At 40.4% G+C, this 67,220-nt stretch overlaps 2 long non-coding RNA genes across 8 annotated transcripts; both read right to left on the bottom strand.

The window, feature by feature from the left end:
* Positions 1-30,165: 30,165 nt before the first annotated feature.
* Positions 30,166-52,988, bottom strand: LOC126499672 (uncharacterized). Of its 7 annotated transcripts, XR_007591149.1 has the most exons (8): positions 52,770-52,988; positions 52,314-52,495; positions 40,736-47,519; positions 39,850-40,037; positions 34,002-34,152; positions 32,568-32,620; positions 31,796-31,893; positions 30,166-30,503 (listed from the first exon to the last, which is right to left on the bottom strand). It is a non-coding gene; the product is annotated as an uncharacterized lncRNA (long non-coding RNA). The 7 variants fall into 7 exon arrangements; XR_007591147.1 differs by adding an exon at positions 39,589-39,635 and having other exon boundaries at positions 30,166-32,620; XR_007591145.1 differs by having other exon boundaries at positions 31,796-32,620.
* Positions 52,989-58,661: 5,673 nt separating this feature from the next.
* LOC126499678 (uncharacterized) lies at positions 58,662-65,271 on the bottom strand. Its single transcript, XR_007591155.1, has 3 exons — positions 65,112-65,271; positions 60,328-60,396; positions 58,662-59,403 (listed from the first exon to the last, which is right to left on the bottom strand). It is a non-coding gene; the product is annotated as an uncharacterized lncRNA (long non-coding RNA).
* Positions 65,272-67,220: the final 1,949 nt, after the last annotated feature.

The following is a 67,220-nucleotide window of genomic DNA, read 5'->3' as shown; positions in this document are numbered from 1 at the left end:
CCAAGGTGCGCTTACCGGGAAGATTCTAGCCTCCATCCATCGTTGTGTCTCTGCTCCAGAGAGCAGAGCTGTTCAGTCCATCTGGAAGCAGAGCAGAGTCTGACCTCACTTCCTCTTCCGCCCAGAATTCTATTCTGTTTACTCCTCCCATCTATGTTCCAAGCCATGAGGCCAAGCAGCTGGTTTATTATAACTTAACCAATGAAATCAACAGATTGATATATGACACTCCCACATCACAGAACTAAATCTTCTAGCATCCATTTGGATAATCTAGCCCCAGAACTGTGCGAAATAAGTGCCTGCTCCTTAAGCTACAAATCAAGTTTTGTTGCCACTACGAAAGGAGACTCCAGAACATGTAAGATGATGGTAGCCTAACCAGTGAATCGGTGTGACCTTTACAAAACCCACTAAGAGAAAGGGCACTGAGATTTCTCCCAATATAGCTTTGAAATTTTTATAGTTTGGACTGAAATGAACTGACAAAACAATACTAACTTCCCCCTACTCAACTGCTAGACTTTAACAGAAATACAAAAGGAGTAGAGGGAGACACAGAGTAGAGTCAGAGGGAAACCAGTAAATACTGAATTCACCTGCATTTATTTTCTATTTGCTTTACATACCCCACTCCAAAAGGGGAGCGGGGAGGCAAAGACTTCTTTGCCAAGATACAAAGAACAAACAGCAATTACCTCTTCAGTATTTGAAACATCCTGGGTTAAGTATTCTGCTGTTTTGGCAGGACAGGCAGTGACCACACCTTAAGTCAAGCATCCTGTAGGCAGCCACTCCCTGGATCAAACCTCCTGCTATATCCTTGAAGTAGCAAGAATAGGCCTCAACTCTCTGACCTTTAGACAAGGTGAAACAGACCAACTTCTGTGGGCTCCGACAGGCCTGTTTCAGGAAATGATGCAAATTCAAGAGCTTGAAAAATCTTCATATGATAAAAATACAATGTATGAAATTCTCAAAGAATTAATACAAATATTTATCAACATTTTCGAAAGATACTAATGATTCCTTTTCAGACATTTTTACCTGCCTCCCTCCCTTCCCTGCCTTATTGACCTCTCTCTCCTCCCTAATTAAAGCGTCCCCTATTTTTCCCATTTTCCCTCTCATGTCACTTGTACCCTTCTATTATTCCCTCCTCTACTGCTCTTTTGCTCACCATTGTCCCTTTCTACCTCCCAAGTTACTACTGTTCCTCCAGGCTCTGTATACACATCTGGAGATTTGGAGGTCGGAGCTGGGAGAACATAGAGCCCAACTGGATACCCACTGAAGTCATCCACATACGAGTAACGTTATACAGACTTGGTGGAATGTACTTATATATTTAGGAATATATAAATAATGATATATATCGAAAATTACGGAAAAAGAGGCCATGAATTTTAGAACAAGCAACAGGAGATATATGAGATGGGTTGGAGAGAAAAAAAGGAAAGGGATAATAATGTAACTATAATTTTCAGATTTTTCTCATATGATATATTTTGATACTGTTTTTCTCTCCTGAAACTCTTCCCAAATCCTTCCCATCTCCCTACCCACATAAGTTTATTGTCCTTTCTCTCTCTTTCAAAAGAATGAGCTACCAAAGTGAAAACCAAGACAAATAAACTAAAAAGACAAAATACACCAAAATAAAACAAAATCAAATAAAAAGCCTACAAGAGAAGAAAAAGGGGGGGGAAAGGATAGAGGTCTTTTTTTCTGGTTTAATTAGCTTTTTTTCTGGTTTAATTAGTAAAATTAATCATTTTATTTTTTTTATTTATTTATTTATTAAAGATTTCTGTCTCCTCCCAGTTACCCCCTCCCATTTCCCTCCCCCTCCCCCAATCAACTCCCCCTCTCTCATCAGCCCAAAGAGCAATCAGGGTTCCCTGCCCTATGGGAAGTTCAAGGACCACCCACCTCCATCCAGGTCTAGTAAGGTGAGCATCCNCCTCTCTCATCAGCCGGAAGGGCAGTCAGGGTTCCCTGCCCTGTGGGGAGTCCAAGGACCTCCCACCAGATAGAGGTTTTTTTGTACCAGCTAACTACTCCTGAGTATCGGGCCTGCCCTGGGATTTGGTTAATATATACCCAGTGACATTCCATTGGAGGAAACTGGTTTTCTCCTTTTCAGTAACTGTTCACTGCAAATCACTTCTTGGTTATGAGCAGAACCCCAAGTCCACTTTTAGCCCTCTCGGTGTTGAACCCCATTTAGCTTGAACTTGTGCAAGTTTTGGAGTGATGCCACAGTCTCTGTGAGTTCATAGATGTATCAGTCTTGTGTCTGGAAGATACTGTTACCTTAGAGTCATCTGTCACCTCTGACTCTCACACTCTTTCTGCCTCCTCTCCCTCATAGATCCTGGGTTTCACAAAGGCATTCCATTTTGACTGAGCTCCAAAGTCTCTTTGTAATGGATTAATTAAAAATGCTGCAGATCCCTGGTGGTAGCAGGCAGAGGGCCATATGGCAGCAGGCAGTAGGCAGAGGGTCCAGAGAGCAGAGGCAGGGACAGCTGCAGGTTTCTGAGCAGTGGCTGCTCCGGGGCAGGGAGACGCGCAGTGACAGCAAGAGACAGAAATATGGATAGGCATGTCACGCAGAGTGAGGTTGGATATTTATTTAGTGGTTATGAAAGGGAAAAGGAGAAGGGGAGAAGAGTAGAGAGGGATATCTAGTTGTGAGTCTCTGACTTAATTCCCATCTACTGCAAGAAGTTTCTCTGATGGAGATTGAGTGAGACACTGATCTATGGGTATATCAATGTATCATTAGGAATCATTTTATTGCTGCTCCTTTAGCAGAATAATAATAGTAGGTTTTCCCCTAGGCCCATGACATATATCTAGTATCAGGTTCTTGACACTTTAGCAGGTTCAAGTGTGGGTTCTAGTTCATGGAATAGACCTTAAATCCAGGCAGAAAGCAGTTGGTTACTTCCATAATATTTGTGCCACTATTGTACCAAGATATCTTGCAGAAAGGTCCCTGCTATAGGTCCCAGGGTTTGTATCTAGATGACATTTATAATTATATATCTCCTCTGTATCATGCAAAGTACCTTCCAGCATCATGAATGCTGATCAACAATAGGGTTGAAACATAATTTAAATATTTATGGTCACTTTTTCTATAATTGTTTTTACATGTAATATGTGTGCGTGTATTTACATGTAATATATTATATATATACATATATATGTGTGTTAGATAAATATAACCTTCCTAGTCAGTATAATGTATGCATTTACATTTTCAGGATTGACCATTTAGTATTATATAACTAATTTCTGAAGAAGACTATTTCTCCAACTCTCAGCCTTCTTTAATTCCCTGTAATCCTTTGTCTAGAGTTGAGGCCTACCGAGTTTTTCTCCTACTACATTAGCTCTCTGTTCACATTGTCTTTGTTCAAGTCATGTTTACAATGCCATTTTGTGGGATTTCATGGGTATAGCTCCTCTGACATTTCTAGGAGACGCAATCTCACAGCAAATTTCCCATTTTATCCCTTCTTCCCCAATTTTCCCCAAATCTTAGATGTAAGAGTTGTATTGTAGATCAATCAGCACGGAGCTCCAAAACTGCATTTCAATCAGTTGTGGTTTTCTGTAATGTTTCCATATCTGCTTCAAAGAGAAAGGGTTTTCTTGATGATGGGTGAGGATTACATCTATCTGTGGGTATGTGGGTAAATATTCAGAACATTTGGTGGTTTAAATTAAAATGATTCTCATCGTATCATGTGTTTGAATATCTGTTCACCAGTTGGTGAAATTATTTGGGAAGGATGACGTGGTGTGATCTTGTTAGAAGTTTGTTACTGGGATCAGACTTTAGAATTTCAAAAGCCTAAAACATGTGCAGATAATTCTTTCTACCTTGTGATTATATCTTAAGATGTGAGCTCTCAGCTGTTGTTTTTATGCCATACTTGTCTGACTGTTCCCATGTTTTTTCCTACCATGATGGTTATGGACTCCAACCCTCTGAAACGGTAAGCCCCAAATAAACTTGTTCTTCTATAATTTCCCTTGGCCATGGTATTTTAGCACAGTAATAGAAAAATAATCCAGACAGAAGTTGGTGTCATGGAGTGGGTACTGCTGACAGACTTGATTATGTGGAGTTTTTGGTTTTTTTTTTTTTTTTTCAGAGAAGTGTGGAAGACTTTGGGACTTTGGGCTTGGGAGGTTACTGAAGATTATAAGCAAGATTTAATAATACGCCTTCCTAGTAAAAGCTTGAAAGACAATAGGGCTGAGAGCACTGGATTATGGAGGCCCAGCAAAAGAATTTTAGGGGAAACAAAAATAACCAGGTTAGAGACTATTTTTATACTCTTTTGGCAAACAATATGGCTGCTTTCTGCCCTTGTTTTAGGAATCTTCCTGATACCAAATGGAAGATTTTTGAGTTAATTTTCTTAGCATAGACTTCAAGATAGTAATATTGACTATATCATTGTGGTTATTAGAAATTTCTCTTATGTAGCTCTACAATGAAAAAGAGCAAGAAGAGTATAAAAAATTTATGCAAATTTAATTCAAGGAGGGTACCAGGCTTACCCTCAAAGGACAACTGAACTTGGCAAAATTAGCCACATGGTTCTAACTTTAGAGTCATGAAGAATACCTGATTAAAAAGGTTGTAGAATCTTCCAAGGAGAAATACAGACAGACAGTGGAATAAGAGAGAGAGAGAGAGAGAGAGAGAGAGAGAGAGAGAGAGAGAGAGAGAGAGAGAGAGAGGTGTTTCAGTCAACAAACCTGGAAGGATGAATCCACTAAAGCCCTCTGACATAAGTCATGAAACTATAAGATTTCAACTAAATTCCCACAGGCCAATTTGATGAAGGCAATTCCTCAATTGAGATTCTCTCTTTCCAAGCCATGTTTCGGTTTGTGTAAAGCTTTAAAAAAAAACTGTTATTGTGACAGGAATTAGTCTCAAGAAAATCAAATTTATTGAAGAAGAAGAAAAAAAAACATTTTTAGGCATTTGTTGACACTGAGCTTACATTTTTATTAGCCTGAAAAAGGAACAAGGAAGTATGAAAGAAGCATTGAAAACAGAAAGAATTTTGGTAAGAACTAAAGAAAGAAGAGTTTTATAAATAAATATAAAAATAATTTCAAGAACACAAATAGTTCATTCAAAACACTGGATTTTCAACTAGCAGAGGAACATAGCATATTACACAATGGAAAAAAATTATATAACACAGGAAAGAATAACTGAATCTACAAGATATGAACACATACATGATTAGCTACTGTATCTAGAATCCATTTGATGTCTACCACGATCTCCATTTTCTGACACTGGGTTTCAGGGGTCATAAACACTACAACATAAGATACTCTTTTCCACTCTATGAATTATGTCATATTGAACAAAAGGTAGGATGCTTTTGTCATCAGCTGCAGAGTGTGTCGTGAAAGCAAGGATTGCAATTTCCCACCACATTATAAGCATCAAGCTGACTGCTAGGAAGCAATGTTAAGATTTAAGCTTCTACCAGTATAAAATCTGATCCATATGCATTGTTATGAATTTATACCACTGGGAACACTAGAAGTTACAATTTTCTGTTGGTTTCTTCTTTCATTTCTCAGAGCTAGAGAGTGCACTGTGCTTTTTCTGAGATGTTGATAAATTGTGAAAACTTATTGTATGTGGCCTGATCAGAACATTGTAGAACAATGCTAAATAAAATTAATCTATTATAGGAAGAGCTGACTCATAAATTAAGCTGACAAAATCTCAGAGTACTTCCTGTACTCAAGATAGCATGCTGAGTGTCTACAAAGAATCGTATTTAAACTTTTCTGCACATACGTATAAACCACTACTTTGTACTCATTGCTTGGTTTCTTTGTTTCAGGTAAAATTTCATAGCTTTTTTTTTAACCAACCCCCCTCTGTCTTTACATCAAATTATCTAAGCAGCATAAGCAGTTTGATGACTCCACTAAATCAGAAAAAAACAAACCTATCAACTGCAAATCAACTGTCTTTTAGAGGTTAAATCACATTTTCAAATCTGATAATGTTTAGCAAGATACATTTTGTTCTGAAGTAAATGCTGAGTTGTACTTTTAGTCATAAAAAATGACTTGTTTATTTGGAACAAACTTAGAATAAAGCTGTAATCATAAAATGTTTAAGGAATATGAAGATAAATAACAATGTGTCAAGCCACTGTTACAATCACACACAGACTTTGCCTTCTTAGTATTTATTAGTCTAGAACTGTTTTCAGGTAAAAATAACACTAATTAGAAATAACCAAACAAATCACTCACAAACCACGGAAAGGCCAGACTAAGCTCAGAGTAAATAAAAAGAAGACAAAGTGACCAAGACAACAAGGATGAACAGGAAGTGAAAGAAATGAGCTCCCACTGGTGTCTGGACCGTTTTCTGTGTGAATGCTGACTGGCATCTGAGTTGGCTGAAGTGATTCTGGCTAAGCCTAGGCAGATAGATACATGACTGACTGATGAAGCAGCAGCTCTTGGGGGGAACATTTGGCAAAAGCACCACAGTGGGGGAATGAATGTTCTACTTGTATCAGGCATGGCTTCCTATTATTTTGGATAAAGCACACTCTTCCTGGGTCACTGATTGTCACCTGTGTAGAATAATACTCACCTTGCCCTCTCTGGATGAACATCATGAGGCCTAATGAAGCTATCTATCGCCATTAATTTTTTTTTTTTGGTTTTTCGAGACAGGGTTTCTCTGTAGCTTTGGTGCCTGTCCTGGAACTAGCTCTTGTAGACCAGGCTGGCCTCAAACTCACAGAGATCTGCCTGCCTCTGCCTCCCGAGTGCTGGGACTAAAGGCGTGCGCCACCACTGCCCGGCACCATTAAATTTTTTACATGTTAATTTCTTTGTGATACTAAAGAGACAAACAGACCATAGTGGTTCGAACAGACTATAGTTATAACAATGAGGCCATAGAGGAGAAGACCAATGATAATAGATGCAGGAGAAGTTGCATCACATCAGGGCATGTGGTACCGCAGAGGGGTCAATCATCCAGATTTGAGCTCTAGCCAGTGATGATGTGAGTGTAGACAACTATGCGTAGGCAGCTCTGTGGGTGTAGGCAACTAATAGGTCAGTCTGCAGTTTCCTTGCCTATATAATGCAAATAATAGTATCAACTTTATAATCTTTTGTTTTTTTACTGTCTAAAGATCTTTATTTTAGAAATAGCTAAACAATTTCCAAGATAATGCATTTATACAAATGTAGATAATCACATACATTTTTAAATTAAAGTGGGTAAAAGAATCAAAATCCACAAAAAAAGCAAATATTTGGTGATTTGCTATTAGCTTATATTCTTCACTCATACTGTAAGCTGATTTGAAGATTAACTATTTCTTTTGTTTGGTTGGTTTATTGTTTGTTTGTTTTGTGCAAGATGAGATCTCAAAGTAGTTTTGATTTGCATTTCCCTGATGGCTAAGGATGTTGAGCAATTCTTTAAGTATTTCTCAGCCATTTGAGTTTTCTCTGTTGAGGCTCCTGTTTAGATCTGTACCCCATTTTAAAAGTGAATTACTTGATATTTTGATATCTAGTGTTTGAATTCTTTACATTTCTTGGATATTAGTCTTTGATTGGATGTGGAATTGTTAAAAAACAGAACTTTGTCTGAATAATAGTATTTTTTGTCTTATAGAAACATTTCACCTCATGAGGTATCACTTATTAATTGTTGATCTTAGCACCTGCTCTAATGGATTCTTTTCAGAGAGTCTTTTCCTGTGCCCATGATTTCAAAATTATTCCCCACTGTCTCTTCTATCAGTTTCAGTGTATCCGGTTTTATGTTAATGCCTTTGATCCACTTGGAGTTGAATTTTATACAGGCTGATAAGTATAGATCTATTTTCATTCTTCTACATGCAGACATCCAGTTAGATAAGCACCATTTGTTGAAGATGTTATGTTTTTTCCAGTGTGTAATTCTGGCTTATTTTATCAAAAAAAATCAGGTATCCATAAATTTGTGGGCTTATGTCTGGGTCTTCAACTAGATTCCATTGATCAGTGTGGTTTTTTTGTGCCAATACCATGTGGTTTATAATCACTCTTGCTTTAACACGAGGATTAAACATAGTTCATGGCATGGGTGCATATTATGCAATATTGATAATATCACAATGCTCACCTACAACGCTAAGTTGTCTAAACTCCTCCCCAGTGGGAACTGAAGAGATCATAAACTCTAGAGTTATACTGTGTGGCTTCGGTGACACAAAACTCAATGTAACATGGACATGCATCCAAGGTCCTTGTCAAAGTAATCAGAAAATGATTCTGATGACAACTTAAAATAATTGGGTGGAAAAGGTTACCTTTTCCATCCCATCATTATTTTATAGATTGATAGCAAAGAAATTAAATTGCATAGGAAAATAGATCCACTTCAGACATTATTGCTACTAACCAAGTTTTGACAATGTAGTCAGTCAAATTTACTTTAATATTTTCACAATCTCATTTAACTTTCCTTTATATTTGCTAAAAGACTCAACATATGCATACTTCCTATAAAGATAAACTAAACCTTGCATAAGACCCTTGGTTTTCTTGTTTTATCTTTAGCAGCTTCTATTTCTGTAACACATTTCTATATTCTATTTCATAGCCATTTTCCTACCAATACTTCCAGAATCTAAAAATTCATTTAAAAGTAAATATCATATTGCTATAGTAATCCATGGGTGCTGATGGTTGATAAATAAGTGTTAGGCAGATATTACTACATGTTTATAAATATGTAGTAAATTGACAGCTAAAATAAAAAGGACAACAATCAAATAAACAAAGAGCAATAACAAACTTAATAATTCTAAATGCTTCAGTGAACCTAAAGCAACCAGAATTCTCTTACATTAATGGTAGAAATACAGAATTGGGCAGCCATTCTAGGAAACACTTTGGCAGTTTCCTATAAACAAATAACTGCTTGCCATATGTTTGAATAATCTACTAAAATAGTTCCCTTAAATGAATTAACATTTATTTTTAATATGCTATTGGAGTAGCAGATAATTTCTGCTTGGTTCATTTAAAGGTGACAGAAGATTGAAATAGCCCATGAATGAGTAAAGTTGGGATCACTAAGCCTTTAGAATAGTATCCTGCTCTGGAAAGGAGAAGCAGCGTGTTGAGACACGTAACAGCAAGGATGGGTCCAAAGCATTGCCGTGGTGCAAGGAACCAGTTGCAACAGGCTCCGTGTTGTTTAAGTCTATGTACCGGCTTTTGTAAGAAAAACAATGATATATACACTTGCCAAGGTACTCTGTGGTTACCAGGGAGTAAAGGTAAGGAAAGCATAGTTTGACCTTAAAGTGGTAACAGAAATTGGAGGGATAAGGGAAGTGCTATGAAATCCAGTTCCAAGAGGGGTTACATGGATCTACCAATGTATAGATCTGACAGAACTGAGTTTCTAAACAAAGAGTGCATTTTTCTGTACATTTAAAAATCAAAAACACAGTTAAAATGCAGCATTTTTATTTGAGTGTTTGAGTTTTGAGGAATTAATACCAAGAAATAATATTAATAAAGCAACATTCCAGCACACTGGCATTTATTGTCATAGCATAACAAAGCAGTTTGTTTCCCACACTACAGAGGAAATTTTAAATAATAGAGAGCTGCAAGGAGGGAATTGCTACGGATGGCCCAGTGACACCTAAATCATGATAGACAGAAGCCTAGAGAAACAGCAAAATTACCCTCAAAGTTTTTCAAAATAGTTCCAAAATCACTGAGGAAATTTCTGGAAAATTAATTTTAAAGCTACTATATAAGAATTTCTTATAGATGCAATCATCCTAAAATCTTGGGTTTTTTGAGGGTTTTTTTATTGATTTTATTGAGCTATACATTTTTCTCCACTCCTCTCCCTGCCTCTTCCCTCCCCTTCAACCTTTAACAAAAGCTAAACATCTGCCCTCCGTGTCTATGGCTTTCTTTCTAGCTTAATTTGAAAAGGGAAAAATAATAAGTTTGTACTTTGCTTAGATAGTTTAGTAGGTGAGTGCTGGAGCATGATTAATAAAACTCAGAGAGAAATCCGGGTTCACCCTAGAGACTGGAAAAGCAAAGCAGCTAGCCACTGGCTCTTACTGTGACTTCAGTCTGAAATGGCGATCTTGCCTCCAGAAACATCAGAATGAGACTGTCTCCTCCCATTTTATAATTCTCTCTAGGGTTGGGACTAAGGGCATGCACCACTGGGACTAAAGGCATGCGCTGCCTGGTTTCTATGGCAACTAGTGTGGCTACTGGGATTAAAAGTGTGTGACCACTGCCTGGTCTGTAAGGCTGGCCAGTGTGGCTTTTTTACTTTGCTGATCCGCAGGCAAGTTTTACTTATTAAAGTACTGGTGAAATGCTACTACAGGGTGCTAAGTATATAATTAAGTAGAAGCATGTCACTTAATATTTTTCAGATTCTAAGTCATCTCTCCTTTTACCAACAATATTATCAACAGGTTCATGTAATTTAAAACGCCTTCATGTCACTTTCTAGTGTCCCCAGTAGTGTGGAATAGTTAGTCACATCACTTCCTCTTTTTTTTTTTTTCAGTTTCGGCTTTTGGTTTTTTTTTTTTATTCTTTTAGGTACAATTTTATTTTTAATATAGGAAATATTTAAAACAAAAGATGTTCAAAAAACAAATCCACTAACTGCAGACCTTCCTACTTTCATCAGGAATCCCTCACTTCCTTCTCACTCTCTTCCTCTGCCACTCTCGATTCTTCCCTTTGCACCGAAACTGTTCATCACTAACCCGGGGTGATGTGAATTTCACCTCTACTGTCTTCCCACAATCAAAGGCAAACCCCTTGATGACTGGTGGACTCAGAGGGAGTCAAGAGGCAGAGGGAGTTTTTCTGAACACGCCAAAGCCATGAACACATGAATCATCGTTGTGTCCTACAGAATTGCCTGACTCTCACTAGGAGCTGGACCATCCTGATCATTTCTGCTGCCCAACCTGGGTTGTCTCTAAATCTTGGTCCTCTTACATCTGTCTCCTGAAATTAGCTGTCCTAAAATAATATTCAGTATATTCAGTAATAAACACATTCCCCACTTTTTCAGCCTTAAAAATACAGAGGCGATGAAGGAAACAGGCTAAACCAAAAGTCCTGTTTTAAAATTTGATTAATAAATTTTCCTGACATCACTTCCTCTTAAAACTTTCTGATTTACAGTATTATTTTCTGAACCAGTATTTCATTAAATACTAAATTCTGCTCAGTCACCATTAAGAGAGGAGGCATTCACATTATCAGAGTATGTGACTTGTTCTATATGGAGTTTCAGGTTTTTTCATGGGCAAACCCCTATGATTATTCCAGACTTTATTGCACCAATATTTGACTTTGTGAGTCATATTCAAACATCCCTCTGCATTCAGGTTAAAGTCCCCCTAAAAGAGGACAAAGAAAAATAATGAGATATTTTAGAGCATACCTAATCGCACGAATCTAAGGCATCCTAAATAGATGTTAGGTTTTACAGCATGAAGCATATACAGAAATTTAGGATGAGGCGCTTTTAAAAGGGAGCATTAAAAGTGAAATAAAGGCAAATTAAATTAAAGGTAAATTTATTTTTTTAAAAAATGAAAACCATCTTTAATTATCTAAATTTACTCAGGAATAAAAACATCTCTGTCAGGGCAATCATGTTGTTCTTATGTACATATTGTAATATTCTAGTTAATTGTGTTATGCATTCATTCAACCACTGCTGATTGTACTCAAGAACAGCTGAGACATCCAGCCTCATAGATGAGAAATAACTGGATTCTTGGGGCTTTCCATTGGTAGACAGCATTATCAGACTAACTGGACCGTGCCTATCATGTAAGCCACTCTAATTAATCAGTATGTGTGTATGTATGTATGGAATTATATACTTATTATATATGTATTATGTATGAATATATATCTATATATTCATTCTAGCAGCTCCATTCCCCTAGAGAATCCTGACTAATACAATGGTGAATATAGTCCATTGAATAAGTTGGACTTTGAGGCAACACAATGGCTCAGAGGTAAGTCATGTAGATGGGTTGACTTAGGGGTTGCTTGTAAACAAAAATGTGTTATCTGATAAGGAAGACTAGAAAGATGATCGACAGGATGGCTCTGTGGGAAAAGAACTTGCCATGGTTCCAACTAGCAGCTCATGTCTTTCCCCTCTGGTGGCTACATGGCATCTCCTTGACTCCACCTACTCTCTCTCTCTCTCTCTCTCTATATATATANTATATTCCAGCCTGGCTATATTCTGTTAAGCCATTGGCCAAGAGCAGCTTCTTTATTCATTAACCAATAAAAGCAACGCATATACAGAAGGACTTCCCACACCATTTATCTGTTTGTTTTTAGAGAACAATTTATCCTGAGAACCCTGACTCTCTTCTTAGTGTTTCCCAACAAAAATGCAGGCAAGTGTTTCCTATAGCTGAGTTAACCAGCAGTGAAATCCTAATTATCAAGGTACAGAATCTATCTGTGAAGGTCTCAGAATAAAAACTGTTTTGGGGCTTAATGTTCAAAGCAGTGGATTGTCTTTAGTGAAACATAACACACCACATTTTATCTACTAAATTCTAGGTTCTCCAAAGATAAATCAGTCTCACTGGGAAGCTTCTGAGAAAGCAATTTAGGATGCACTTTTGGAAATAATAAACGCTATCTTGCCCCATTAGCATTTCATGCACTTACAGTGCAATAAAATTTCAAGTATTGCTGTTGGAGATTTCTTTTTATGCTCATTATTTGCAAACTAGCACCTTTGCAAGGTATAAGATGTACTTACAATTATTTTTGTAAAACATATTCTCTCTCATTATCAATTTCACCAAAATGCTGTCATATTTCACTATAAATTATCATGCCCTCAGTTACTCCTGCCCAATCAGATTCCCCTGTTTGTTCTGACATTCTTAGTTTAACTGATTTTGCTACCTTGCATTTCCACTGGCCCTTCCTACCACTTTACTGAAATATCTGACACTGACTTGAACTAAGACCAAACAGATAGGAACCCCTATTCCTTGAGTCCCTATTCAGTTGTAAAAAGTGTGTTAATACTTCAAAACATATCAATTTATTTAATTCCCAGATGACTCCTGAGATTTCCTAATAAATGTAGGTCAGGGTCCTTTCTGATGAGACTTTTGATTTACAGAAGTGTTCAAGCACTTCCTAAATCCCTGGGACAACTTTGCTTGGGCACACAGCAGAAGCCCCAACTCCAATAATGCTGGTCAGTCCAAAGGGCAGTTTGACCTTCTTAATAAGTTTTATGTTGTTTCCCAGAAAGACTCTCATTCTGTGTGAAAAGAAACAGAAATTATTAATCCTTTGATTCTTGTTTTCTAGAAAAGAAAATGGCATCTTTTGACATGTTTCTGTTCTTATAAGGACTTTTAGGCGGCCTTGTGTTCACAGTAAAGTCTTCAGCAAATGTCCATTTGCAAGTAAAAGTGGCCAGTGTCTGTTTGAAAAGGCTTTTTTAGGAACATGATTTAAAACACAGACGTAGGCTTCACAATAGACCAGAACTGGTCTGTCTATTGTTAACCTTTACATAATAAAATCAACCGAGACTATTAACTGAACCCAGGCAGGACTTGACCGTGATTGAGTGAGGCATAAGTTGTTAGCCTAGTTGATCTCAGAAAGTTGGCAATTTTACTTGGCAAAATGCTCTTATTGTGTTTGTTTGTATATTTTAGCTTTTTTGTTTTAAACTTATGATTCTTTTATGATGCCAAACTAAGTAATGCATTCGCTTAGCTTTATAGCAAATTAATAGGCAAAGTTCACAGAGCGCCATAGTGTCTAGAATTAGGACATAATTTTCCTTTGCCATTCTTGAAAGAGAGGAAGTAGTTTTGCTTAAAATACCAGTGCACTGTATCCCTGGGGGTCAGGCTGAAACCTGGAAAGGCTTCTGTGAACGTCTGTGTATTTTCATTGGGTGCTGTAGAGAGATCGTATTTCCTGATTTAATAATACATATGACAGCAATGAAGGTTATTTTAATATGCCCATGGATATGAATCTAACACATAGACCTATGGAAGAAAAGGAGGGAGGAGGGAATAAGGGAGTGACTGGGGGAAGGACGAAACAGAAAGACCACAGACTACATCCATCCTATGTGCTGCTAAAATACCATTAAGGTAGCTAACAGAAGTATAAGTTCCATGAGCTGCTAGCCATAGTCAAACACCAGTGATGCGGTAGCGTCAGGATCACTTCATTTATTAGTATGGACCCAATCCATCATTGTATCACCTGGCCTCCTCCATACCACGTGAGTGGTGCACTGTGATTTCCATGCACACTCTGCAGACAAAGAGCTAGCTGTCTAGAGAGAGTGATGGAACTTGAGAAAGAAGTTAAACTGATCAAAAACCCATTGCCATTGTTCTTGAGGTCTCAGTAGTCCTCATTGTCTGCTATGTTCAGCGAGACCGGTTTTAACCCAGGCTTTTTCAGACCCAGGCCAGCTGGCCTTGGTGAGTTCCCGATAGAACATCCCCATTGTCTCAGTGTGTGGGTGCACCCCTCACGGTCCTGAGTTCCTTGCTCGTGCTCTCTCTCTTTCTGCTCCTGATTTGGACCTTGAGATTTCAGTCCGGTGCTCCAATGTGGGTCTCTGTCTCTGTCTCTGTCTCCTTTCATCGCCTGATGAAGGTTAATATTCAGGAGGATGCCTATGTGTTTTTCTTTGGGTTCTCCTTCTTATTTAGCTTCTCTAAGAACCCAAATTATAGGCTCAATGTCCTTTATTTATGGCTAGAAACCAAATATGAGTCAATACATCCCATGTTCCTCTTTTTGGGTCTGGCTTACCTCACTCAGAATAGTGTTTTCTATTTCCATCCATTTGCCTGCAAACTTGTTTTTTACTGCTGAGTAGTACTCTAATATGTATATATTCCATACTTTCTTCATCCATTCTTCAATTGAAGGGCATCTAGGTTGTTTCCAGGTTCTGACTATTACAAACAGTGCTGCTATGAACATAGTAGAGCATATACTTTTGTTGTATGATAGGGCCTCTCTTGGGTATATTCCCAAGAGTGGTATTGCTGGGTCCAGGGGTACTGAGACAATGGGGATGTTCTATGGGGAACTCACCAAGGTCAACTGGCCTGGGTCTGAAAAAGCATGGGATAAAACCGGACTTGCTGAACATAGCGGACAATGAGGACTATTGAGAACTCAAGAACAATGGCAATGGGTTTTTGATTCTATTGCACCTATTGGTTTTGTGGGAGCCTAGGCAGTTTGGATGCTCACCTTACTAGACCTGGATGAAGGTGGGTGGTCCTTGGACTTCCCACAGGGCAGAGAACTCTGATTGCTCTTTGGGCTGACAAGGGAGGGGGACTTGTTTGGGGGAGGGGGAGGGAAAGGGGAGGTGGCAGTGGGGAAGAGATAGAAATCTTTAATAAATAAAAAAATAAAAAAAAAGAAGTTAAACTGAGCAGCCAGTGGCTAACCCGGATCTGGTTCTGTAGCTCCATGGCCTTTCTATTGGTAGTTGGTGGTTTATATGTCATTTTCTCTGTCTGCATTTTGCTATTTGGTTTTCGGAAAGTGTAGACATTTAAAAGCATTTCAACAAGAAAAGCAAATCCTTTTGCTTAAGTTGTAGCTCCAGAGACAAACAAATGAGTGATCATCTGATTTTTTCAAATCCATTTAAAATGTGTATGTGCGCACACACACACATGCACACACACACGTACACATGCACACACACACACACACACACACACAGAGACCATCTCTTCCTGAACATCCCTACAAATCAGATCAACCCCTGTAAAAGAAGAGTTGTGCCCCAGTAATAAGATTCTGGATTTCATTTGTGGTCTAGAGTCCACAAGCTCCCATGGGCTTGGGTCAGCTTTCCCTGTGGATTTCCCAGTCATGATCTTGACCCGCCCTTGCTATTATAAGCCCCCCTTTTTCCCTCTCTCCAATTGGACTCCCAGAGCTCTGCCTGGTGCTTGGCTGTGGATCTCTGCGTCTGCTTCCATCAGTTACTGGATGAAGTTTATATGATGACTATTAGGGTAGTCACCAGTTTGATTACAGGGGAATGTCAGTTCAGGCACCCTATCCACTCTTGCTAGGAGTCTTAACTGGGGTCATCTTTGTGGATTCCTGGTGATTTCCCTAGCACCAGGTTTCTCCTTAACCCCATAATGGCTCCCTCTATCAAGATATCTCTTTATTGCTCTCCCACTCCATCCCTCACCCAATTCACAACATCCTATTCCCTCATGTTCTCATCCCCCATCTTCTCCGCTCCACCACACCTCTCACCCCCAGTTTACCCAGGAGATCTCATCTAAATCCCCTTCCCAGGGCAATCCATGCTTCCCTCTTAGGGTCCTCCTTGTGACCTAGCTACTCTGGGGCTAGGGGTTGTAGTCTGGTTGTCCTCTGCTTTACATCAAGTATCCACTTATGAGTGAGGACATAGCGTGTTTGTCTTTTTGAGTCTGGGTCACCCCACTCAGGATAATATTTTTCTAGTTCCACCCATTTGCCTGAAAATTTTATGAGGTCATTGTTTTGTTTTTGTTTTGTTTTTTTACTATTTTTTATTCATTCATTCTTTCATTCATTCACGTATTTGTTTATTTTATTTATTTACAGTGGAAGAGGGCATGTGGGTCAAGAGAAAGGGATGTGGCATGGACCACATGGTGATCATGTCTGATAACATTCTAGCATTTCAGCATTGCAGACACTTCTCCAGAACCTTCGTATCATTTTTTTTTTCTTTTTTCTTTTGGATTTTCGAAATAGGGTTTCTCTGTAGCTTTGGAGCCTGTCCTGGAACTTGCTTTTGTAGACCAGGCTGACTTCGAACTCACAGAGATCCGTCTGTCTCTGCCTCCCAAGTGCTGGGATTAAAGGCATGTGCCACCACCGCCCAGCTTTCTTTTCATTTCTAATGACTCTTAGAATTAATGCGTTTCCCTCTAGGAAAATTTTGTGTGGATGGGCTTTTGGTAGAGGATAAAAGTGTGCATAACGGTAGCCTCCCTCAACAAAATACTTCTTTGGGCCAGAGTGGGGTGGGGTGGGGAGGGGGAATTCCTGACACGGAACCAGGAAGTTTGCTGTGTAATTCCTCCTAATTTCACCGAGAAAGGAAATTTTAGCATTTACTTGACACAAGACTGGAATGCCTATGACTCTGATGCAGAACCTAAGGCCATTAGAGGCAAGAGTTCAGTTAAGCAGTACAGAACGCTCAGAATGGTAGGATGTCAGGGAAAAGAGTGAGATGTCCTGACCTTCCCTTTCGGGAACATTCTGAGGGTGAACAGATCCCCGTCGTAAGACAAGAAACCCTAGTTTCAGTGTCTGCTTCCCAGAGATCTCTTCTATATATATTCCTGGAAGTTATCTTTGGTGATTGGCATACACTCCCTGAAAGATCTTCGCACTCCTTCCACAAGCCTTCGGTTGATCATTGTTTACAGCTGTGTAAATGCACCACATTTTCTTTATCCATTCCTCGGTTGAGGGGCATATAGGTTGATTCTAGGTTCTGGCTATTGTGAATAATGCTGCTATGAACAAAGTTGAGCAAGTGCCTTTGTGGTATGATTGAGCATCCTTGGGATGCTCAAGAGTGGTAGTGCTGGGTCTTGAGATAGATTAATTTCCAATTTTCTGAGAAATCGCCGCACTGATTTCCTAAGTGGTTGTACCTGTTTACACTCCCACCCCTTAATCCACATCCTCTCAGCATAAGTTGTCATCAGTGTTTTGATCTTAGCCATTCTAACAAATGCAAAATGGTATCTCAGAGTTGTTTTGATTTGCATTTCTCTTTCATGCAATTCCTTAGTGTCTCTTGTCCATTTGAGATTCTTCTGTTGAAAATTTAGATCAGTAGCCCATTTTTTAATTTTGTTATTTGGTGTTTTGATATCTAATTCTTGAGTTCTTTGTATATTTTGAAGATCAGTTTTCTGTCAGATCTGGGGCTGGTGAAGATCTTTTCTCATTCTGTTTATTGATTGTTGCTCTCAGTGTCTGTGCTCCTGGTGTTATATTTAGGAAGGGGTCTCCTATGCCAATGCTTCCAAGGCTACTTCCCACTTTCTCTTCTGTCAGGTTCAGTGTAACTGGATATGTTGAGGTCTTTGATTCTCTTGGACTTCAATTTTGTGCAGGCAATACTTATAGATCTATTTACAATCTTCCACATGTTGACATATAGTTATGCCAGCACCACTTGTTGAAGATGCTTTCTTTTTCCATTGTACAGTTTTGGCTTCTTTGTCAAAAATTAGGTGTTCATAGTGTTATGGTAAAAATAAAACGGCACCATTCCCTTAGTGGCTGCAGCAGGCAGCGGGCCATGAATAGCTGTACTGGTAAAATGTTTTCACTCAGGCACCCTTATTTAACAAATTGTTTCATATATATACTAACTAAGTTTTCATTTTGGTAATTAAGATTTAATACTAAAATTTAAAACCATTATATTGAATTTTAGGATATAAATTAATTTGTTCAATTACAGCTAGCATGTCTATCAAAAGACTCAACATAAACAAACGAAAACTATATATCATAAAATCAAAAATGACCTTGAGGTCTAATTTATTTTATTCATGAGCTGGCTAGTTTTACAACAACTTGATGCAAGCAAGAGTCATTGAAGAGAAGGGAGCCTCAATTGAGAAAATGCGTCCATAAACTACAGCTATAAGACATTTTCTTAATTAGCAATTGATGGGCGTGGGCACAATTCATTGTGGGTGGTGCCTTCCATAGGCTGGTGATCCTGGGTTCTATAAGAGAGTAGGCTGAGCAATCCATGGTGAACAAGCCAGTAAACAGCACCCTTCCATGGCTTAGGAACCAAAGCTATCCAAACCATCCTTGGACATCTCGGTAGATGCGACCATGTATCCATAGCTCTTATGCTTGGCATCCTAAGGGAGGGAGAGCCTCTAAGGTGTGAAATATTTTTGATACCATTGCCCTGTCATTTCCATGAAGAGCACTTAGCTTTCTCTGGCCACACATTATCCTCATTTTAAAATAGTGATCTCACACCTTCACACAGACATACATGTAGGCAAAGAACTAATGCACATTAAAATATAAAGAAATAAATTATTAAATGGTCACTTATCTGTACCCTTGATTTTATCTCTTAAACATGCTTTTTTAAATTTTTCTCATGGGCAGGCTGAGGGTTTTCCTGATGTTAATAATATGATTTCTCTTTTGTTTGTGATTTCTATCTTGCTCTTCTAACACTTAGCCTCAAGCAATTAAGTGAATCCGTGCAATGTGCTGAGTGCTTAAATTCTTTAAAGTGTTTGTTCAATATTCTGATTCATTGTTTGAAATTCCAACCTTCCTCCTAGTCATCAGACAGGAGCATAATTCAGCTCGGTTCTTTGCCATTTTATAACAAAGATGACTTTTACTCCAGGCTACAATACCCTGGTTCTTGTTTCCACCTAAGTATTCATCAAAATGTGTCCTCTATTTACATTCATTTATTACTTATCATATAGTATATAAAGTATCTATATATTATACATTCATATTGACATTTAGCTCATAACAACTTAAGAACATCTAATGACTGCGATTTTTCCTTAAACTCTTCTCTTCTACACAGCCCACCAGAACTGCCCCACGGCTGTGTGCATAGCGATGCAAGCTCCTCCCAGCATGCACTTCGACATGTTTTAAGCCTCTACCCTTTACCCACTTCTAATTCAGTTTCCACAATGTGGGGCATTTGTGAAAGCAAAGCTCTAGCTCTTTTTTATTATTATTAAAAATTTCCCTCTCCTCCCCTCCTCCCATTTCCCTCTCCTCTCCTCCTCCCATTTCTCCCCCCTCCCCCCACAGTCCTTCCCTTCCCTCTCCAATCCAAAGAGCAGTCAGTGTTCCCTGCCCTGTGGGAAGTCCAAGGTCCTCCCACCTCCATCCAGGTCTAGGAAGGTGAGCATCCAAACAGACTAGGCTCCCACAAAGCCAGTGCACGCAGTAGAATCAAAACCCAGTGCCATTGTCCTTGGCTTCTCAGCAGCCCTCATTGTTTGCCACGTTCACAGAGTCCAGTTTGATCACATGCTCCATCAATCCCAGTCCAGCTGGCCTTGGTGAGCTCCCATTAGATCAGCCCCACTGTCTCAGTGGGTGGGTGCACCCCTCGCGGTCCTGATTTCCTTGCTCATGTTCTCCCTTTTTCTGCTCCTCATTTGGACCTTGGGAGCTCAGTCCAGTGCTCCAATGTGGGTCTCTGTCTCTATCTCCATCCCTCGCCAGATGATATTACTCTTATTTTTTTTTAATAATATAATGTGTGATACTGAGAATGAACAGAAGGATATTTCCCACAATTCTAGAGGCTGAAAGTCAAAGATCATGGCTAGAACTGAAGGCTTTCTCCTACTGAAAGCAAGAGGGCAAAACAGAGTCCATTCCGGGAAGGCATTATAGCACTCAACTTAGATGACAGAGCCCTCAGCACCTAAGCGCTTCATAAAAGACCCAGCTTCCGAAATCTCATAATTGGGAATCAAGTTTCCAACTCACCAATTGAGCTCTACTGCAAATTAAATAATTAAATAAGTAAACTCTTACTAAAAATAATGTGTATTAGATAGATAGATGATAGATAGATAGATAGATAGATAGATAGATGATAATAAATTGGCTGATTTAAATGCATGTGTGTATGTTTGTATGCATGTGAAAATTAATGGACTATATAATATATATATGGAAATTAAGACTCTAATGCAGAAGTAAACTTGTTGAATAGTGAACAAATAAGACAAATTTAGGTACAACTAAATTAAAACTGATAATTTACATGATTAATACATAAATTTGGCTAGTACTAAATTAGAAATAAAGTATTAGATCATGTGATATAGATGCTAGGGAAGCTAAGAAAATCATTATATAATGTTATATAATCAGAAAGGAAGGCTTATTTTCGGTCCTTACGCATCTAATTTCTTTACTTCTGATGGTGAGGCTATGTGTATTGTAGCTAGTACTGTGTGTGCCTCATGGACCCACATCATAGATAAATACTGATGGTCAAATGCATTCTTTATGGGGGCATCCTCCTCTGGCAAGACCACAATGCCAGCGAGTAGGTAAAAGGAGAAGAACTCAACTACCCCTGAGACAGTTGCAGGGAACAGTGTCTGTTTTTGTTGTTGTTGTTGTTTCTAAGCAACCACTTACACAGTGGGAGCCTATAGACACTGATTGGTTAGCATATGATCTCAGACTGAAAAGTGTGAGCTCAGGCCACCAGGGTCTCTAACAGAAGAAGCTCATTAAAAGAGATGTGGAGCGTGCCAGTCAGCTACTAGTTACTCACGCTGCTTCAGAATTTGTAGTAGGAGGCTGCTTGTTCATTTTCCGGCCACCCAGACTCCCAAAATAATCACACAGAAACTATATTATTTGAAACACTGCTTGGCCAGTGACTCTAGCATATTCCTAGCAAGCTCTTACATATTAAATTAATCCATTTTTATTAATTTCTATTTTACCGCGATGCTTGTGACCTACCAGTAAGATTCCAGCTAGCAGCTTACATCTTTCTCCTCTGGCGGCTACATAATGTCTCCTTGACTTCGCCTTCTTTCTCCCAGCATTCAGTTTAATACCCCACACACACACACCTCTGTTCTGCCCTGCTATGGGCCCACAAAGCAGTTTCTTTATTCATTAACCAATGAAAGCAGCACATATACAAAAGGACTTGGTACATCAAGAGTTCGCTGTTGTGAATTCAGGAGGACGGTGTACCATGTTTTTTATTTAGAAGTGCAATATGTCAGGTAGACTGGCTGTCAGATTAGGAGGCCTGCATTTTCTCCTACAGTCAACATTATTATCTCATTCTTAATTATTAAATGAATACTTATAACCAGTTACAGGGAAAGATAACTTTTATAACAGGTCCTTAGTCATATCCTACTGCTAGAAAAAAATGAAAGTTAATTTTTATTATTATTCTGCTATTACCTTTGTTTTTTCTTATGAATGGTAACTGAATTTAATAACTTGTTCCTCCCGCATCTATTGAAGTGATCATGACTTATATTGTGCTAATGATATTAATGTGATATTGTCAGATTACAAGATTTCAACTTGTAAATCTACACAGACAATTTTGAAAAAGTTGCAAAAATGCAACATTGGCAAGTTGCATCTGTTTTTTTTCCTGCATGTTATATTTCTACAACTATTTCCAAGTAATATATATCATCATATATAAACATATAAGTAAGCATGATATGAAATCACCTTCCCTCTAATTTTTTTCCTTTTTATTTTATTTTTGGATGGTGGTGGTGGTCTGGTTTTGTTTCAAAATTTTATCTTACTGGACTCTAAAAACCCAGTCTTATTCTTCCTAAAAAATATGAGATTTGTGAGATATGAGAGACATTTGTGAAAGTTTTGTCAATTTTCTCTTGCAGTTTTATCAATTATCAATTTTTATTTAATAAGTTTAAAGACTGCTCTTAGATGCTAACAACTTAGAATTCTTGTCTTACTGACAAATTAAATGTTATATTTTGGGGGGGGGTGGCTGGAGAGATGGCTCAGTGGTTAAGAGCATTGCCTGCTCTTCCAAAGGTCCTGAGTTCAATTCCCGGCAACCACATGGTGGCTGACAACCATCTGGAATGAGGTCTGGTGCCCTCCTCTGGCCTGCAGACATACACACAGACAGAATATTGTATACATAATAAATAAATATTTTTTAAAAAATGTTAAATTTTTATAAAGTTATTACTTTAACCACTGAACACATTGGCCTTAAAGTTGCTTTTATCCAAAAATATTATGGTTTTGTAAGTGGCACAGCTTTTTTAATCGTTCTCTGATGAATGTTTTATATCTTTTAATTTTTAATGTTTCTTTATATTTATGTCATTTATATAATTTTTGCTGCATTTCTTAAAACACAGCCTCCAATCATTTGACAATTAAATACAATTATACATATACAGTATTCAATGACACTGAATTTAGAACATTTGTATGTTTTTATACCTTCCCTATGCCCATCCTTTCTTTTCAAATCCTTTTCATCCTCCTTTCCATTATTCCTTCCTTGTTGCTAAATTCCCCTTTCAGAAGAGACTGGTGGCTCAATGCTATTCAGCTCTGTGTTCTGCCAGTTTTTCTCAGAACTCCTCCATATTCTGTATTCTACCAAGCTCAGTCGTCCATGATAAGAAGTGTTGCTGTGCTCAGTCCAGAATTTTCATGTCTGAAGTGGGGGAGGTTTCCAGGGTATTGAGTTAGCTGTGTGTTCCCAGACAGCATTTTTTTTTTAACCAGGAAGTCTGCTGTAGCCTGGCGTTCCTATCTAACTACAAGGATGTGCACCAGACACTTAACCTCTCTTAGTTTTCTCATTTTCAACCTTATGAGGCTGAAGAAAATGATCTAGTACAGATTTTCATTTCCTTATCATATGATTGTAAGATTGGTACTCGTTTTTAAACTGACATGCTATTCTTTAGTGGCTTCTGGAATGTCTTTTTTGTTTAGTCCTCCGAAGTTTTATAAATGCTAACAATAGCCACTTGCTCTCTTTCGGGTCTGGAGTTGACCTTGCTTTGAGGGAGTCAGGAAAGTCTGTTCGCAAGGCTGTACCAAGTTGTGTAATTTTGACCAGGTGGCTTAAAGTCTGTTTACCTTCATTTCCTCCCCACTGCTATTGAAGTTACCACCCTTAAAATCGTGTGTGAATAGCACCGGACTAAACTTTGGGTAGAGCCTGATTGTGGAAAAGAAATGAGGAGTTTCCAAGAAATAAAAGTACAGAGGAAAACAACTATCACTGGTCGCTCCTCACTCCAATTTCTCTTTTTGAATTCATACAGAAGTCATAAAGAGAAAACATGGGATTCAAACTCTACTTTTGACCCTAAGTGATGAGTAGGAAGTAGACTCCAGTGATGCAATAGCCAACTTTGGCAGTTCTGTGTTCAGTGTGGTGACCTTGTTAATAAGGTGATCTCCAGTAAGTCCAACCCAGAGACTAGCTGATTACACTAGAACTCAGAGGCTTAAGGAGAAGCAGAGTCAACAGGGTTCCTGTCCACTGTCACTGGGAAGAGCAGGTACTACAGAACTGCCACTGTCGCATTCTAAATATAGAACTCAGTGTCTGTGTCCTGCTGTAGATCAATGTTTTCCCAAAACCCTCACGACAGAGGCTTGGTCTTCAGGATGCCACTACTGATGGGAGTCGGAGGGTCTGGTGTGAACTCCTAGGTCACTGAGGGGCTGGGACCTTGTGCTGACCAATCTCAGTTGTCAATGTGACTGCATCTGAAAAAGGTATTTTATGTTTCCTGACCACAAGGCGAGAAGTTTGTACCACTCTGCTTTCCCCACCAGAGGATCAAAGCTATGAGGCCACCCATTCTAGAGACTGGAACTTCAGAACCATGAGCCAAAATAAACTTTTTCATTTCCAAATTTTTTTATCTCAGACATTTTGGTATGCTGACATAAAACAAACACCCTACACACATTTTTCTGTCATTTCCCTTCCATGGTTAAAAAAAAAAAAAATTACGTGATTTTGGTTGGAATTTAGACTCAGACAGATCGCACAGAGAGTGGTGAAGCCTGAGCTGTTCTCCAGGTTTTTTCACTTCGAGGTGGATGGATTTGCTTTAAGAATCTCTGTTAATCAATCAGAAACATGCCACCATCTGTTTCTGAGAGGGGAGGGTATTATAACTTCGCATGATGTGATTCTGTTTGAAGGCACCGCTCCCGACCATAGAGTAATTGCAAGCTTTCATTGGAGCTCTTAAAATACCCAGGATGGCAATGGGGAGGTGGACTTGCTGCTAATGAGAGCCTAAATGGGGACCTCTGGGTCTCACTATGCATCTCCTAAACTCCTATAGATTAGTGTGTGTATACTATAGTATGTGTTTACTAACCCTTTCTGGGCAGTTAGTGTGGCCCTGTTGACGGTGTACCAGAAGAAAAAGTAAGGTTTCCAACACTCTTAGCATTTCTTAAGCTTTCACCAGGTAGTTTATTGTTAATAGTATCTAGCTTCTTGTAGTTTGAAAATACTACATTTAATGTGAAGAGAGTGTGTAGAGAAAAATAAAGATGTTCTTGAAAATTCCTTTTAAAATTGCCCTTGCACCACCGCACTTGGTTCTATTATGTCAGGAATCACATTTTGAATCTCAGCGAATAAAACAACAGAGATAATGACTTCTCATGTCTTGCCGAGAGCAGAGTGGTCTTCATAGGAAAAATAAATTTGCATCCGGACATACACATAACAGACAATTTAATTATGCACAGAAAGTTCTTCATCATCTGGTCCTTAACCATGTGGAGATGGCAAATAAATTCAATATGCAAAAAACAATGTTTGAAACAAATACTAGTAAAAAAATATATCCCATTGCTGCAGACTAGATAAAAGACATTTTTATGTACAATCTCAAAATAATAAGAAAATATATGTCAATGAGATAGAGGACTGGGTCTTTGTGAGAAACATTCTCAGAGGAGACTCTACAATCACTGCGTCACTAAATCGGCGTAACCCCTAACTGCACTCTAACTATTTGCTCTTATGTCCACAGATTTCTTTATGGAACAGGGGGAGATTATTAAAGGAAAACACAGCCAATCCAAATGCAGAGTTCCGGAGATCAGTTCCAGCTGATGCGTCTACAACACACTCCTGAAACTGAGGCTCCGAGATTGAGATCAGTGTGGAAGAAGGGGTGGAGAGATTGCAAGAGCCAAAAGAACAGGGAGTCCTCTGAGACTGTGCCTCCTATGAATGGCAGAAGCTGCACCCGTAAAGGCTCACGGGCATAAATGCACAAACATGATTTGATAAGGATAACATCAAAGACATGTTGATAAAGATGGGGCGGGAGAACTCAAGAGTTTTCAACCATCCACAGAGAACTACTAACAACTAAGGAACACTGAAAGAGGGAGAAATAGTTTTCCCCAGGGAAGAGCATGTCAGTTGGTTATCCGATACCAAATGATCAGCCTAAAATCATACAGCAGATTAGGAAGAATATGTATATATCCATACATATTCTTATAAAATGCAAACTCTGCATTTTAATTGTTTGTGCTCTTCCGTAATGGTCTCCCCCTGTTACATAAAGAAATTTCTGGTCATAAGAACAAATATTTAGGGTTCAGTTAGGGATATAATTGAAGTAGTGATTGTAGATTCTCCTCTAAGGAGATGATAGATAGATAGATAGATAGATAGATAGATAGATAGATAGATAGATACATACATACATACATACATACATAGAAAGAGAGAGAGAAAGAGATGTTACAATATTTAGTGAAAAAAGAGACCATGAATTTAAATTTGAAAGAGAATAAGGAGGGGTATATGAAGCAGAGAGAAAGAAGAAGAAAAAGGTTATAATATAATTATAATATTATAATCTCAAAAAGTAAAAGTAAAAGAAATAAAATATATTCATCACACCAATAGAGATAGGAGATTCAATTTTTTAAAACACACATTAAAATGCAGTTGTTAAGAGAACACCCCTTTTGGATGTGCTTTTAATATATCATTTTTTGTCTGAAACTCTAGCATCAGTCACCTAGGGGAAGATAACTTTGTGGAAGAGGAAAATGAATGACCCCAAAACTTTCCATGTTTGATTTTTTTCTCTCCGTTTTAGAATTTTTGAACCAAGAAAACATATTCTATATTGAGTAGCACAGATACTGATCTCTCTTAAATTTCTTCATCTTGATTTCTATTTTTAGAAGATTTGTTTAGCCACAAGTATGTCACTACATATTTTCAGTATGGAACAGGTACGTACAGAGGTCATAATTCATGTGACACTTATTCTGTGGGTCCTTGTGTTTTCAGGGCAGGTAGTTTACCGACTTAGTCATCTCTCAGTTCTAATCTACAATTCTAACAGGCCTCCAGGTAATGGCAGAGGTCCTTAAGTTGGACTTTGACTAGGAAAGGCCCTCCAAGAACTGGAAATACTTCCAAGAAGAGGTCATGCTTGAATTAATGTCTTGCCTAATGAAATCAGATTAAAGAGCTCCGAGCAGGGAAGAAGTAGGTTTTGAAAATCACAAATGAATTTTCTGGCCATTCACTCATTAATGAGCATGGTTAGAATGCGGATTCCTCGCTGCTGAAGAGCATGATGTACAAGACACAGGAAATAACTCAAAGAACTCAGATAACTCCACTTTTGCCTTAGCAGCATAAGAAACCACAGAGACCCAGATCTCTAGTTCTTAATAAACACTTATGACATTTATCACAAATCAATTATTGTCCTATTAGTAATCTAGGAGGGTCCAGAATCCTCCCTCTGAACACAGCCAACGAATGCTAACTTTTTGCATAAACTGTGTAAAGAACCACACATAGCAGTGTTCCAGTGCCTTGTTCCTCGAATATTTCATGGCTGCTTCTCTATAGACCCGGTCTTGAGTGTCTTTACATGGCAAAGTGGCACCTAACTATTTTTCATTGTTTCTATTTTCAACAAAACACTAAGAGGCATAGGCAGAGTTTCCTTACTGAACACCCTGTCTGCAAGATGATGACCGAGCACTTTCACCGTGTATGTGTTACAGAGCAAACTAAGATGGAATGCGCTGTGAAATGCTGGATAGCTATTCAGGAGATGTTGGCCTATGAGTAGTAAGTGCCCAAGATATAAGCTAAGTAAATCTCTTCTTCTTCAAGGTGCTTTTGGTCGTGGTATTTACCACAGCAATAAAAGTCGAACTAGGACAGGGACCTCTGATATGTAGAATTAATATGTGCTAATAAAAATAAGCTTTCTTGCTGAGTGGTGGTGGCACACGCCTTTAATCCCAGCACTCAGGAGGCAGAGGCAGGTGGATCTCTGTGAGTTCAAGGCCAGTCTGGTCTACAAGAGCTAGTTCCAGGACAGGAACCAAAGTTACACAGAAGAACCCTATCTTGAAGAAACAAATAATTAAAAAACAAGTTTTCCATTTCTAAGGCTACACTTTTTTATATTTCTGAAGACTAAGATTAAAATAGTCTTGTGTAGCTAGTCTTCCTCTGTTCTGCTGGCCAGTTCCCAAATAAATGACATGGGGACTTCTTATTAATTATAAAAGCTTGGCTGATAGCTAAGGCTTGCTAGTAACTAGTTCTTACAACTTCAATTAACCCATTTCTATTCATTTATTTTCTTTTACGTGGTTCAGTTACTTTTACTTTGTAAAGCCCAAGCTGCTTACTCTGCATCCCTGGCATCTCCTCGTGACTCTGCCCTTCTTTCCAGCATCCTCTGCGCCTGGAAATCCTGCCTAGCTATTGACCATAAAGCTTTTTATTAAACCAACCGCAGTGACACATCTTCACAATGTAAACAAAGATTATTCCACAAAAGTCTTGTTATGCTGTCTGTATCCCTGATTATAAATATCACATAAAACCCAAAAGTGGAGATTCTAGTTACACGTACGATGGAACAAATTCCTTCCCTGGGATTTAGGACTAGCTTGGTGGTGTCTCAAACCAATTCTAAGAACCAGATCAAGACCTCTGCAAGCAGGAAAGAGTCAGACTGAATTGCTATCTAATTCAATCAAACAGACTCATCAATTCATTTATAAAATATTGCTTCAGCATTTATATTAGCTTTACAGAATTTTCCATGTGTATAGAATTTATCTTCCTGATTATGATCATATGCTTTAAGATCAGCCAAGTTTACTCTTTTGAATCTGGAATGAATTCCATTATAAAATTGATTTACCATTAAAAATGATTTGTTGTGATGTAACTTTTAAAAAAGATCATAGCTTTTTTCAATTCCCTCAAATGATCAGGAAAATCAGAAATAAGAATGAAATGAGAAGAGAAAGTGTATATATATATATATATATATATATATATACATATACATATGTATATGTATATGTATATATATATCTTTAGTAAACTTCCAGCTCTTCCTACAGGTTAGGGCAGGTTGAAAATGTCAATTGATTAAAGATTGGTCTGCCCTGAGAGATGATGAAAGGGAAATTTTAGGTCACTGGGGACACAGCTCTTACTTGAATGTTGACTGAAGGCGGATAATCAGATGCCTGCAGGATGACCTGTGGGACACCGCCACAGAGACTGGACAGACAAGGTGGATAGGCTGACTAGCACGTGTTTTCTAGATGTCTGTGCTTGACATTTTCTCCCAGAGAAATTCACAGTTTTGCAGGGAATTTTACAGAGCAAAACATGGAACATAAAGATTTACAAAAGCTTCAGAAACAGTCTTAACAAATGATGCAATGTTCTTCAAATATTTGCATTCAGTCCTGTCCACTGTACTCTCAGACATATAGGTCAGCTTCCCGAACTACTGCTTCAACAGGAAATCACGAGAATTCATTATTAATTATAAACATCTTGATATCATCAGAATAAGCACTTACAAATACTGTAATAAAATAAAAAGAAAAACAGTGTTCCAAGCAGGGTCTGCATTACAGGCTGATGCCCCAAAATTTTATCACCTGACCTTAATCCCAGTCATGATCATCGTGGTGGAAGGAGTGTACCATACCAACTCCCACAAGTTGCAAGTTGTTCTATGAGATGTAAAGTGCGCGCACACACACACACACACACACACACACAAACACACACACACAAAATGAACAAATGTGATTAAATATTTCAATAAAGGAAATATTTTTAGTAGGTGACAGTGCTCACTATATTCCAGAGAGCTAAAAAGACATGCTTATATACAGAGGGAAAACTCAGCTAATTTTCAAGATATTTGCATGAATACTTGTACCTATCTTATTCCATGATGGAAACTCAGAAGCAACAATTTCAGATGAAGGACCATTATGCTGTGACGTTGTATGACGCGCTTCCTGGGGCAATGAGAACAAACATGGACTAAAGCTAAACAGGAAGCAGTGACTGACCAAGGTAATGATGCCACCAAAGTCCAATTTGCTGAATCAGTGAGTTTATTGGGATTACTTACAGGACTTACAGGAGTACGAGTGAGGGTTTACATGGAGCTGACTTAGAGACAGCCATATCAATAAAAGCCCATCCTAGCATAGGGAAACCCACCAACAGATTTTGGAGAGTAACGGGGCAGATCTGTTGATATGTGACTTCTCCAGGCAGCTGGGCTTCTCTAAGAGCATCTGTCAGAAGTCAATTATTGCTTGAGTCACGAGTCACCCAGCCTGTAGCCCGCTTTTCAGCAGCCTGAGGTGATGGATACATGTCTCCTCGCAGAGCATCTATCTGAGAGTAGTCTCGAGGGAGTGTGAGATGCTCACGAGCTCTGGAAAAGGCAGGTAACAATCACATGACTGAAGGAGTTCCCCAAAGCTCTCCAGGTTCAGCTTCTCACTGCATCTTCAGCCCCAAGTCAGTTATATAACTAACTACCTCATGCTCCACTTCCTTGTTGCTCAATGGGAGGAATGTCTGTTCACTGTGTGTTGGAATTACCATAGAGACGAATGAGGTAATGAACAGAGGCAGCACGATTTCAGTGTTTCCTTTACCATATATTTTCCTGCTAAACACCAACAACATTTGAAATTGTAGCTTTTGCCTCAGCGTAGGCATATTTCCCCTGTGCTCCCTCTTTGTAACTAATATGACAACCTCCCTACTTGTGGTGCAAACTATTCTCTTTATTTCATTTTTTTTTAAATCTCCACCACAGAAACAACGCCCTTACTCTCCAACAATCAACCACCCTTAGAAGCCCCATCACGCCTCATTGTTAAATAACAGAAGTAACAGGAAAGCTGTTCAGAGGTACTCTAAAATTACCCAAGGGATGAGAAAAAGAGGTGTTTTCCTGTTTGAATGCCTTCAACCATGGATATCAAAGCAAAGATCACTGAAGCTGAGTGACGTGTCTCCTGCAAATAGCACCCCACCACTTTTACCTGAAGATTCATAAGCAAAAAAATATTTCCATTGTATTTTAAGAATATCCAGACTAGTGTGGCCTATTCCCACATCTGCCGTATTTAGTGAATGAGTCAGGGCATATTAACAAATGCTGTCACACCCTCAAAATCTCCCTTCCTGTTGGATATTTTATTGATTAAGTAGACGTTTTCATCACAAGCATACACAAGCTTCACCAACACAGCAACCGCTCAAGCGCGCCTGGGAATTTATGACAGTAACTTACTCTCGAGAGAGTTGCTACAGAGAGACTGTGTCTGCAGAGGCCAGTTGGCTGATGGTAGCTCCAGTGATGTGGAGAGGGAAGAGTGGAGCAGGTCCAGAGCCCAGTGACAGTTTATCTGGGCTCTGTTTAGCTCCCTAGCAAGCTATCTCTGTGGTGTAATATCTTATGATTGGGAGATAAAAACTTTTCAGAACATATTAACGTAACAGAACCCTATTCTACATGAACCAAAGAGCTAAGACTGCTATGTGGTGCATCTGAGGCCTAGAGCGGGGTGAGAGGCCTCTCTGGGCAGTTACCTGCCCCTCTGATGTTTCCACCGGTGTATTTGAAAAGTGTCTTGATTTACGGCTTCCTTTTGTTACTCTAAACCATCAGGAACTTACTTGTACATAAAACATGCAATTTGGGGTAAGCCAAACCTGTGTTCCAAGGACGTGGTCTCTCATATTTGGTTCCAGAATAAACTATCTCCTTTTAGGTGTCAGTGGTGTTTTTGCATCAATTTCTAAAGACATTCCTTTAGGTAAAGAGAAAAAAATCTTAAAATTTATACCCTCCTGTAAAAAAACAAAGTAGAAATTTCAATCGCACACTTTCTTGACTTTTGCTTTTCTCAAAAGTGTTCTATGAAGAAATAAGGAGCTCCATGAACAAAAAAAAAGGAAAAAAGAAAGAAAGAAAAGAAAAATGAAACAGGTAGCAAAGAATACCACAGCCTGGGACATGCAGCTCATTTCTGGCTTTCTTTTTCCTGCCACCCCCTTTGAAAGAAACCACTCAAACCTGTCTTCCCATGTGTCTATAGTTGTCTGTGAACATAGATATACAGCTAGAACTCATAAATCTGTCCGTTAATCCACACGGTCTTAACATTAAAGTTTAGTACTGGGTGCTGTGATGGGGGTAGGTGTCTTTTCCCAAAAGAAACTTGGAGAAATTATATTCCACTGTTAAAAGTGTAAGAAAAAATAACGACAACAATCCCAGGCCTCAGGCTATTTTTACGTGTGAAGGAAAATGGAATTTGATCAGGATTTGTGACTTCAGCTGCCTGCTTCAGAACCAAGGATCTGCCCTGTGATGGAGCGCCATTGCGTAGGACTGAGTCAATCTGGAAGTGAGAGCTTTGGAATGCCATCTGACTTTGCAGAGAGGCTCAGCCTGGGCAGCCAGCACTTTCCTGGCACTCACAGTCCTGGAGGAGGGTGCTGCTGATGTCACCGACAGGCAGATCATTTCCAGTTCTGCAAAGGAAAGAATAGGGATTCACCTTGACAGGAGGAAGAGCAAGACAGGCCCAGAGAGTGCTAGAAAGCTTCCCCCAGGCAACTGTTTCAAAGTGAGTCACTTACATTCCTAGGAAGAGATGAAGATCACAGGAAGCGCTGCTCACAGGTCTAGCGCAACAGGAGCCAAGCCAACCTGAATCCTGGTATTCAGGTCATCCCCAAACATGTGACGAAAGACCTTGCTATTGTTCCCTGCCTTCTCTCCTTTTATAGTAGCATTAATTCTGTGAGTACCTAAGCACTCACATGCGAAAACACTGTTTGGGGCTGCTGATAGGTAACGATAACCAGAAAAGAGAAAGAAATCCCAAAGCCTTGAAGATTGTGGGGAAAAGATTGAAGAGTAGAGAAAAGTGCCAACAAGAAACAGCCCTGTGCAGACAGGGGAGGTCTTGCTCAAGAAAGTGTCCTGTTGCCAGTCAGGGCTCTTGGTGGGCCTAGGATATGCAAATTCCAGTCCTCTGAGAAGATACAGTTGGCCTAGGGAAGGATCTAGGATTATCACTGTTTTCCAGGCTCCAAGTCACTGTCAGTGGTCGAAATAAATTAACAAAAGCCCTAACAAACAAAACAACTCATGTTGGAGTAATCAATCCACTAGGGATTCTCTACCGTAGCTTCCAAAGGATAGTCAACAGACCTCCAGCATTCCCAGGGCCTCTGTTTAGAATTCCCATTTCCAGTTCCCACTCCAGTGCTAAGGAACCAGAAGCCACACAGGAAAGGGAAGTCTGTCCTTCCCTTTTGCATGTTAAGGAACACTCAAGCTGACTCTGATGCCTACCAAACATTACCTGCCCAATACAGCAGCTGTTAGCCACACGAACCACTGAGCATACTGTCTGTAGTTAGTCCAACTGAAAGTGCTGGGTTCATCACACACTCGACTAAAAGGACTTGAGAAACACAATGTAGATCCATAGCTTATAGAAGTGAGGACCAAAGGTTGATCTAGGAGAGTATTGGGTTAACTATGCTAATAAAATTGGTTTCATCTGCTTGAATTTGTTTGCTTAAATGTGGCTGCTGAAAAAATTTCAATTATACATGTGGTGAGTTTTATATTTCTCTTCGGCAGTATGGCACTAAACTTTGAAAAACACTGCCATCGAGTAGTGGTTCTCATCTGGGGCACTTTGCTCCTGACCAGACATCTGGTAATCTTTGGTAATTTTTGGTTTTTCCAATGTGGGCAAGGATCCCGAAGGTATCTAGTACATACAAACTAGGGATGCTTTAAACTCTGTAAAGCACAGGAAAGCTCCTCATAGAAAAAGTCAACACTGTGAGGTTGGCAAACCTGCACTATTAATGTGATTCTGTTCCCTAGACTCACCTAGGAAGAGTTGAAAATACTGACTTCCTTGGCCCGTATCCAGATGATTTAAGTCTCTAGTGTGGAGGCCATGTACTGGAAGGTCATTTTGGTTTGGTTCAGTTTGGTTCCTCCTGAACTCTAATGCGCAAGCAGGACAAGAAAGGCTGTCCTGATGGGAAAAACAGAAGCAAATCATTCATATAAGCCTGTGCTGTCTGTCAACACCCCTCACCCTCATGCTGACCCGCAAATGTCCATTTCAAACACGTCTCCCAGTGATGCTGGTGCAGGGGTGGGGTGGGCATTTCCTACCAGTCAACAGAATCCTACTTATGCACCCTTCAGCAGGAGGGCACCCCACAGAACTGACTGCTGCTCTCTACCTGCAAGAGCAGACTTCCCTACCTCTTTAGCTAGAAGCCAGAGTGCAGTCAAAGTGTCTTCCGCAATTTAGCTGAGGCAGAACTAGCTCTTTCACTGGGGTGGGGGACATAAAGAAATGGTTAAAGAGGTCAAATCCCCACGTAATTCGTTCTTGCCTATATTGCAGGTGGGAATCAAAACTTTTGGGCATTGGGTTATCTTAAGTGAAACCTGTTTAATTTGACTCTTTAATTCCTTTCGAAATCCAATTTAGATCACTTCAAAATAAGCTTGTACAGATTATGAAACATTTTACAATAAGGCACACGTCTGCATTACACACACACACACACACACACACACACACACACACACACACACTCCTACTTACTTTGCTGGGTATAGTCACTTTGACCTGAACAGCAGCCTTGGGACATTTGCTCTGAGACTCTTCCTGAATTATCTGAATGGATAGCATCCCCATGTCCCCTGGTTTTTGCTCAGATGTCACCTTCCTTCTTAAATGATTCCACACTTTTCTTATCCCTCTAGTCCTTATCCTACTGGTCTGTTTGATTGCTTGTCCTATCCATAGCTGATTCCTTAGTTTAACAATATCATCAAACTTACACTGTACAATTTTTGCTTTGTTCACTGACATTTCTCAAATATCTAAAAATTATGCCTGATCAATAGTAGATATATAATAAATATTTGCTATTTGAATAAGCCTTTTTTAAACCTAAAGCTATTTAATTTTTTAAAGCTTTATTACTTTCATTAAAAAATTCTAAATTAATTTTTGGAGTTCATATAGTTGCTTCGCTCTAAGAAAATGGCCAGAAGGCTTATTTTACAAATAATCCCCACATCAGTTAAAGGTTCAAACACCTCTCTGAAACAGAAATGGTGTCACTATGGCTCCAAGAGGGTTGGTGAGGGACAATAACTAAAATGAAGGATGGGAGGTAGACTACTGAGTGTCTTATGGACCAGGATATGAACTTTGAATTTTGTGATTAGAGAGAATATTCAATGGTTAAGATTACTTGTTCTTCTGCAGAGGATTTGGATTCAGTCCCCAGGATCTACAGTAGTTGACAGCTGTCTGTCACTCTAGTTTCAGGTAATCGAAAACCCTCTCCTGGCCTCAGTGGGTGCCAGACGTGCATGCAATGTACTTACAGACATGCACACAGAATACCCGTAAACATAAAAAAAAAAATAAAAGTGGGCACACCAGGCATGCATGCAGTGTACTTACAGACATGCACACCGAATACTTGTACACATAAAAAAATAATCATTTTAAAAATGAGTTTGAATTATGGTTCTGATAATTAGGAAGCAATTGGAGACTTTAAGCAGTATGTTAGGCAGATGCTGAATTGAAGGTGTGACAGAAAGTCCCAGGGTCTTCTTGGAGGATAAGGTTGTCTCTTTTTTTAATTTGATGAACTAATTTTCCCTGGCCTTCTGGAAATGTGTAGAAAAATAAGCTTGGATTTGTTGGGTAGAGAAAAGCACGAACTAGAACTACAGAGTCACTGCTGGAGGGGAAAGGGAGCCATAACTCGGGCAGTAAGTGCTTGCCTTGTAAGCTTGAAGACTAGCTTGATCCCCGACACCACATAAAATAACCCATGTGTGATGGCATACTTGTCATCTCAGTACTAGAGGAATAAATAAGATCCCCAGAGCTCACCAGCCAGCCAACCTGTGCTACATGATGGGTTCTAGGCCAGCAAAAGAACCAGTCTCAAAAATAAAAGGTAGGCTATTCTCTGGCCTCAAGGATATGCTCATTCCTGCACTCAGTACAGGAATACACACATACACACACACACACACACACACACACACACACACACACCTCTCACACAAAATAGAGCTATGGGCTCAAATCATCTTCCCCGTACACAAATACATCCTAGAGACTCCTTTAACATGGGCCAACAGCAATACATCATGTGGGAACTTGTAAAAAAATGCGCAATTCTAGGCCCCACCCCAAAGCTCACAAACTCAGATCTGAACCCTATCTCTTCCCCTGGGACTTGGCTGTACAAAGTTGACCCATCCCTTTGTTTGTAGCTCTATGAGGACCATAGTGGAGAGAGATGGGAAAACTTTCTTCCCATTGTCTGGTTGCAAACCTGTAGCCTGAAGCCTGGGAATCAGGAAACCTGGATTTCCTACTCAGAACAAGAAGCTGTCAAAATATCGGCACGTCTGGGAGTTCAACATCAGAGCAAGTCAGAAGGAAGATGGCAAAAAAAAGTCACTCCCATCAGTCTCGCTAGGAAAGCGATGGAATGCACCGGGGACAAAGAAAATACATGAGCCTGCTTCCAAAAACTCAAGGACCTATGCAGAAGGATGCTAGTGTCTGAATGTGGCCCCTTTATATTGACTTTTTCTCTGCGTGAATAACTGAATTGCAAAAAAACAGGCACACTCTTCGTGACTGCTCATCTCTCTATCATGAATGTTCTTCCTCCAAACGTCTGTGTAACCAATCCCCTCACCTCCTCAAATCCTTTATCAAAATGGAGAATTCCCATGGTACCTCTTCAGCTCCTCAGCCCGAAGTTTCACATTCAGCTTTCGGTTCCCAGATTTCTCCAGTTCTAACATCCAGCTTTCCCTTTAGTCTTCCCATAGCATTTGCCCCTTGCTAAAATACCACAAAACCTATTTGTTTCACCTGTCTACCGATGCTATCTCTTGCTGACATGCAAGCTCTGTGAGGGAGGAGGGTCTTAGGTTCATTCTCTGTGTTAAACTAAGAATCTGGTCTAGAGCAATTCCTGCAACCCAGTGCGTGTACAACAAACACTAGCTAGCTAAAGGGAGAGTGAGCTTCTCAGGCAGGAGCGGTGGAGTTTGACAAACTGGCTGCTGTTGGATTCAAGCAGAACTTTGATTTGAACCCTGGTTTGGATGATGACCACATTCATGATCTTTCTCGTTAGTAAATTTTTAAGTTTTTGTTTTCTCACAGGTGAGATCAGTTTCACAGCACCACAGGAAAATTAAATAATACCTGAACCCTGCTCATCAGCTGCCCCTTTATTGCTGTTCATTCTCAGTTTCCACAGATTTACATCACTGTCGGAAACACTGCTTCTTATGCCTCTAGCAGCCGTTGCCCATGATTTCCTGGTTGTGTGGAAGCCAATCGCTGGCCTCAGGTTAAAGCCCATCGTTAACTGTGGGTTAAAGCCAATCACTAGTTGTCTGTTAAAGCCGATCGCTAGCTGTGGGTTAAAGCCAATCACTAGCTACAGGTTAAAGTTGATCACCAGAAAAAAAAAAAAAGTTGATCACCAGCTGCAGGTTAAAGCTGATCACCAGCTGCAGGTTCACCTTTGCTGCACAAAGAGTTGCTAGATTTTTCACTACTCAAGTAGATAATCTCTTTCTAAACTCGCGAATATAAAAAAACACATTTAACTCATCACATGCTTGTGTTGGAAGCATCATGAGGGCAGGAGGTTGGGTCTTTATCTTAACAAGTAAAGAAATAAAGGTCTCAGGTTAAGATATTTTCAGAAAGTCACATAGCTTGTTAGCAGAGAGGAAAACCCGAAATCTGGGTTTCCAGATTCCCAGCATTCCTTCCACTCCATCTGGCATGAAAGCGGTTGTTGTAAAAAGTCCCAAACTTTTCAGCCTGGCAGAGTTAGCACAACGTAGATAACTGAGGTCAGATCTAAGATGTCCTGGAATCCTCTCTATCTTAGTAGCTACTAATAGAACATGCTCAGTACATTTATAATGCACAAGTAATGGTTTGCCTGAGAAGAAGCCTTAGACAAGCCCTGCTTCTACACTGACAGGACATTCAATTCCTTCATATAGAATATAGAAGATTCTACACATGGGACGCTAAATCTGTCAGGTCGATGATGCCGGCTTTCTCAGCTTTCCTCATTTTGAATCTCTTCTATAGTCACTATCTGTTGCACATTTGGGTTGATATTTCTCGACAAACTCATTCCACTATTTTCGTTGAACTTTACCTTAAATATTGCTCAAGGGTATCAGAAATAGTAAAATCCATGGAATTATTTTGGTATCATTAGTAACAGCCCATGGATACAGTCTGAAAATTGGCCCAAATGCTCATCTGCAGGTAATTATAAACTTGGCCCTTCTACCTGCAACAGCCAATGACCAGATGTCAGGCGCTGAAAGACGGGCCGAATAAATAGTCAAGAATGCAAGATGTAACAGTCTGGTCTGTGATTAAGCCTCAAAAAAAAAAATTACTAAAAATAAAGCGAGGAAGCAAACAAAACAGTTGTTATGGAAACGTGTTTTGAATCACTCAAAGCAAATTAAAATCCCTCCTATTTGCCAAACCACTCAAGCTCCACTACACACAGTACAAGCCCATGCATATCAACATCATAAGATAATAAAAGGAACGGAATGCCGTGGTAGACCTCCATAGCAGAGCAGAACTCAGAAGAACGGGAAGGTGCTGAGTGGAAGGTGATCCCGAATTTCTTTACCTAAAGAATCCAACCTCTTAACCCATCTTAAGTTCATTCACTTATTCAATAAGTATTTATTGTCTGCCAAGTAGACTTGGAAACCTCAGGAATTCAAAGAGCGGCGTTTTTATGTATTACCCAGCTTAGACCTTGGAAAAGAAAGCCTCAGCAAACTTTGTTTTGCAAACAATAGGCAGATATAGAAATGAAAATAAGCGCACGCATGCACAGCAACACTCTGTCAATGTTGGGCTAAGGCTGAATGTGTAATGATACGGGGATGATTCAAAAAAACAAATATACAGGATATGTAAACATTCTAAAAGACTAAATCTAAGTTTCAGGGCTTGAGAAGGAAATACAATCCATAGTTTCACTCTAGCTAAGCAAAACATATGACCAAGGGAAGGCGAGAGCCTGGCTAGCACCCGTGGTAAGTAGGTAGGATGAATGAATGGGTGGGAGTCTAATGTACAGAGTCTGACGTGGAGTCTAGTGGACACTGGCACATCGCTTCCGTCATCACAGGCAAGTCTCTGCTACACAGATGTGTGGATGGGGCAGAAATAAGATGTATGCATTTTCAGCCCATTTCTTACCCAAAAGAAAATGCCCAGCAGAGATAACACAAAAAGATGAAACAGATTAGAAAAGCTATAACAAAATGCCAAATAATATGAAATAATAATAAGTTCCAGATCATTTCAGCCTCTAAGAAACAAACGAATAAATATTGCTACCTGTTTAGCTTCAGAAGATGAAGAGCAGTGGAGCTGACCTTATTTGGCTACGAAAAAAAAAAAAAATAAGATGCTGTCTCTATAGCAATTGCTCAGAGCCCAAACTATATGATAGAGTTGTTCCCAGCCTAGCTGAGCATGGTCATAGCACAGTTAGCCTTGCTAGCCTCCATTTCCACGTCAGCGACAGCCTTTACCAAGTTCATTGTCGTTCTTTTTAATTTCCTCCTTAAATGTATGCAGGTATTGAATTTGGCTTACCGTTCAGTCACATTTGCCAAATGGTCTTCCGGAATTCTCCCCGCACCCTCTGTCTCCTACACTACCAACATTCCCGCAGACAAGAGTTAGGCCTCCACCATCGTCAGCTCTCAGTCATTCATCTTCTCAGCTCGGCATTGTTTGTCTCTATCAAAGCCTCCATGACGGAATCTCATCTCCAACATCACCTAACAGGGAACCGGAAGAATGTGTAGCCTTAGGATATGACCCAGTGCTGCCAGGATGAGGGCAAAGGGGGGGGGGCAACGAATGAGAAAAAACAACCTTGAGAATCACGTGAAGGCTTCCTGAACAATGGACCCCACTGGCCCTGGTAAATTGAGTGTTTCTCTATAAACACCTGACAATAAGCCATTCATGAATCCACACAGGAGAGATTATAATTAGTGTATAAAATCAGATCATTAAACTATAATGCTAAAAATAATTATTTTTCAAAAATCTCCAGAGGTTTTTTTCCAAATAAAGACAAAACAATAATAAAAAGTAGAGATATCATTCTTGCCGTCTCGATGTCTTTTACTTTTTAGCAAAACGCTTAATCTATTCAGATTAGGTCTGAGACATGATCTTGAGACCCTGTACCAAGATTGGGTAAAGACACTAGAGAAATTATTTTAGTGTAAGTTACAGATGTTTAGAATGTATAATTTAAAACATCACATTTTGGGTCCTTCTTCATATGCACTGGATAGCATTACAAAACAATGCTTGTTAAAAAGCCCTTCTCTTCAGTCTCTCCTGGGCACAAGGCTAAACGGAGCATTTGATGCTCTATAGCTTTTTCTTGTTTCTTCTTGACACCCCAACTGACTTTCCCTTTTTAGTCCTAGGGATGCTGGAAACTACTATTAAATAAAAATACCTGGAAGAAAACCAATCTGAGGTCCATATGACACAAAGGAACATTTCCTCGGAGCAGACTGTAGTTGCTATAACCATGTTTAGTCTTCAGCGAGCAAAGCTTGGTGCACTTCGCTCATCAGCATGCAGCTAAGAAGGAGGCAGGTTTCTTTCCAAGCACATGTTTTTCACCGCATTGCTGGAATCACTACAATGAAAGGGCAGAAAGTCTTCCCAGCCCGCTCACATCCTTAGACTTCTTTGGAGAAGACAAAACAAAGCAGAAGACAAACGGCATAAGCAATAATGGCTTGGCTCTTCCTGCTTATTAGGGTGGTTTTTTTTTTCTGCATTCTTTGAAAATCTATTCAGTCCTCTTGTTAGTAGCATCTCTTTCATTGTCTTCTAATCCAATGCCATGTCCTTTCCCAAACACTTGAGAAATTATCATTTTCATTCAACATCATTTAATTTCCTGAACAAATACAATTTTAAAATACGAGAGGCTCAGGTACACATAGAGAGCTTGTTTTAATTTCCGGTTTGCCCTTGTAATTGTGGTTTTAGGAAAACTGATGAATATTTGAAATAGATTTTCTGTCCGTGTGGTCTTTCTCATCTTAAAGGGAAAGGTGATCATGTATTTTTAAAAATTGGTTCCCACATAAAATCTCTGGTTAATTATGTTTTACATAATTTAGTTGCTTATATTTGGTCACAACACACCTTTATATGGGTGCGTGGGAGGTGGAACAGAAAATGAAATTAAAATCACAACAGTTTCCATGCTGCCAATACTGAGAGCAGAAAAATTGAAAAGATTGAACAATGCATCAAATATTCACTTCCGAGTATATTGTTACTTTAAAGGTAATTTTAAGTATGAAATAATAATAATAACGAGGCAATTCCCTTTATAACCTTTTATATCCCCTCCTCTTCCTAAATACTGTTTTTGTGTTTATGTATATGTTCCAGGAAGAGGAAGGGAATAGATACAGAACATCATAAGCATGACTTTTAATCTGTATTTACCTTTCTGCTACCTCGTAACATTTTCCTCTGTCAGCAAGTGTAGATTAGTCTCATGCTTTTATAGAAACTTTATACTGCTTCGTAGAATGCTTATACTATAAATGACTTACGCTCTTCCCGACTTGAAGACATTCTTGTCAGCGACAGGCAGAGATAGCTCCAGGATTTATTATAAAGGATCCCACGGAAAATCCTCGCTTTACACAGTCTCTGTGTAGCAGTGAGCATGACTGCAGGAGAGAGCCTTAAGAAGAGGGATTCTCAGCTCAACTACCCTCACTTACAGCCTCTTCACCTAATATGCAAAGATCTGGGCAATCTTGGGTTGCTGCTATGCAAAGCATGAGGCTGCACGTTTTCCTGTTTCTCACAAGCAGACACCGTGAACTGCTTCTCTTACGTCCTTTTTAAAACAGGTTCTTAAACAAAAGCGAGAATGCAGCAGTTTGTTCAGAAGGTAACTCCAGGAATCACTGTAAACGAGGCAGGGACGTGAGTACAGAGGAAAGAACATCAAAAAGGAGCGCCTTGAGCTGCCCACTACCTCTCCTTAAAGAGTGGGCGCCTTCCGGGCTTGAGTGAAGCTCAAGGAGTTCCCAAAATACAGAATTTTAATGCTACAACTGAGAGAGCTCCAAAGATATGAGGAAAGTTGGCCACCCTACTCTGCAAACAACTGGGACTCAATATTTTCTGAAGACCACCGGAGAGGCCATACACAATGCAATTTTGAGTTTTCCCAACAAAGGACAAGGAAATAGGATATTTATGCACTAACATTTTTCTGAACAGGATCACATTGAGGCATTGTATTTCATTTCCTATTTTATCTTGACAAGAATAGGTCATATTCTGGTATCTATAATTAACTGTCTAGAAGAAAAACCAAGGAAGTTATTAGCATAACAAGGAACTTCCTGAAATCGGGCTCTAATGTCGCCCACTGGGAGGGGATATAGCATCAACCCAACCTAGAACAGGACTGCTTTCCCCAGTTGGGTTAGCACACAATCCCACGTCAATGATGCTTTCACTAGCATTTCCTACTCATTAGGGAACATAGCCTTGTTTCATATTTGCATCCGTTCTTGCAATTCCAAATCTCTGAGTTTTTAAAGGCAGTTTTAGGGAAAGTCACACTCCTAGACTGGGTTGCTGACATTTACAGTAGAATAAAAATGTGTCCAGTTTCAAAATATGTGTGCCTGAGAGTAAGGATGAGGAGCAGAGTAAATACTAAAGGTGAAAAGCGATGATATGGTCATGACATTCCCAGGGTCACAAGCCCGGTCGCACTTCCCTACAATGAGAGGACAGAACTTGAGTGCACACCAGGTACAGTTTTTAGGTTCTCACAGAATTGACTTGCAGCCACACCTCATCTGAGTCTCTCTGGTCAGATTCCTTTCCTCCCACACTTCCTCCCTGGTGTGTTTTCAAATGACTCCTCCATCTCTAAAGACTGCCATCTGATGTGAGTGTCCCCTACATCCTTGTACTACTGCAGGAACCACTGCTGTCTATTTCCTTCAAGACTCCATCATTGTATTATAATTTTACCATAAGGAAATCAAGGATATTTAACAGAGCTTTCAAGGGGCATTATCACTGATACATAGCACATTCAAATCCTTGTACAACTCCAAATGCATGATATTATGTAGCTCATAAGCAGCAGTCTGAGAGGCTCACTAAACCATAAGGACATTTGGAAGTTATATAAACATAAATTTAAACTTCAGGCTCTCTTGCTTCATTCATAAAGCCTTCATCCATCTCCTTAAGCACCCGAGACCTGCTGTGGTTTCTCTTACCTTGTTCTGTGCGTTCCACTTCACTGTGTCTTATCACATTACAGCTTTTGCTCAGGCTTCCTTCTCATTAGGATTCGAACTGACAGCATCGGGAAATAATGGCATGTTGATAGCTTTATTTTGGAGTGGGAAAGCACTCCATAAAGTTTATGCCTCATAAATGAATTGATTCATCTTCTAAAATTTTATTCTAGTTGTCCCTATTTTAAAGAGTAAATCACCCCCTCCCCATTTTATGAATTGTAAAAACCTGATGCTCAGAGCAATAGATGAATTGCTTAGGTTACCAAAGTCATAACGAAGGAAAAACTCCTATGGAGCTTCTATGGGTACTTCTCCTCCATTTGCGTTTTCCATTTCCTCTTTCTCTCTCTTGCTTCTCTGGAAAGAGGAGGTCACCTCGGGCATTCATCTCCTATCTACCCACCTGGTTTGACCTCCCCCTGCTACCTCAGCACTTTTTTCTACCGCTGTTGCTGTACCCTTAAATCACTCTATGGCAGAGAAGCTCTGATTAGCTTTTTCCTGAGATGCCATCACTGCATCCCGCCACAGGTGTGCTGTGAATACCAGAAGCATGACAAGTCTCCTCCTGGTACTTGATGCCCTGGAGGCCTTCTCTGAATCGCTATTTTCCTCTTTCTGTTTGAACTGTTTAACTACATAAGAGTTCAACTGAAGTCTGTTGAACTTTTACATTTCTATAATTCTTTGTCTTCCCCACCAATCTGATTGCTTATCATAATATGCACAGTAGACACTCAACGGTCTTTAATGAGGATGATGATAAGTTCATGTGCCTTTGCAACCTATGGGATGGAAACTATAGGTATGTGTTGTGCATTTATCATGTGTGTGCTTACACATTTATAACCTTAGGGTTCTTATTCTTGAGAATGAAATAGTTAAACTTAAGAGAATGGTAATTGATAATAGCAAAAAAAAAAAAACAGACCAGATTTCACAACTGTGGCTTTCTTTAATAAGGTGGGGTTGATTCTTAATTTTAGTTTCGTTGGTAAGATCAATTTAGCTAAAAATATGACGAGAAGAATTTATACCTTAAGAACTGATATTAGCCTGGTTTTCCCGACATAAAATTCTTTATTTAATGTGCTCCCTTACAGATGCCAAAGGACTGGAGCCTGAGATAAAATCCTTTATCATTTCAGCAGCTGCTAAAGCCTGAAGGCAACTTCTGTTGCAAGCTTGAGGCTCAAGGAAGGGCCAGACACTGGAAAACATTTTCATAGGTCAATGAGTAATTCAGAGAAAGCAGCTCATATTTTCACCTTGTCCCTGCTTTGGCATGGTCTTCGAGGTTTCACTTTTACCTTAAATTTCTTCTTAAAGAGACATGTAGAGGCCTTTATGGTGTACAATATAGGATATGTTTAAAAATGGAAAACAGAACATTTTTGGTGGAAGAAAAGTCTAGTTAAAAGCCTGTATTTAAAAAATCCTCAAGGTATTTGAAGATAAGCAATGATTTTTTTTGTTTCTTCCTGATTAAAATAGGTGTGAACTTCCTAGAACTGCTGGAAATCATACAGTCAAAGGAGAATTCACTTGAAGAGAAGAATTCCTAACTTGACCAAAAAAAAAAAAAAAATACTAATGCCTAAGTCTAGAAAGAAAGACAAAGGATGGGGTTTAGATTTTCTCTCCATACACTAGTACACAAGCAGAAAGTCACACTCCTCAACGTGCACAGAGTTTCTAAAATAAAAATCTTAACTTGGGTTTATAATCCATGCATTCTACTGCCCCCAAGAGAAGGTTCATTTCAAAACCTCAGTGTTTCAGAGGACCAGGACTGGGTGGTACCTAAGAGAACTGTTTCTACAAGGACATTTGGGACCACTTACTCAGTTCCTAGAGCTGTTTTTCAACCAGAAGCAAGGAGGTTTAGAGTTTCCCATTTAAAATAGCCAACAAAAACTTAAGGAAGTACACAAAACTACAAAATCTAGACGAAACAGGGGGAATATATTGATACCAAAAAAAATAATATTGGTATTAATTCTCTCTGATCAGAAGCCACCAACTAGAAAGAGGGAAATCGAAGAAATGTCACAAAGGCCATTGATTTGCATAGCTCTAGGTCTTAGAGAAAACGCAAATACAGAAGGTACAACGGTGACAACCGAAAAAACATATGTATGCACAAAGATTGTTGACAAGACGTTGTAAATCAAGAAAACCTGGTTTCCTACTTGGATAGAATTGGGAGGGTTTGGTACAATCCTTCTGAGAACAAAGCAGTCATTATTCTTTATGGAATACACTTCAAAATGGGTGACTGATAACAGAGCTATATTTTCAGCTCTCTCTTGATTTTTCAAATGTTGACAGAGATCTCACTAAATTTCTTCTGATTCACCACCCCAAGTGAGATTACCAATCTGTGTCATCAAGACTAATTAGGTCATCAAGTTCCTAAGGCCAAAATGCTGGGATTTATGGTTAGCCACGGAAAGGACCAGGAAGTCTAGACATAAGAAAGTCTATGTGTCTGTGTGTCTATCTGTCTATGTGGATCATGAACTGTCATACGGGGCTGATTGACAGATTAAGGTAAAGCATTTGAGGAGGAAAAAAAAGGAGGGAGCATTAAGAAAGGAAGGGAGGTATTTTGCTATCATCCCAAAGAACTACAAGTTAAAACCCAGAACAGGTTGGCTTACCTAAAATATGGTTCAGAACATGTAGTATATACTTAAAACAGGTAAGTATACAGGAAAAGAAAATTAACCTTTAACCCTTACGCTTACATTTCCAGAAGCCCCTGGCTAGACTATCAATGCCCTGTACAGTATGTCATAGAAACTTTATCAGGATTTCTTAGTCACCATCAGACTGCCTTGTTCTTCAGAAGGACTAGGACCCGACTTTAGTACCAAGGTTAACAGCAGGAAAGAGATACCATGGGAAGGAGCCAAAAGCAGTGAAGGGCAGTATTATCACTTTATACAGCACTTCAAAGGGACGCCAAGCAATAGTTGCCTGTTTAAGGGGACCGATATCTCAAAGTCACCCTGTTAATAACCCCAGAGGAACCAGGAAAAGGTTAGATAGAGCTCCTTGGTAAAGCTAGCATGCTTCTGATTCATCCCACACCACCCACATGCCAGAGAAGAAATCGGAGCTTGCCGCAGCCTTCTTCCCCTATTAAACAGGCGTTAAGTAATCTTATTTGGGGCCACCTGTGACCACTGTCCCACTCCAAAGTTCATTATGAAGTTTGGACTGTGCTATTAGGTCAAACTATGAGCTTCAGTGTGTGCTGCAGTCAGAAAGAGCCAGACCGCTCTTAGGAAAGAAATTCTGTAGACAGACAACTAGAGACATATTTGGTCAAAAGAAAAAGTGATGCCAGGGGGATTTCCAGAATCTCCTAACTGAAGGACGGTGAGTTAGCAGAGGGAATCTACCAATCACGGGAGCTAGATTTTGTTATGTTTTTTTCTGTTTTAAAGGAAAAGGGAACTTGACTACCAGGAAAAACATGTGTCAAAAAGGAAACATACAATAATCAGCTCTGTGGTCAGGAGGGAAAATGCTTCGATGAAAACTATTTCACAGCAAACACCAAAGCTCCCTCTAGCAAGGTCTCACCGTGGATGTTTTTCAGATCTCCGAAGACGTTATTAATGGTTTCGCTCTCCACAATATTATAAAGCATTTTCAAAGGCCTGCGCTATCTCCGTTTATAGTGTCTCAGAATGAAGGAACAGAGTCCATTTTTAGCCAATCAAATAGCTCTTCGCAAGGTGGTGCTTTTGAGCCCAGACAAGCCACAAAAAGTACAGACTCAACTAGATATTCAAGGTTCCCAAAACACACACATACATCACCGCTAGCAGCAAAGACAGGCGCCACAGACCGTTCTCCCACACTGGTCTCTGTTTTGAGTAACTGTTTCACCATGAAGAATTTTCTCTGGGCTTCTTTGCACTAGAAAGAAAAGGACAAAAATATCACGCCCTGGTTTATCACAGAGCAGACCTTTTTTTTTTTTCTTTTTGCTTTCTCTTTGTGAAAACTTCAAGGGTTTCTGATTGCCCACAAAAATTTTACAAGCTAGTCCCACAACCCTAATGCAACTGTTTTAAGAACAAGGAAGCGCAAGAGCCTCCCTAGGGCAGTGGCTGGGTGTTTAACTGCTGGTGCTAGCCACAGGGGCCTCACCTCTGCTACAACAGCTCTGACCACCAGAGGAAATGTACACAGACCCCCCAGCCACCCGCTATGGGAAGAGAAACAGATGTGCAGCCTGTGACACCAGGAGGAAGCTGCAACCTTGGCCTATGCCTAAAGAGAATTGAACGGGGGCATTTTCACACCCTCTTACTCTCTGATCACTTGCTGTGTCCCACTAAAACCTTTCTTCCTCCCAACAAGGCCCTTTCTACTTGATGACATTTTTCTTTTACCCTCTGGGTTTAATTACAGATGCTTCTTGAGAAGAGTAGAGGATTCTTAACTGGAGCATAGGCAACTTACCAGCAGCTACACCACTAAGGAAAATAAACTCTCTCCTCTAGAATCCTTTACCTGGCTGTAGTCTGTCAGGGAGGGGTAGAGCCCCAGGAACCTCCCACTGATGCAAGAAGAAGGTGATGGGTCCAGTCTTGGGCACGTCTTACGGAGGCTATCATGGCTGCAGTGAGTTCCTGGCTGCAATGGCTTGTGTCATGTCCGGACGATCTAATTTATTTATTTATTTTGCATTTATTTATTGTGTGTGTATGTGTTAATGGTTAGGTGTATGCACCCATGCAAACACATGAGTGCTCACATTCACTAAATGTAGAGATCAGAAAATACCTTGTAGAAAGCGGTTCTCTCCTACCTGCCGTGTGGATTTTAGGAATCAGATTCAGGTCCTCACGCTGAGCAACAAAGGCCCTTGCCCACCAAGTCTCCTATGATCCCATTAGGAATTTTCTTAGTGCTCCTCCCCAACCTCTTAACTATGTCCTCCCTTGTGGGTAATATAGATGTCCGGCTTAGGACCAAGCACGCTCTGATTACTCACCTTCTGCATTTTGAGCAGTCGTGGGTCTCTAAATCAGCCATGACCTGCGGCAAAAAGACACTTCTCTCCCGAAGGCTTAGAGCAGCCCTAATCTATGGGTATACACCTAAGCATTTGTAGGGCAGTTTAACATAGTGTGCACCTAAGATAACAGTGATGAGCCAAGAAATTCTTCCAAACGTATTTCTCTTGGAGGAAACCCTGTGGGATGCTCACATCACTTCAGTATCTGGCTTTGTCAATAGGTTACCTTAAACAGATGTACCTTTAGCAAGCTAATTTTTAATTCCTTCTGGCAAAAATGAACAGCACTCTATCCGTGAGTAGATTATCTTGGACTCTGTGTACTTAAGCAGGCCATGTCTATACAGCCATCAGCTTTTTAAATATTCCTCTGTGGCGGGGTCTATTTTTCCACCCTTGCATGTATTCTATCGTGTAAGCACTGTGATGAACTGTGTGGCAGAAGTAACATTCTGCCTGCAATAAGTCTTACATCTAAGAGAGAGAGCAGTTTTCACCTTGTTTTTGAGAGCACTGGATGCCACATTAGAAATCTCCCTTGTGCTTCCGAGACCATTGGGAGGGGCTATGAGATGATGCGGAAAGAGAGGACCAGCAAACCCAGCCTAACACAAACCCCCACCAAGCAGCCAACATGAGACGCATCAAGTAACCAGGACACCAGGCAAATACCACCAGGTAACTCCTAGGGATGCCACGTGGACAAAAATATAACCTAGAAAAGTTGCCTCTGAATTCCTAAGCATAAAAGAATGTTGTTGAGTTTTTGCTGTTGTTATTCCCCAAATCTGGGAAATAATCTGCATTCACTGAGGGCCAACTCCCAGCCTCTGGGAGAGGAGCATATGATTTAAAACACCAAATCCACAACCACGAAGAACTTGAGAGGCTCCGCATTCTGTAATCAATTAAAAAGTTGTGCATGTTCCATGGTGTGCACCCAGAGGAAAGAAAAGCTGAGGAAACAAGACATGGCACTGGCCTGTCAGAGAGGCTTTCTGAAGGCCGGGTCATGCAACGTGGACTTGTAAAAGCTGTATGTGGGGCTGGAGGGATGGCTGGAGGGATGAGAGTGTTGCTGCTGTTCCAGAGGACCAGGGTCCCAATTTCAGGACTCATTTCCGGTGACTTACAACCACCTGAAATTCCAGCTCCAAGAGATCCAATGCCCCTTTGGGTGGCAGTAAGCTCATGCTTGCCTGACACACAAACACACACACACATACACACACGACACACATATATACATATACATAAAAAATTAGAAATCTTTTAAAACTAAGTGAAAAGAAAATGTGTATGTACGCTAGCTTATTGTCCATCTTTCCAAGAAACACTTCTGTGTAGCTGCTACATGTGTCGTCGGGTTTGTTAACCACTGAGGAAACAAGAATTTTATTTATATGCAATTTCTGCCCAGGAAAATCCAGCTCTCCAATAAAACATTGGCTCACCAATATGCAAATTTAAAATTGCCTTAACTAAAGGAGTAGGGTATTTTCTGCAAAGGACCAAGAGTAAATATAGCAGCCGTTGCATATTTAAAGCAACTTGTAACAATATATAAAGAAATGAACAAAGAAAGATCCTTATATATACACACCAAGGATTAAATACCATATATTCCCATGTGCTTTGACATACTAGTTTTTACTGTTTATAATCATCTTAAAATGTATAAGCCAGTTCTCAGCTTACAAGTTACATAAAAATAAATGGACTTAGTCTTTTTTCCAGTTAGTTTAGATGGGCCTAAAACAAGCAGAGCTCAATAAGTTCATAAATAAAATGCTCATAAATAAAATTAAAAAGGTGATTCCTTTGCATTGGCTGCCATGTATGCAAATTATAATCTGCCTTCTGATTTTGACTCTTTCTATCCTCCTGATTGACCCTGGAACCCAGGGAAGCTTGAAGACTCCAGACAGGGTTGGGGCGGATCAGGTTGCTGAACATGTTGGAGAAGAGGAAGAGCCACAGAGAACGAGAGGGTTACACATTCATAGGAAGCCTGATGTGTGAGCCCCAACCAACAAGCACTCAAGCAGTGACAGGGACACTTTGAGGAGGAAGAAGTGAGCACTGTTATTGTCTATTTCTAACTTTTGTGAACTTTCAGATTCTGTGAGCAAAGTTTCTTGTGGAAGGTCCTTGAGACCCCCGGAGCTGGACCAATTAGAAAATCAGAAATAAAGTAGAAAACTTGAGTTGTTCTCGCTATTGAAATGTGAGTTCTTATTTCTTTGGGGCAGCCACCCCATACTTCCTCTAACTCTGTCCTCCACCCTGTACTGTAACAAGCTGGTCTTGGCAAATAGATTGCTAAAGATTTAACAGTTAGCATGCCTGTTCGTTGTAATTGCTTTGTTTTCATATAAAGATCTTCTAAAGCTACTTTAAAAGTGCAAATCTATGCAGTAGATCTTCGCAGGAAGCCTCTTTGCACCCACACAGAGGCCCCCAAGTATGATTATACCAAGGAGCTGTCTCTACTGAGGGAAAACACACACATTTTGTCCTTTGTGTCCCGGGGTAGGTTGGTTGCCTCCATGCAACCTTCTCATGTTTTTGGTGACACAGAAATACGCTCTCGTTCACTAAGGCAGTCACTGTGACCTACATCCTCCCATCCTAGGGCATGTTCTGTCTTCCTCTTCACTTCAGGAGGATATTGATGCACGAATTCAAATCAGCCTTGACCAGCTGATGACATCAGGTTTCTTCAGTTCGCAAAGGCACGCAATTAACAGGATTGAGCTAATGGTGTAAACAAGCCCAAGATAGGTCTAGTTCTGCTCGGGGTAGGGGGGGTAGAAATTGAAAGCTATTAACAATACATATTTTGTATGAATTTTATAATTGATGACTAAAGAGTGGTAGGGTTTTTTGCTTGCTTTTTGTTTTTAATTTGGAAGCTAGTGATCCTTTTTCAATCAGACGTTTCCACTTTGCTTAATTTAATAAAGCTTCCAACATCTCAAAATTGTTGAGACACAGGATGTCACTATCTTCCTCAGGCTGACCAGGAATTCCTGAGCCCCCAGAATGCTCCTGCCTCAGTTTCCCTGGTAATAGCATTCTTTTTTGTTGTTGTTGTTTTTGTTTTTCAAGACAGGGTTTCTCTGTGGCTTTGGAACCTGTCCTGGCACTAGCTCTGTAGACCAGGCTGGTCTCGAACTCACAGAGATCCACCTGCCTCTGCCTCCCGAGTGCTGGGATTAAAGGCGTGCGCCACCATCGCCCTGCATAATAGCATTCTTTTTAAAAAATAGATTCTGTCAGACCTTTTTTTATATCCCAGGCTCATTCCTTACTACTTTAGCTTTTTTTTTTGGGGGGGGGAACCTAACAAAAGTCTTAAACTGTGACGATGGATGAAGGTTTGCTTGTACTCTTTGGCATTGTTTTCTGTTAGAATGAGCCCCATAATGGATACATCACGTGTTTAGATGCAAACAGTGCTTTGGTATTCAAAGTTTCCCAACATATGTCAGGAGCACAAATTTAAAGGCAAAGAGGAGCAGAAGAACGGAGGAAAACAAGATGGTAGAAAGGAAAAAGAAGAAGTGAGAAGAAGGAAGAAACTGGGGTTCCAGACTCACGAGGATTCCTCCCCACCCTTCCCTCTGTGCTTTGCCCAAGAAGCAGCTTAACCTTTCCCCTACTAAGGGGAAAGCCCTTAGTACCTTCCTTCTGTGTAAAGGTTAGCAACAGTGCCATGAAGTCATTGCATGAGGAGTGAGGCAATGAAGATCTTTCAAACTTTCCAGTTGTGGCACAGCTTCTCTTTCCACCTGGCAGGCTGCTAAGAGCTCTGCCAAGAGCAGTGTTCTGCCAGCATCCAAGTGCCCAGACCACCCGGGGCCATCTGGAAGGAAGTTCAAACTTGTCAACACCCAAGCTGGGATGACTGAGTCCTACATCCTCAAACATGCCCCTTGACTCCAGTCCATTTGTTCTCTAGGAAGCTACAGTGCTCAGGTATGCACGCACACACACACACACACACACACACACACACACACACTCTCTCTCACAAAGACTCAGAAATGTAACTCTGCGGCCAAGTGCATACTTAGTTTATAAGAGGCTTTGGATTCCATTGCTAGCACCCTAAAAACAGAACAGGGGAGATGGCCCACCTGGTAAAGTACCTGCCGCAAGCATGAGGACAGGAGAAGCCACGGAAAACTCCAACGGAAGAGTAGTTTGGTGCTTCTGTAAGCCTCGTTTCTGAGATGGAGGGAAGGAGACATTGGAAACAGGTAGGTCCCTGGAGCTCTTGGCTTTTTACAGCAGATGCTATCATCAGAATCTAGATTCCAACACTGAGATGTCTAAAAAGAACAGCTACATGTGAAGGTTCAAACCCTCTGGTAAGAGCTGCCGACTCTCACCACTTCTGTTCCTTTAAAATGTCAATGGCTAACCGACACGCCCGGCTCGTGTAAAAGCATGGCCTCGCCACAAGTGTTGTGAAATCAGTGGCTTATGTGTCAACTACACTAAGAATAGAAGGGGTGATATCACCTATTTCTCCCTACCATCAGAAAGGAAGAATAAAGTCATATTTGGAGAAGGAGTGTCAAGCATGTACTATTGTTCATACTTGTTCTCTTCGCGGAGGACTTTTCTTATTGCTATTGTTTTAATGTGATAATATTCACCCCCTCACACAAATTAACATTTCCCTCTGTGGATATCCTTTTCCCCAAACTATGAACAGTGGCTCATGTCTCTAATAAAGAGCTGCAGGCCACCCCTACCCCTCTCCGGGCCTTAACTGTCAGAGCCCAGACACTTCTTTCCGCCGCAGCCTTCCCAGATGACTCTCAAAGGGAGAGCCACCGATTTGGTGTTAATTTGTTAGAGTAGTCCTATGAACACAGGACAACAAGGTCCTTTATTCTCCGTGTATAAAGAGAATTGAGGTCCACAGAGACTAACAGTCCTTTTAGGACCTCCAATGGCATGAAGAGAATTCACACTGGAACAGCCTCCCTCCAGCCCTTCACTGTGCTATGTTTTGCCCCTTCCTGGGATCTTTCCTAAGTGGCAGTCTGTTATCTACTAGGTATGTCACCTGCAGATTACTTTCGTCTTAATCCCCTCCGTGGGAACTAACTGAACGGTGTCCTTGCTCCACTGTAAGTCAGCTTACCAGCTGATGTCCCCAGTCCTAGGCAGGCCATCTGTTGAAGAAAGCTCTACGACCCCAGAAATCCTCACCTTCGTTTCCACTGAAGGCCTTCTGTCACTACCCACATAATAAAGAGGACAGTGGGTCTACGGAAAGGGACACACACACGCACACACGCGCGCACACACACACACACACAAACACTATTCAAGCATGCACATACAAAGGAAGGAAGCTTAAAACCCTAAACATCATGGAGTTTGACAGAGGGACCTGTTGGCATCAAAATCCAAGATATATCTTATTTAAAAAGTAATATAAAAGTCATCAAGCAACCTAAAACCACATTTCTTCCTATATTTCACCTCTCTACCTTGTCATATTACAGCTTGATATGGGATTCCCCTCTGTACGTTATAAATATGTTATATGTTTTGTTGCCACTGGATAATAAAGAAGCTGCTTCAGCCTACGGGGCAGAGTACAGCCAGACTGAAAGACTTATAGAGAGAGAGTCAGCAGAGCCAGGGAGACACTGTGTAGCTTCTGAAGGAGAGAGGAGCCAGAACCTTCCCATTAAGCTGTAGTCTCATGGAAATACGCAGATGACTAGAAATGGGTTAACTCAAGATGTAAGAGCTATCAATATGCCTGAGTCATTGGCTGAACCGTGTTGTAATGAATGCAGTTTTGTGTGACTTTTCGGGTACGGGCAGCAAAGAAACAAATGAGCAGTCTCCAGTTACAGCAGCTTGTACTGTACATACAACTACTTGCAGATGTTAAGCAAACATCATCCTTATTAATTTCAAATACATTGACCCTACAACTGTTCTCTCTTTTTGTTTAAAAGACATAAATAGCTTCCAACTGAAGGGCACCTGAACATGAAAGAGCACTCCCGCAAAGCATCTCACGCAGCACTCAGAGCTGAGAAGTAGCGGTGCCTATCATTCCCCTGCTTCTCAGGACCCTCTATTAATTTACCATGGAGTCGCCATGTGGAGACAGCAAGCACTAGAACTAAGGAAAGCTAAGAAGACATTCATCTTAAATGAGATCTGTTCCAATTAAGTATACTTCCAGAAAGGGGGAGAAACAAAAAGATGTACCACAAAATGTTAGGAGCCTATTTTTTGGAAAGAATGACTTGTTTATTTATTTTATCGTCATTTCTCTATGATAAATAATATCATTATAATCATGAAAAGAAATCCCTTTAAAGATAATGTCTTCATCCTTAAATGACTTCTAAGGTAACAAGGCACCTAACTAATCGACAGTGAGAACGTGTTAGACCTCACCTGGTTCATCAGTGAGAAGGACAGGTTCAGACCTTGGGCTACAAGGATTGAAAATCCCATCTTACCACTGCTATCCCCAACCACCTCTGGTGATATTTTCATTCACATGGAGATTTGGTTTAAAATAAAAATCTGTTATATTTAAGTTACAGACTTCAGAAGGAAAAATTTACGATGTGAACCTGGACAGTTGCCATCCATCTCTGGCACCTCCCAAAGCTGCTGGTGGTCCTCCCTTCTCTTCTCCACCCACAGACCTCTGCAACAAAGGAAGTGTGGAGGTGGTATCCATGAACGTCTGATCAGATACCCCCTGAAGAAGTGTTTCTGCAGCAATAAAGCGATGCTCAAAATATTCCTCACAGAATTACATTACATTATATCTACCCTATCACTTAATTCTGAAATATACCTACTACACCATGAAAACGCTACCACCCAAGGCCTAAAGGAAACCCCAGACGCTTTCTCCTGAACTAACTCATTTGCAAAAGAAATAATTATAGAGTCCAGTATTCCAAAATCTCTCTCCAATACCCTCCAAGTCATAAAATTGGCATATTAATATGTCTGGTAACTGATGCTCTATTCAGTTTTGTGGCAAAAAATCTTATGAAGCTAATCAGAATTATTCTGAATTTTCTAACTTTATGCATGTGTTCAAACCCCTCTCTTGTAGTCACATAGGAGATCACCAGTGCCACAATGACATTTGTGAGGCATTTGTATGCCATGTGGAGATGTATTTGCTGTGATTGGTGTAATAAAAAGCTGGATGGCCAATAGATAGGCAGAGAGGCACATGCAGGATTTCTGGAGAGAGAAAGGAGAAAAACATAGGCACACAGGAAGTCAATGAGACATGGAGAAAGTAAGACAAACAGAATGAAAGGAAGGTAAAAAGCCACATAGTAAAATACAGATGAATAGAAACAGGTTGATTTCAGTTGTAAGATCTAGTTAGGAACAAGCCTCAGCTGTAGGCTGACGTCCCGTAATTAAGTCTGCATGTCATTATTTGAGGACTGGCTGGTGGAACCGAAAAATACTTGTTACCAACAGCCTGGGTGACTTACTTACAAAAAGCACTGGCCAATAGACTCGCTTACTGTTATAATTAGGTCTTGGGGATACAGAATCGTTAACTTCTTAGCATAAGCCTTACAATTGTTGACTTCAAGCCTAAAAATTATTCAGCAGCAAATTTTTCGGCTTTACGTTTCTGATGTCCTTCTTGTCTTCCTATGCTTGATTCAGAATGGAATTCTAGGAGACCTGGTTGTAAGGAAAGACTGCTGCAAAGGCAGGTGACAAACCTTTGGGGTTTTCTATTTTCCTGTAACCACAACATGTTTTTTTTTTATAAAGTTTAGCTTCTGCTGTCAATAAGTTAAGATTAGATTCTTCTCTCTCCCCGTAAGTACGCAGCCCAGACAGGTGACGAGAGCTAGGCCCCTTGGCCTACAGGGCACACTTTGTTCTCTTCCACCACCCACCCAGGAAATAAATAGTGGTGAATGCGGAGACTCAGAGCTGCTCAGTACGCTTACCATAAATGAGGGTTGCGACTTCAGCATTAGCCTGGGCACTATGATACCACTTCTAAGACACAGGAAACACTGCAAGAGTGGAAGGAGGCTAAGAGCTGCAACATGGGGGGGGGGGGGCTGCAAAATGCCCTCTGCCTTCCCAGCGCGACAGGGCCAGTGACAACATGGTCTCTCAGCAGCCAAGGTTGCCTGCACCAGTCTGGCCCTGTCAGCAGCCAATCATGCATTGGGATGGGCTCATGGCCCCCTACTCCTCCTCCCCGTTAAACTATTGGCTACTGGTGAATTCTAGGGAAAGAAAGTCTCCGTTTGCATACTGGGCTCCAATGGATAGTTCCGAACCCCTGGCCATGCAAACCGATTACAATCCAGGGGCAACAAAACAAAAGGCATAAATGTGGGAAAGGGTTAGCGGGGGTGTGGGGGACACAAGAAAGGAGGGGTTAGGGAAACAGGCAGCACTACGTGCGTGTATGAAACTGTCAAAGAACAAATTTAAGGAATAAAAAAATTAAAAAGACAATATTTAGTTTTAAAATCTCTTAGTTGGCTTTATTTGTAATTCTAGAGTCAAGCAAAGCTCGGGTCTACAAAATAGAATGGTTGCTCCAATGAGCTGAGCAGAGGGGTTGGCATCGCAGACACAGAAGATCTGAAAACCAGAAGCACATCACAGGAAGGCTGGTCACGCAAGGTCGCCTTCCTCCGGAGGTGGAAACAGGGAGATAGAAAATTAAGCCACTGGTCGAAGCAAGGCTTACCTTTGTGAAAACATAATTATAGCAAAGTTCAGTCTGTCCAGCTGAACTGCCCTGTCTTGAAACTCGGGGTTCCTTTCTTAGTCTCCTAATTTATCAGAAAATGGGGGGGGGGGAGTAGTAGCTGCGAGGTGCTGGAGAATTCTGGTGAATGACTCCACTTACACTTATATCACTGAGCCACACATTTTCTATTCATTTATATCACTGTATGAAATATGACTCTGCAGTGGAAAGCTACATCAGCTGAGGTCACGGTTCTCAGAGGACGAAGCCACACAACTGTCTGATAAAAGAGCGTGTGCTTTAGAACATGTGCCGCGGGGTGATTTCAGCACACCCCGTCACACCTCAGCATGGCTGCCTGTGGGCACTCAGATCCTTCTGTAATCACAAAAGACAGAAGAACGGGTAAGGGGCAGAGGAAAAATGCAGAAGGAAGAGGAAATGAAAACAGGGAAGTTCTTAATTCATTGCCAAAACAAAGTGTTCTCTTAACATGCCCTAAAAGGATTAAGAGATTTATAAATGACAAGGAGATGTCAGGCTTTTTTCCAAACACGACTTCAAAGGCTCAGGATGGAGATGGGAAAACCTATCAAGAATTGAGTTAAAAAAAAAAGTTTTTATTGTTTTTATTGTTTCCACGAGGGTTATGTTGATGAAGATCATTATCATGAAGGGATGTTGTATTTTGTCGAAGGCTTTTTCAGCATCTGATGAGATGATCATCTGGGGTTTTTTTTCCCCCAGTTTGTTTATATGGTGGATTACATTGAGGGATATGTTCACTATTATGGTTTGTCTTCATTCACTGGATTGTTTGAAACGTACATAACATGACAGCATGAGGCTGTTGGCCAAGACTAGTTCAGTAGGAACTTTGTTGCAAAGCCGTTATTTAAATCACAGGCATCACTGAAGGTAAACACACTATTAAAATATGCATATATAGAGGAAGAACAAATTTGACGAATTTGACCAAAAAAAAAGTTTATCAGATAATTATAGTGTCCCAGAGATGTGTGTTTATTAAACTGCACGTTTTAAACATTATCTTTTTTAAAAAAATAGATAAATAAATCTTTTCATTCAACAAAAAGCCAAAGACCGTTCCCAACACTTGGGAACTCTTCTTCAATGCCAGGCTCCTAAACTAGCAAGACAGTTCTCTAATACTAATGTACTGTCCCTTCAGTAAGGAGTGACACATCCCAAAATATTGTCTTCAGTACGTGTTGAATAGCTAAGTAGCTCTCATGGAATGCTTGTGATACAAGAAACGATGCTTCTGCATTATCTCATTTCGTCCTCGTTCAACCCTGTAAGGAAAGACTCATCCTGTGCCCTAATTAGCACTTGTTCAGTCACATAGTCCGCTAGCGATGGGGAAAAATGAGTTTCAAGTGATTCAGCCACCCTTTAGGGCCCTTTATGTGATGCACCACACCTGGGAGAAATGATAAGAAGCCGAAAACACAGCAGATTCCACTCTTGTGTGGAAGCAGGTACGTGACAGGCAGACCAGGTAAGAAGTAGTTCCTTGGCATTCTGCTTAAAATATAGTTTCCTTTCCATATCAGTTAGAAGCTATTACATAGAGTATTCTATTGCTATGTCCCAATTGTTGCTTTTCCAGGAAGTCCAGGAGTCCTCTATCGGGTTTTTCTGCAAGTGTCAGGAGATTTCTCAACAACTGTTCAGAGAAAACAGTGGTTTTTATGCTGCCAATGACACATAATCAGTTAAAAGAGATGGAAAGAAGAAGGTGCCCCCAGAGTGATCTTTGACACCCAGACATCAGCTGATGCCCATTCCATGTTAGAATACTTCTAAGGCAAGTTCCCGAAAGAGCATCCCCATTGTCTCAGTGTGTGGGTGCACCCCTCATGGCCCTGAGTTCCTTGCTTGTGCTCTCTCTCCTTCTGCTCCTGATTTGGACCTTGGGGTTGTAGTCTGGTGCTCCAATGTGGGACTCTGTCTCTGTCTCCTTTCATCGCAGGGAACCCGGTCTGTTCTTCGGGCTGATGAGAGAGGGGGAGTTGATTGTGGGAGGGGGAGGGATATGGGAGGTGGTGGCGGGGAAGAGACAGAAATCTTAAATAAATAAATAAATAAATAAATAAATAAATAAATAAATTTTTTTTTTAAAAAAAAAAAAAAAGAATACTTCTAAGGCTTCCTAGGAAGCAGAGGTCAAAGTCTCCACTAGCCAGTCCAACTTTCTTTTCCTCCTCCTCTTCCACCTCCTCCCCATCCCACCTCCTTTGCCCTCTTCTCTGTCTTTCCTACCTCCTTACCTCCCTCACATTCTCCTCAGGTCCTATTCTGGATGCCCCCGAACACCACTCAAGTCTCTGTTCATCAATTTCTCCTATCTCCTGCCCTATGTAAACTTATATTTTATGATCATCTATTTCCTTGTTTTCTCCTCCCCACAGTCTGTGAGGTCTAGCCCTGAATCTTGTGTACTTCAGTAGCCAACACATAAGAAATATCGCTTGACAAAAGACATAAAATAAATACCTGTTTGACTAGTGTGACAGTCGCATTATTCAAGATGTAGAAATGTATAGGAAACTCCCCCAACTGATCACTAAGACACAGAGCCGTTTGCTTTCTTATCTCCTTGTCTGGGTCATAACTGAGGGCTGGGCCACATTTTCATCCAATGCCTCAGGGCTAGAAAGTGGAAACTCAAACGCTTCCCTCTTGTTCTTGTTTGTTTGACTCTATTCCTTTTCTATGGGTGTCAGCCTTACAAGAAATGGTTTTTCTCCTACATAGCAGCCAGAAGTTAATAATTTCAAGTTGCTGTCATTTTTTCTTGCAGCCAATGCATTATTGATCTGATATGCTGCAAAACAGTTGCTGTGTTCACCAAATGCACACACACACATACACACACACACACACACACACATTAAAAACCTGCTAAAAATACCTACCAATGGCACCAAGATGAAACAGAATAGAACTCAAGAAAATGAATCACAGTTTCATACGTTGATCTACAGCTGAAAAGGAAAGAATGCCTGTGATTGTACAGCAGATAAGTGAAAATGTCAGTGCCACAGAGGAAAAACTATTAGCCAGCCACCCACATCTATCTCCAAATCTAGTGTAACTGAGAAACAGCCACAGATGCAATCAATAACTCGTCTAGCTGGGAAGGTATAGGAAGGGTGGTAGCTGCAAGGAACTGCACACCCAACCCCTAAACGTCCTAACAGTCACCCATAACTGCCCAGATCAAACTCTGCTTCATCTCCAGGAAGCTAGGAAGTCCCACAGAAAGGCACCTGTGCAATTGTGGGGAACGGTAAAGAAGGGAGCTTATTTCGTCTTAGATTCTAGTTTTCCAAACATCATAGATTTGTTTTAAAAATAAAATAGTGGATACAAGCACGTTAAAGACTTTTCTTTAACCACAGCCTTGTGTCAAGATTCTCTTAAAAACAAGGTCCGCCTCCCATTACCCTGAGCTATTATTCTTCCTGTCACAGACAAAAGCCTAAAGGCAGGTAGGAAATGACTTGTCAGAGAACATCATCAGTTCCTGAAAGTAAGCAGACTCAAAGGAAAAAAAAAAAGAAAAATTCTGGTGCTCGGTGATATGGTGATGTCAAAGTTCTGCTAAGAGAGGCCAGTAATGCAAACTTTGATCTTGGTCTTGAACCATTCAGCTAACCCTGAGAAGCCTGAGATGTTTCTTAACTGAGATGTTCATGCCTTGGAGCAGGCCCTCCTTGACTGTGATGAGATGAAAACATCACTCTCCAGTTCCCAGTTGCCAGCCAAGAAAGCTTATCGCTGCGAGAGCTGCTTGCTATTCCTCCCCATGTCGCCTTTTCTCTTTCTTTTGTGTTCCCACGGCAATCTGAGTTTACAGGACATTCCAAACTGACCCTGAGATGTTCATACGCCCTCTACCTGCTCCTGATGTCTACATTCAATGGTATTGGGAATATGGAGTTCGGCACAAGGTTTGTTGGAGGGTGTAGAAAAGTCTAAAGCGTTTTAATCATGCACTACCTGGGTTCTTTTTAGTGGATACTGTGGAGAGGATCAAAGGTTTGAGGACGTGGTTCCTAGTTCCTCTTTCACAGCTTACCTACCAGGTTGCAATGAAGGAAGCTCCACACCCAGCTCTCTCAGGCATGCTGCCTGACTAGCTGCTTTAGCACAAAGAACAAGTCAGGGGAAGCAGTGAAGTGAAAGCATCTTTGGCTTGCTAAAATCCTCGCCTCTACAGAAACACACTCCAGCATAAGCTCCTGTGAGTCAGACATGGCATCCTCCCGGCAGAAACCTAGTCTCAACTCCCAGAAGTCCTCCTAAATTTTAAACATGTGCAAGGTGATTTAGGTATAGAGCACTGAGTGCCACGTTGGAGGATAGATATATGTCACTTTGATGTGCCGGTTGGGAAGGACCACAGGCTGTGACTCTTCTGTGACTGTTTATGACTAACAGCAGGAACTTTCACCCCGCGTCTTCTGGATTTCTGAGACAGTTTCCACCCCTTCCAATTTTTCACAAGTATGATCTCAGCTTTGAGGCTGATCTGTGGCCCTGCAGGACAAGGAGTTGACTGAGTTTTAGCATTCCTGGGGACAAATATGGACAGAAATAACCTGACGGAATCTTCCTGTCCATCAAAGCTGTCTAACAGTGGAACATAGTTTTAGGAGCCAAGTGGTTTCCTGATCACTAGAGGTGTGCTGGCTTTTCTTCTGTGTCTTCAACGTGTGTTTCTAGTCACAATCGCCCACACCTTTCTTTCCAACCACTGACATTCTTCGCCTCATTTCCAAAATACATTCTGGCTTCTTCGGAGATAGTAAGGCTCCGCAGGAATGTTTCTAGTACGCTGAGTCGCACAAAAGGAGAGAAGGGAAAAGGCACCTGGTGCAGGGTTATTTGTAATCTGCAGTTATCTAAAACTCTGCTTAGTAACACCCTCAAAGTAATCATTTACAGAGCACATTTAGTTTTCCGTATAAAGTAAACTGCTTTTACTTCTACCTGAAAAGTAAGTCAGTTATATAGTCTACCTATCTGTCCTCTGTCTTTTTCCTCTCCCAACACCTCTCTCTCTCTCCCCCCTCCCTTCCTCCCTCCCTCCTGCCTACTCAACTGTGAATATCTTATAATTACTATTGTCATCATCCTTCAGGATCTGATGTGGGATTCACCTCTGCATGCTGTGGTTATGTTTTATTACCATTGGTTAATAACCTATTTGGGCCAATGGCTTAGCAGAATATAGCCAGGCTGGAAGAGATATATATAGAAAGAGTAGGTGGAGTCAAGGAGATGCCACGTAGCTGTCAAAGGAGAAAGACACCAGATCCTTATCAGTAAGTTCCAGCCTCGTGCAGACACAACGATTAATAGAAATGCCCGAATTTAAGATGCAAGAGTTAGCTAGAAATATTCCTAAGCTATTGGCCAAAGAGTGTTGTAATTAATATCGTTTCTGTGTTGTCATTCACATCAGGGTGGCTGGAAAATGAAGGAGGAGTCTCTGTCTACAGAGATCACTCTGACTGGACATACTACTAGAACGTTTTCATGCTGACTTTTAGAAAGGTGATCCATGTCATCTTCTTCGGCCACCTAATAGCATCCATATGACCATGATGTGCAAGGCTATCCTACCCAATGTACCATCAACTCTCAGCCTTACTTAAAGGTGGAAGCAACTATTACAACTTGAATTCCATTCATTACACCTTGAGCATCCCAGAGTGGGCTCTGTCAACTTCGGCAGATTTCTTTGGGCAATCTGACTTTTGGCAATTGTCAAGGAAATAATTTATTAAACTCTCATGTAATAATACATTATACAGTAAATTTAAGAAAAACGATAACTTGCAATAAATTTAGAACTGCAGGCATTTTATATAAAATGCAACTGGCTTAATTAATAAATTCAATATGTAATAAATAGATAGTATTCTCTTATCTCCACAAAGCATATATCTCCAGACCCTTAGTGGAGGCGGGAAAGCCATGGAGAATACTGCACTTCAAACATGCTAGCTCTTGTCCTGTACACGCATACACGAATGAATACCTAGAATAAAATGGTGTGGGACAATTCTGTATTCTATCAAAATAGGACAAATATGACACTATTCAGTAATGTTATACAGTTTTGATTGCCAGCTTCATTAATCTCATTCTTTGGTCCATTATTAAGTAAATAAAAGTAACATGAACACAAGCGCTGTAGCATTCCCAGTAGTTAACATGGTGAGGAACAGGCAGAGAGAGCATCCATGGTGTGGATAAAGTGAACTAAGTGAGGACATCCTGGGAAGAATATGGTACTATTTTATGAATAACATAAGAATTAAGCTTTCTGTTTCTTTCTTGCTTCGTTCTGAGACTAAAAGACAAAAAATGCTTCTAGCCCATTTCTTATATATAAAATAAGATAACAATGTTACCTTGTATCATTTGCAAGATTTCTGTCCCTGTCATCTACAGTTCTATAAATACTTTCTGTTTGAGAAGGAGGAGGGAGAGGAAAGAAAGCGTGGCTGACAGGTCAGGCCACCGTAATTGAACCTCCTTCCTTGGAAAACCCCATTCATTTTTATTGAGGAAAGCAACATGTATGTGTATACGAGTCACCATGCAAGACGGAGAAATTTGACATAATCATAATTCTGAGGGGAGTTTTGTAGAAAGAAAGTCTTTGAAGACAGAGATGCTAACATTTGGCTTTGGACTTTATACAATATCCATTTCCATATGTCTGGAACATGTATATAAATCTAGAGACACAGCAGCCAACTGAGACCATAGAGTAGCAAACAAGAGATCAAAATCTCACAACAGTGGATAATAAAATGTAAAAAAATAAGAATCACACAGGACCCTAAAAGCATTCATGAATTAGCCTCATGTGTCTCTGTGTGTGTGTACTAACACAAATTCCTACATAACTACTAATATAAACCTGATTCTAAATTACATAGAAACCTCACAGAGTAAGATTAAATCAGACTCACATAATTATTATCATTATATAGTATTTAAAATGAAATAGAGTTGTCTTTGTCCAAAATGATTTAGTGTAGTTAGACATTAGATAAGAAAATCCTAGATAAGGGTTTCCCACCATAACCATGAACAGATCCTACTGCAATGTAGAACATTTCAAGTCTCATCTTTTGGAATGTGTTGAATGACTTTGCACCATTTAACACCACCCTTATCTCTTTTGATGACAATGTTTTGTGGGAGGTTTTTAGTTAATATTTTTTTTAACTTGGATTATTACAACAGCCACAGTCTCTAGATCATTCTCTGGAGAGAAAAGAAGAACCTTTGCCCGGTGAGGCTAGTCATCAGGGCAGCCGTCCAGAATCAGGACCAGTCTTAGGATGATGACAGTAGAGATGGAGTTTGAACTTGCAATAGATAGGACCGCCCCTGGAGATACCCAGGCATCCAATTGTGAATTGCACCATTATTCAAAGATATAAGGACACTGGTTAGTACAACAAACTGGAATATTTTCCTAAAGTGGATAAGGAGAAGGCAGGGTATGAAGAGACATGTTACCTGAGAGTAGAGAAAGAACATTTGGGTGAGGAAGGGGGCAGCAAAAGGGGAAAGAGCAGATGTGCTACAGAAACCAGGGCATGAATTAGAATAAAGCACGATGACATATGTATGAAAACGCCAGAAGGAGCCAGGCGGTGGTGTCGCTCACCTTTAATCCCAGCACTCGGGAGGCAGAGGCGGGCGGATCTCTGTGAGTTCAAGGTCAGCCTGGTCTACAGAGTGAGTTCCAGGTCAGCCAGAGATACATAGAGAAACCCTGTCTCAATAAACTAAACAAAAAGAAAAAAAAAACAGAAAACAACAGCAAAATGAAATACCATAATGAAGCTCACTAATTGAAACTCTAATTTTAAAAAATAACTGAAAAGGTATAAAAATAATGCGTGATCTCTTAGGAAATCCCCAAACTTTGCTCTGTTGCCAATCACGGCCCACAAAGAAGGCCTCTGTCCTTATTTCCTTTCCCCTAATACAAATAAGAGCAATCTGAGAATACAAACATAGCTTATTTGTGCTTCCACTTCCTCCTACTCTTAGTCATTGCTCCCACAATGCACTTGTGCCACACACACACACACAACACACACGCACGCACACACATGCACGTACACACATGCTCACGCGGTACAAACACACGCAGGAGCAGAAACACATTTTTTTCAGTTGAGGATTTAATCATTCGGGGGACTGGAACTCCTTTTCATTGTCTTTGTTCCTCTATTTCTTACAGTCTTTATCTTGGGCTTTTCTGAACCTTTTGAAGCTATTTCTGGAACCTCTTGAAGCAGCCTTTATCTAAATTCCAGATCTACCACTTTTTGGCTGTGGGTCACAGGCACTCCCTAGAACTCTGCCTGGTTCCTGATCTGTGAAGTAGAGATATGGAGAGCTCACTTCAGTCAGTGCTGCTATGAGACTGGCGAGAGCTGGGCAGCCCCTAATCTCTGTGCTTCAGAGACTCAGTTTGCTGGGGAATTAAATGGAACATCTGAACACTTAGAAGGGTCTTCATAAAGTCTATGACCGTTAGATGTTAAATTAATCACTAGGACAATTTAAAGACATGATTTAAAAACTTGTTGAACTTGAAGCACTATTCCTTTTCCAGAATGACAAGGATTTATTCTTTGCTAGACAGCAGACTGTGGACAGCGTGCAGTGTATATGTTACATAATGCCATGCTCTGCCATTGCACGTGGGCACGTTCTTCTTCTGATGGCTGCCTTTGTAAGGTTGTCATGAGGCCACCCCAGGGTAGGTAGGTTCCTGGTCCATTCATTGGTCAAACTGTGTAGTCAATTTTTTTTTCTTCTCTAAATTTAGGGTTAATCTATGGAGATTACATTAGAGGGAGAACAAAATCTTCAAACTAGATACTAGGCTCCCTGTTGGATACCCTGCCATCCTTTGTCTGCATGAATCACTGCTCTGGGTTGTTCCATCCTTATAAACTCCCCGGGGGGGATCTCCAGCTCTGACTCCTCTTGCAGATTATCTCCTGGTGACGTAAAGGCCATCCTCAGCCCACCCTTTTCCAGCTACAAGAGGCAGGTGCTGTAGAGAGACACGTCATGCGTTTGCCTCCCTCACTGCTAACCTCTCGAGGAGAGGCCTTTTACAGCCTGAGACCTCATCTCCCTTTTTTTTTTTTAGCACATAACTGGGCTCAGTTCCTCAATTCTCACGAACCACTGCCTTCATTGCCACAATTGCTCAGCATTAAAAAAAACCTGAAGAAATATTAAATTCCTTCATCTGAGAAAGTAAAGAGTGGCCGGGAGCACAGATGTTGGTGACCGACTGTAAGATATTGTGGGCATGGCCACAGCAAAGTCATGAGCAAAGTGTCCTGTAATGGAAACTCAGTGCCATTAGCCGCAACCCTCCAACGCTTAAATATGCCTCCCCCACAGGTGTAACCATCTTGTCAAGGGGCTGCACACCTCCTCAAATACCTCTTGGGACATAAAAGAGTTTATGCACATTCTCACGCCCACCCAACAAGGCCCCAGCCTTGTAGAAAGTCCAATGAGCCCGATCTACATGTGTGTTTCCATTTTAAAATACTTTTGCAAGGCAGGAAGTGGCACTTTCACTTCTGCAGTGGGATTCCCTGCCTGTCTCCCTGAGAACATAGCATCACTGTGTTCCTTTTATACTCCTCCTCCTCCTCCGATTGAGCCAGTGGTGGTTCCTGTGCAGAGAGGCACAGCGCAGCTGGCTAGGATCCACTAACTTCACAGCACCCACCTCACT

Source organism: Alexandromys fortis, unplaced genomic scaffold, assembly GCF_014885135.2.
Source record: "Alexandromys fortis isolate MF-2015 unplaced genomic scaffold, M_Fortis_MF-2015_v1.1 scaffold_37, whole genome shotgun sequence".
Taxonomy (NCBI): domain Eukaryota; kingdom Metazoa; phylum Chordata; class Mammalia; order Rodentia; family Cricetidae; genus Alexandromys; species Alexandromys fortis.
The sequence above is the reverse complement of the archived record's forward strand: the minus strand, read 5'-3'. Positions and strand labels throughout refer to the sequence as shown.